Source organism: Thalassophryne amazonica, chromosome 13 (genome assembly GCF_902500255.1).
Source record: "Thalassophryne amazonica chromosome 13, fThaAma1.1, whole genome shotgun sequence".
NCBI lineage: Eukaryota > Metazoa > Chordata > Actinopteri > Batrachoidiformes > Batrachoididae > Thalassophryne > Thalassophryne amazonica.
This window is the reverse complement of record NC_047115.1, coordinates 39,915,991-39,976,938: the sequence shown is the minus strand read 5'-3', so window position 1 is coordinate 39,976,938 and position 60,948 is coordinate 39,915,991. Positions and strand designations below refer to the sequence as shown.

At 40.4% G+C, this 60,948-nt stretch overlaps 1 protein-coding gene across 1 annotated transcript; it reads right to left on the bottom strand.

The window, feature by feature from the left end:
• Positions 1–11,215: 11,215 nt before the first annotated feature.
• got1 (glutamic-oxaloacetic transaminase 1, soluble) lies at positions 11,216–31,552 on the bottom strand. The gene is made up of 9 exons (XM_034184791.1): positions 31,441–31,552; positions 25,787–25,968; positions 23,969–24,092; positions 23,705–23,817; positions 23,522–23,626; positions 23,256–23,406; positions 16,441–16,606; positions 16,201–16,343; positions 11,216–11,403 (listed from the first exon to the last, which is right to left on the bottom strand). The coding sequence occupies exons 1-9, from the start codon at positions 31,550–31,552 to the stop codon at positions 11,264–11,266; spliced, it is 1,236 nt and encodes a 411-aa protein (XP_034040682.1). The 3' UTR covers positions 11,216–11,263.
• Positions 31,553–60,948: the final 29,396 nt, after the last annotated feature.

The window sequence follows — 60,948 nt, the reverse complement described above, 5'->3', positions numbered from 1 at the left end:
CCACATCATCATCTGTGCCTGCTTACAACAGGTGATCAACTGGTGGATGTGTGCATGTTCAGAATAGGACCTGTGTGCAGTGTGCAGTGCAATGATCTGCGCCATAGCACCTGTGTGTGCTGGGCGCACGAGTGTGTGGTGAAACTCAGCCCGTAGCACCTGTGCGTGCTTAAAACAGCTGATCGAACTGGTTGAACGAGCCATTATATATGAATGAGCCGATCTACGGCAGGGATGCATTTATACACTTCAGTAATCTGACAATCAGAACACATGGTTACATTCATTCAATTCACAAACTGGATTTCTTTCGAAATCCAGAGAAAAGAAGCAGCAGGTCCTGAAAAAAAAGAAAAGAGAGCACTGTCTGTGTTAATTTTTTTCAGAACTGGAGACAGCGCCACTGTTTTTTTTTTTTGTTTTTTTTTTTAAATCAGGACCAGAGACAGCGCTCTGTCTGTCTGTCTCTCGCATACCTCAAACCAAGAAGCGTGATGTTTAAGTATACTCAACAAAATATAAACCAACACTTTTGGTTTTGCTCCCATTTTGTATGAGATGAACTCAAAGATCTAAAACTTTTTCCACATACACAATATCACCATTTCCCTCAAATATGTACCCAAACCAGTCTAAATCTGTGATAGTGAGCAATTCTCCTTTGCTGAGATAATCCATCCCACCTCACAGGTGTGCCATACCAAGATGCTGATTAGACACCATGATTCGTGCACAGGTGTGCCTTAGACTGTCCACAATAAAAGGCCACTCTGAAAGGTGCAGTTTTATCACACAGCACAATGCCACAGATGTCGCAAGATTTGAGGGAGCGTGCAATTGGCATGCTGACAGCAGGAATGTCAACCAGAGCTGTTGCTCGTGTATTGAATGTTCATTTCTCTACCATAAGCCCGCCTCCAAAGGTGTTTTCAGAGAATTTGGCAGTACATCCAACCAGCCTCACAACCACAGACCACGTGTAACCAAACCAGCCCAGGACCTCCACATCCGCATGTTCACCTCCAAAATCGTCTTAGACCAACCACTCGGACAGCTGCCTGAACAATCGGTTTGCATAACCAAAGAATTTCTACACAAAACTGTCAGAAACCGTCTCAGGGAAGCTCATCTGCATGCTCGTCGTCCTCATCGGGGTCTCGACCTGACTCCAGTTCGTCGTCGTAGCCGACTTGAGTGGGCAAATGCTCACATTCGCTGGCGTTGGCACGTTGGAGAGGTGTTCTCTTCACGGATGAATCCCGGTTCAACACTGTCCAGGGCAGATGCAGACAGCGTGTGTGGCGTCGTGTGGGTGAGCGGTTTTCTGATGTTAATGTTGTGGATCGAGTGGCCCATGGTGGCGGTGGGGTTGGTATGGGCAGGCGTCTGTTATGGATGAAGATCACAGGTGCATTTTATTGATGGCATTTTGAATGCACAGAGATACCGTGACGAGATCCTGAGGCCCATTGTTGTGCCATACATCCAAGAACATCACCTCATGTTGCAGCAGGATAATGCACCGGCCCCATGTTGCAAGGATCTGTACACAATTCTTGGAAGCTGAAAATGTCCCAGTTCTTGCATGGCGGCATACTCACTGGACATGTCACCCATTGAGCATGTTTGGGATGTTCTGGACCGGCGTATACGACAGCGTGTACCAGTTCCTGCCAATATCCAGCAACTTCGCACAGCCATTGAAGAGGAGTGGACCAACATTCCACAGGCCACAATTGACAACCTGATCAACTCTATGCGAAGGAGATGTGTTGCACTGCATGAGGCAAATGGTGGTCACACCAGATACTGACTGGTATCCCCCCCAATAAAACAAAACTGCACCCTTTCAGAGTGGCCTTTTATTGTGGACAGTCTAAGGCACACCTGTGCACTAATCATGGTGTCTAATCAGCATCTTGATATGGCACACCTGTGAGGTGGGATGGATTATCTCAGCAAAGGAGAGTGCTCACTATCACAGATTTAGACTGGTTTGTGAACATATTTGAGGGAAATGGTGATATTGTGTATGTGGAAAAAGTTTTAGATCTTTGAGTTCATCTCATACAAAATGGGAGCAAAACCAAAAGTGTTGCGTTTATATTTTTGTTGAGTATATGTGAGTTTAAATGGCAATATTTTTTTCCTTTATTTTTGGGACACACAGCGGTCTCTGAACTTTGTGATCTGATGTTACAAGCCCTGACGAGACAGTGGGTGTGTCCTGCTGTATGTCAGAAATGTGAGTGCCGTTTGCTTTTATGAACGGTTTTGAGAATGGAGCGCACTTCCCCAGAGGCAGAAAATAGCAGCGATGGATATATACGTGGCAGTAATGCAACTTTAAGCAAGACTAGGAATGCAAACACATGCAATCAACACACCAGCCTACACAGGGACTACACCAAATGTGCACACTTTTCCAGTGTACTCCACACTCATCACAATGCAACTGTATGCAGGTGTGAAAGGGGCTTAAGGATCCAAATGGACATTCTTAGCAACCAGTTGCTTGTTGCATTTTTATTTATGCTGTTTTTGTTTTATAATTACCTAATTAGTGATTCCTGTTTTGCTAAAGATCTGCATGCTTGGCCAAAGGGCTGCACTAATAATGATTAAGCCCCACACTACCACAGAGGTGCAATGTGACTTTCAAATTTAAATTTCATGCTTCCTCTGAACCTTACAAGAGAGAGAAGCAAATAGATTCAGCTTTAAGTTTGGAGAAAAGCCAAAATATGAGAAACAAGTGTCTCATGCAGTGTGATTTTTATAAATGTTTTCATATTGACAGAAAAGCACAAAGGTAGACGACTATTGAGCGGGATGTGACTCAGTGAAATAATATAAATAAGCCATTTAAAATATATATCTCATGCAATATGAATAATGATTTGTTCTGTCTTTTGAAATTGTGATTTGATGCTTGAAAATGTGAACACTACATCCACTATAAGCTCAGGAGAGTATCAGAGTGGGACTGAGGGTCTGTGGAGGTCTACAGTGACTGCAGGGAGAACGTTTGAGTGAATGACTGATGAGGAAATGCAAAGTTGAATACATAAGTTTAATATGAGAAGAAAACTCAAGTTCTGTAAGCCCACTGTGAATTACAGTATGCTATCAGAAAGACAACAAATTGTTATAGACATTTTTTTAGAGGGAGAGAGGAAAAAAAAAAAAAAACACCAAATCCTCTGTTTACATAGAAGGCTTCAAGTGAACATTAAAAAAATGTGCATTTGTCAATAAAACTGATTACAAATGGCTGTTTTCTACTTTATTTTCCAACACAATGTTAAAAAAATGGTTAAGAGCTTACATAGGGAGTCGTGAGGAATCACTACTTGGTTAAATGAAGCTGATCCACATTGTGAAACAGTGAAAGGTCACTTTGCTCCACAGAAGAGAGAAGCTGAAAAGAAGAAAGCGGTTTGACGCACGCTGACGTCAAGCCACCACCTCTGTCCAAACCTGCAAGCACAGCTAAAGGCCCGGTCACACAGCGATCGCTGAACAAAGGAAAAAAGTCCTAAAGTCATAAATTATCGAGAAAAATGGACGAATGAGCCTGCACTTCACTCTCATCACCGAAAAGCCTGGGTGTCCAGAGCACATAAAAGAATGAAACAAAACAAACTAACAAAGGAAAATGGAAGCAAACGGCGACCTTGATGCTTTAAACAAAATCAAAACAAAACATTCATGATGACTTAACTTGACAGCGGGTATCAGACCGAGTGCTAGCCTGTGATCATTTCTGCAGCCAATGTGGACTTTCCACAACACCTGCAGGTGCAAGAGCTGTCTTGACAACAGGTCTGTCTTCAAAAAAACATGTGCGCATAGCCGTCTGTGATGCAAAGCCGTTTGTGTGTCTGCACACAGCCTCTCCAGCCAGAGACGCCATGTGAACGTGCGTAAATAGTTAAAGTAGTTGGTAAAACGTTCTTGCTGCTATTCTGTATGACAACGTGCATTTCGTCCCACACATTAGTTATTGATCTATTCAGATATCGTCAATGTTCATGCAACACTTCGGACTTGGGAGGTTGGACGAAGATGTAAGACAGTCAAACGGAACGCTGATGGTATGGGAACTACACAAACGATGAGGAACAGTAAAAACAGTAAAAACAGAAAAAACGGAATATGGATGAACTGAAGTTGTCGTCGGGATTCATTGACATTTTTCAAGTTTGAGTATTCTGACGAAGCGCCAGCTACAGAAACGAAGCTGGACGACGGTTAAACAATGTCTCCAAAAGTCAACGTAAGTCCAGATTTCTTGTTTCGTTTTGGCTTTGGTGTCCTTCGTTCGTGCCGTGTGACCGGGGCTTAATGCTTAGAGCAGCTGTGATATAATTCATGCAGTCTGCTCACAGCACTGCTGAGCTGTTTCCTCTGACCCCCGCTGCGTACACAGAGCACGCAACAGGATGCATATATAAAGAAGACAGGGTGTCTTCTTTATATATGCAGCAGTGCTTGCAAGCTGATGTACCACATGCTCATTGTGTTAACGCCAGTTACAGGCCAACATTACATTTGTAGTTGCACAATTATTTCTATGTGCTGATAAAACTGTTGTTTATTTTTCCGTAAAGTTACTGGAAAATTATTTACACAATATTCATTTTTAAATGGTCACAAGAAAAACATCATTTCAATTGCCTGTCTTTCGGTTAAAGGTGGAGTCCCTTTCATTTTTTTGACCAGTTTATTCATAAAAAAGGATTTTCTTCTGCAATACTGAATTTTATTCCTTAGCATTCAAGCAAAAGATTCATAATATTGTATTGTGAATATTATCAAAATTCACCTTTTCTGGAAACACTTTAGCATTTTGATACACATGGGTGAAAATATGCCAACGAGACACCATAAGAGTTTAACGTCACGCAGATGCCAGTTGACAGTGTTAAGGTTAGTTGCAGTTACAATATTTATCTTTGTTGGCCAAAATAACTCATTTTATCATAGCTTTATTACACTCTGTATATGTGTTTTTCCAAAAGGTTGAAGGGGACTACACCTTTAATTAAGATGTTACAATAAGTATCCCAGCATGACTGACAACTGTATATTTTCATTAATTCATTTTCTGATACTATCTGGATCTGGGTCTGGGATGTGGCGGCAGTAAGCCAAGCACTTCATGCCACATTTCCCTATCCTCAGCCACGTCTCTAAATTTTCCTGGCAGACCCCAAGTCGTTCCCAAGCTTTCTGGGAAATATAATCTCTTCAGCATGTCCTGAGTCTTCCCCAGGGCCTCCTCCCAGTTAATACAGTATATTTATATAAATTTATTAATGCATTCATGTTGGACTATCTGTTGAGGATGTTTTGTGTCTGCTGCACAATATGGCATGCAGTGCTCCGGTGGATCATCTTGGTCATGGTTTTAAGGTGCACCGTGATTTTGAACTGGACAGCCATATTATGGCTGTGGTTAAGTCCAGTTTTTATAATTTAAAGCGATTGGCAAGAGTGAAATCTTTTCTTTCTAGGCAACACTTTGAAAGAGTGATCCATGCTTTAATGAATCTCATCTGGACTACCGCAACTCTATGTGGGAGTCAGTCAGTCGCTACTCTCGCATTTGCAGCTGGTTCAAAATGCCGGTGAGTGACGTCTGACAGGAACTCAAAAGAGAGAGCACATAACCTCTGTCTTGACCTCACTTCATTGGCTGCCTGTATATTTTAGGGTTCATTTTAAAATATCAATTTTTTTCAATTTCAATTTATTTTCATTTAGATAGCACCAAATCACAAGAAAGTTGCCTCAAGGTGCTTCACACAAGTAAGGTCTAACCTTACTAACCACCAGAGCAGCAGTGGCAAGGAAAAACTCCCACTAAGGAAGAAACCTCAAGCAGACCAGACTCAAAGGGGTGACCCTCTGCTTGGGCCATGTTACAGACATAAATTACATAACAATTCACAAAACGAATATACAGGAAATGCTGTTGTGCCCAGGAGGTCTCCAGCACAAACACCACACCCATCTCTGGCTGGAGCTGCACCTTAAACACAGAGAAAAAAACAGTCAGGCATCAGAAAGACAAGAAATACAGTATAATTTGTCGGCATTAAACAACAAGAAAAACAGGAAATAGTAAGCTGATCGCCAGCCACTAGCCCTAAGCTTCACTAAAAGACTCAGAATTTAGGCAAAGTTGAGGCCACGGCATGCTCAGTTTCCTAATAAAATGAATTAAAAGAGTAAAAAGCATAGAACTATATTATGCCAGCATGCTAGCCATACAAAAGGGAAAATAAGTGCGTCTTAAGTCTGGACTTGAAAATCTCCACATAATCTGAGTGTTTTATTGACGCAGGGAGATCATTCCACAGAACAGGGGCACGGTAAGAGAAAGCTCTGCGACCCGCAGACTTCTTATTCACCCGAGGGACACAAAGTAGTTCTGCACCCTGATAACACAAAGTCCAGGCCGGTACGTAAGGTTTAATTAGGTCAGCTAGGTAGGGAGGTGCCAGTTCATGAACAATTTTATAGACTAGCAGCAGAACCTTAAAATCTGATCTTACTGGGACAGGAAGCCAGTGAAGGCCAGTGAGTTAGTTTTTAAATCTTTTCTTAATCTTGCCCTGCCTTACCTCTCTGAGCTTCTTCATCCCTACATACCGTGTCGGTCTCTCAGGCCAGCAGACCAGCTGTTCCTGGAAGTACCAAGCTCTAGAAGGAAGCTTAGGCGGACAGAGCTTTCTCTATCCTTGCTCCTAAATTGTGGAATAGCTTGCCCATGTAAGTTAGAGAGGCCTCTTCACTGTCCACTTTCAACATTTGTCTTAAAACCTACACTCAACAAAAATATAAACGCAACACTTTTGGTTTTGCTCCCATTTTGTATGAGATGAACTCAAAGATCTAAAACTTTTTCCACATACACAATATCACCATTTCCCTCAAATATTGTTCACAAACCAGTCTAAATCTGTGATAGTGAGCACTTCTCCTTTGCTGAGATAATCCATCTCACCTCACAGGTGTGCCATATCAAGATGCTGATTAGACACCATGATTAGTGCACAGGTGTGCCTTAGACTGCCCACAATAAAAGGCCACTCTGAAAGGTGCAGTTTTATCACACAGCACAATGCCACAGATGTCACAAGATTTGAGGGAGCGTGCAATTGGCATGCTGACAGCAGGAATGTCAACCAGAACTGTTGCTCGTGTATTGAATGTTCATGTCTCTACCATAAGCCGTCTCCAAAGGCGTTTCAGAGAATTTGGCAGTACATCCAACCAGCCTCACAACCGCAGACCACGTGTAACCACACCAGCCCAGGACCTCCACATCCAGCATGTTCACCTCCAAGATCGTCTGAGACCAGCCACTCGGACAGCTGCTGGAACAATCGGTTTGCATAACCAAAGAATTTCTGCACAAACTGTCAGAAACTGTCTCAGGAAAGCTCATCTGCATGCTCGTCGTCCTCATCGGGTCTCGACCTGACTCCAGTTCGTCGTCGTAACCGATTTGAGTGGGCAAATGCTCACATTCACTGCTGTTTGGCACTTTGGAGAGGTGTTCTCTTCACGGATGATGCGAAGGAGATGTGTTGCACTGCATGAGGCAAATGGTGGTCACACCAGATACTGACTGGTATCCCCCCCCCAATAAAACAAAACTGCACCTTTCAGAGTGGCCTTTTATTGTGGGCAGTCTAAGGCACACCTGTGCACTAATCATGGTGTCTAATCAGCATCTTGATATGGCACACCTGTGAGGTGGGATGGATTATCTCAGCAAAGGAGAAGTGCTCACTATCACAGATTTAGACTGGTTTGTGCACAGTATTTGAGGGAAATGGTGATATTGTGTATGTGGAAAAAGTTTTAGATCGTTGAGTTAATCTCATACAAAATGGGAGCAAAACCAAAAGTGTTGCGTTTATATTTTTGTTGAGTGTATTTCTTTTCCTTGGCTTTCAGCCCCAGCGAGACTGAGTGTTTATTTGAATATACATTTTAGTGTATATTTTAATGTACAGTGTATGTGTTAATGTACAGTACTTTGTGTCAGCTGTGGTTGTTCTAAAGTGCTTTATAAATAAAGATGGTATGGTATACAAATAATGAATGTTTTTGAGTTTGTGTGTTCAATGGTTGGGTGAAAGCTTGAACAAACCATTCAACTCTGCTTCGCCTCGTTGAATGGTATGTTCCAGCCTTCACCGAATTAAATATTCCTACCATTGAAAGAATGTAAAAACATTTATTATTTGTTTTATATAACGGCTACAATAGATCCTTGTCATTTGATATTTTATTAATTTATGAACAATAGAAAAGTGACTTACATCTTGATGTTCCACTGCTGCTAAAGTCGAAATTGTGACATGTAGTCCGGTGATGCTGTGCACTGACTTCGGACTTCCATAAAAAAAAAAAAAAAAAAAAAAAAAAAGGAAGCAAAAAAAGAAAAAAAAACTGTGTAGTTCCTCAGTTCAGCCAAAAATCACATCAGGTTTTCATCTCAACAGTTCTTCATGCATCCAGACGGCTTACAGCAGAGTGGATTTTGTGCGTGTGTGTTACAAGAATTAGCAGCGTCAGTTAGCTCAATCAAATCATCGTCAGAGTCGTTGTCCCCCGTGTGTGCGCGCATACACACGCAACTGGGTCGGCGCTTGTACTACCAAAAAAGACTGTGTACATCCTCAGTGCAGCGAGAAAAAAACAAAAAAATCACATCAGAAATGAGTCCAGCTTTTCATTCTTTCTTCCTGCTAACAGCCTCCAGACAGTGCAGTGGATCTGTTGTGTGTACGCATGTGTGGGCACGCATGCATGTGTGTGTATGTGCACGTGTGGGCGCGCGTGCACGTGTACAAAGTGGAATGGTACCAAAGGTATGGAACCAAATTTGCACTCTAAATGGAACAAATTAATCCATGTCATGTGACATACAAAGCACCAATCAAATGACAAGGATCCACTCAACCGTTATATAATATGGCATCATTAGTATTTTTTTTGCATGCATCATTGTTACATAACTGTTGGATGTTCCACAACAGTGAGCTGGTACCATAAACACACAATCACTGTCAGCTCACCATTTACTTGGCAGGCCATGAATAGAACTGCGATCAATTAAAAAAAAATAAAAATGAAAAAAACCTCAGCAAGCAGCAGAAAACTGCTGTGACTCCACATGAACTCATGAAAAATTAAGTCATTGGTAAAACTCAATGCAAACAAAATGCACTCCAATTTAAAAGCTTTCAAAGAATGAAGGCTTGGTCTCTTAATGTAATACGGCTACTTACTGTGCATCCGGAAAGTATTCACAACACTTCACTTTTTCCACATTTTGTTATGTTACAGCCTTATTTCAAAATGGATGAAATTATTTTTCCCCTCAAAATTCAACATGGAATACCTGATAATGACAATGTGAAAAGTTTTTTATTTTTGGAAATTTATTAAAAATACAAAAAAACAAACAAACAAAAAAAAAAAAACAATCACCTGTACATAAGTATTCACAGCCTTTGCCATGGAGCTCAAAATTGAGCTCAGGTGCATCTGGGAGATCATCCTTGAGATGTTTCTACAGCTTAATTGGAAACCATGTGGGGTAAATTCAGTTGATTGGGCATGATTTGGAAAAATACACACCTGTCCACATACAAGCTCTCGCAGTTGACAGATCATCCTTGAGATGTTTCTACAGCTTAACTGGAGACCATGTGGGGTAAATTCAGTTGATTGGACATGATCTGGAAAAACACACACCTGTCCACATATAAGGTCACACAGTTGACAGTGCATGTCAGAGCACAAACCAAGCATGAAGTCAAAGGAATTGTCTGTAGACCTCCAAGACAGGATTGTCTCGAGGCACAACTATGGCGAAGGGTACAGAAACATTTCTGCTGCTTTGAAGGTCCCAATGAGCACAATGGCCTCTATCATCCATAAATGGAATAAATTTGGATTTACCAGGACTCCTCCTAGAGCTGGCTGCCCATCGAAACTGAGCGATCAGGGGAGAAGGGCCTTCATCAGGAAGATGACCAAGAACCCGATGATCACTCTGTCAGAGCTCCAGTATTCCTCTGTAGGGAGAGGAGGACCTTCCAGAAGGACAACCATCTCTGCAGCAATCCACCAATCAGGCCTGTATGGTTGAGTGGCCAGACAGAAGCCAGTCACTTAGTAAAGGGCACATGGCAGCCCACCTGAAGTTTGCCAAAAGGCACACGAAGGACTGTCAGACCATGAGAAACAAAATTCTCTGGTCTGAAGAGACAAAGATTGAACTCTTTGGTGTAAACACCATCCCTAAAGTGAAGCATGGTGGTGGCAGCATCATGTTGTGGGGATGTTTTTCAGTGGCAGGAACTGGGAGACTAGTCAGGATTGAGGGAAAGACAACTGCAGCAATGTACAGAGACATCCTGGATGAAAACCTGCTCTTGACCTCAGACTGGGGTGACGGTTCATCTTTCAGTAGGACAATGACCCAAGCTCACGACCAAGATATCAGAGGAGTGGCTTCAGGACAACTTTGTGAATGTCCTTGAGTGGCCCAGCCAGAGCCCAGACCTGAATCTGATTGAACATCTCTGTAGAGATCTGAAAATTGCTGTGCACCGATGCTCCCTATCCAACCTGATGGAGCTTGAGAGGTGCTATCTGCTGCCAAAGGTTCATCAACAAAGTATTGAGCAAAGGGTGTGAATACTTATGTACATGTGATTTCTTAAATATATTTGGGGGAAAAAAAAAACAAACTTTCATGCTGTCATTATGGGGTGAATGTATTTACTCCATTTTGGAATAAGGCTGTAATATAACAAAATGTGGAAAAAGTGAAGCGCGGTGAATACTCTGCGGATGCACTGTTCATGGTAAAGTCCCTGTTCATACGTTCTGTTCCGTACAGTCAGGCTGGGCCACGTTAAATGTCATTTCTCAGCTGAGTAACAGCTCTAAAATTGAAGACGTGGGCTGCCCAAACAATTCAAATTTGTGCTCACAAATTCAGCATTCATGAGGTTTTTATTCACAAACAAAGGTTTTTGTAATGATACAAAGGAGGGTTTAAGGTACACAAACAACCCTTGACCCAGATGATAATTAGGGTAAAACCAAAGCAAGAATTCTGACAATGTCCTGCCTGAAAACAAACAGAAATCTGACTCCTGGGTGTGTCTGTATGTATGTGTGAATATATGAACCAAGTAATGTGCTGGATCAGTTGGGCAGCCTGTTATTGAACCATTGTGACAGCTTCATGGATGGACTCAGCCACGTAGTCAATGTTCTTGGTGGTCAGACCATACATGCTGATGCGACCGTTGACCATTAGGTAGATGTGTTTCTGCTTCACCAAATATTCCACTTGATTAGCTGCATAAAACAAATAGACTGATTTACTCATTCTAGGTTCAGATATCATCAGGAAACAGAGGGTTCTGATCAATCCAGAAATTCTTTTTGGAGGAATTCTGCATCTTCCTCACAAACACTTAAGCACAGCAAGAAAGAAAGAAAGGCAGATATTTTTTATGGATGATCCCAAAATCTGTAAGAACCACATACTATAATACTGACAAGAACATTCTAAATAGCATTCAATGTCATGATCAGGTTTTGTACCTCCACAAAGGACAGTTTTCACTAATGTTTGTTTTGGTCATTTGTTTTTTCCCCAACAGTATTACCCTTCAGCAGCAATTGTGTTGCACCCACACTGATTGAAAACAAATGGCAGCTGGTCGCTTTGCCTCTGTCTCTTGTGTCTAGTATGACCAAGTGGTGATGATGATTCCATTTATTTTTGACAGCATTTTGAACAATGCCATCAGAGCGACCTCTGCTGGACAAACTGCATAACAGCACCAATCCCAACAGTCAAAGTGTTTTTCTGCATTATTTACTCCGTAAAATGAAAGCTTTCATACCAGTAAAAGTAACTGATACGATATGTTTGTGAAAGGCTTATATCTGCCAATATTATCACCCAACAGATGTATCGGGCAGGTTGTAATGATAAGGATCTAGAATGAATCACGGTCCAAGAAAGAAAAGTTTGACTGTGATAATCCAGATTCAGAGGGAAGAGGAACTATATTTTGGCCAAGGAAGAACTCAACTTTTTGGTGAATTTTAGTTTCCTGGAGCTAGAAAATTTGTTTCTTTTTTGTAAACCCTGTGAGAGAGGGTACTGTTCTGCATTTTCATTAAGAAACAAGATAAGTACATTCATTTAAACAAGATTACAGATATTGTTGAATGGTTGGCCAATTGATTGAAGTCACGAAAGCTGTTCTAGTTTCTTAAGCTCTTATTTGGGGTTGGGACCAGGAGGCAGAGTTGTAGTCTTACACACCTCTCTGCAGCTTCTCTCCCCCTGCCATCCCCCCAATACCCCATCCCCGTAGAGACGGTGCCTGCTCCCAGACCACCAATAACCAGCAAAAATCTATTTAAGCATAAAAATTCAAAAAGAAAAAATAATATAGCACCTTCAACTGCACCACAGACTAAAACAGTTAAATGTGGTTTATTAAATATTAGGTCTCTCTCTTCTAAGTCCGTTAGTAAATGATATAATAATTGCTCAACATATTGATTTATTCTGCCTTACAGAAACCAGGTTACAGCAGGATGAATATGTTAGCTTAAATGAGTCAACACCCCCGAGTCACACTAACTGCCAGAATGCTCGTAGCACGGGCCGAGGCGGAGGATTAGCAGCAATCTTCCACTCCAGCTTATTAATTAATCAAAAACCCAGACAGAGCTTTAATTCATTTGAAAGCTTGACTCTTAGTCTTGTCCATCCAAACTGGAAGTCTCAAAAAACAGTTTTATTTGTTATTATCTATCGTCCACCTGGTCGTTACTGTGAGTTTCTTTTTGATTTTTCAGACCTTTTGTCTGACTTAGTGCTTAGCTCAGATAAGATAATTATAGTGGGTGATTTTAACATCCACATAGATGCTGAGAATGACAGCCTCAACACGGCATTTAATCTATTATTAGACTATCTATCTATTCTATTATTAGACTTCGCGCAAAATGTAAATGAGCCCACCCACCACTTTAGTCACATTTTAGATCTTGTTTTGACATATGGCATAGAAATTGAAGACTTAACAGTATTCCCCGAAAACCCCTTTTTGTCTGATCATTTCTTAACATTTACTTTAATGGACTACCCAGCAGTGGGGAATACGTTTCATTTCAGTAGAAGTCTTTCTGAAAGCGCTGTAACTAGGTTTAAGGATATGATTCCTTCTTTATGTTCTTCAATGCCATATACCAACACAGTGCAGAGTAGCTACCTAAACTCTGTGAGTAAGATAGATTATCTCGTCAATAGCTTTACATCCTCATTGAGCACAACTTTGGATGCTGTAGCTCCTCTGAAAAAAAGAGCCTTAAATCAGAAGTGCCTGACTCCGTGGTATAACCCACAAACTCGCAGCTTAAAGCAGATAACCCGTAAGCTGGAGAGGAAATGGCGTCTCACTAATTTAGAAGATCTTCATTTAGCCTGGAAAAAGAATCTGTTGCTCTATAAAAAAAAGCCCTCCGTAAAGCTAGGACATCTTACTATTCATCACTAATTAAAGAAAATAAGAACAACCCCAGGTTTCTTTTCAGCACTGTAGCCAGGCTGACAAGAGTCAGCGCTCTATTGAGCCGAGTATTCCTTTAACTTTAACTAGTAATGACTTCATGACTTTCTTTGCAAATAAAATTTTAACTATTAGAGAAAAAATTCTTCATAACCATCCCAAAGACATATCTTTATGTTCGACTGCTTTTAGTAATGCTGATATTTGGTTAGACTCTCTCTCCGATTGTTCTGTCTGAGTTACTTTCATTAGTCACTTCCTCCATCCATCAACATGTCTATTAGATCCCATTCCTACAAGGCTGCTCAAGGAAGCCCTACCGTTAATTAATGCTTCGATCTTAAATATGATCAATCTATATTTATTAGTTGGCTATGTACCACAGGCTTTTAAGGTGGCAGTAATTAAACCATTACTTAAAAAGCCATCACTTGACCCAGCTATCTTAGCTAATTATAGGCCAATCTCCAACCTTCCTTTTCTCTCAAAAATTCTTGAAAGGGTAGTTGTAAAACAGCTAACTGATCATCTGCAAAGGAATGGTCTATTTGAAGAGTTTCAGTCAGGTTTCAGAATTCATCATAGTACAGAAACAGCATTAGTGAAGGTTACAAATGATCTTATGGCCTCAGACAGTGGATTCATCTCTGTGCTCACCCTGTTAGACCTCAGTGCAGCTTTTGATACTGTTGACCATAAAATTTTATTACAGAGATTAGAGCATGCCATAGGTATTAAAGGCACTGCGCTGCAGTGGTTTGAATCATATTTATCTAATAGATTACAATTTGTTCATGTAAATGGGGAGTCTTCTTCACGGACTAAGGTTAATTATGGAGTTCCACAAGTTTCTGTGCTAGGACCAATTTTATTCACTTTATACATGCTTCCCTTAGGCAGTATTATTAGAAAGCATTGCTTAAATTTTCATTGTTATGCAGATGATACCCAGCTTTATCTATCCATGAAGCCAGAGGACACACACCAATTAGTTAAAGTGCAGGAATGTCTTTCAGACATAAAGACATGGATGACCTCTAATTTCCTGCTTTTAAATTCAGATAAAACTGAAGTTATTGTACTTGGCCCCACAAATCTTAGAAACATGGTGTCTAACCAGATCCTTACTCTGGATGGCATTACCCTGACCTCCAGTAATACTGTGAGAAATCTTGGAGTCATTTTTGATCAGGATATGTCCTTCAATGTGCATATTAAGCAAATATGTAGGACTGCTTCTTTTGTATTTGCGGAATATTTCTAAAATTAGAAAGGTCTTGTCTCAGACTGATGCTGAAAAGCTAATTCATGCATTTATTTCTTCTAGGCTTGACTATTGTAATGATGTATATGTAAAAATGTATTATCAGGTTGTCCTAAAAGTTCCCTGAAAAGCCTTCAGTTAATTCAAAATGCTGCAGCTAGAGTACTGACAGGGAGTAGAAGGAAAGAGCATATTTTACCCATATTGGCTTCTCTTCATTGGCTCCCTGTTAATTCCAGAATAGAATTTAAAATTCTTCTTCTTACTTATAAGGTTTTGAATTATCAGGTCCCATCTTATCTTAGGGACCTCATAGTACCATATGACCCCAACAGAGCGCTTCGCTCTCAGACTGCAGGCTTACTTGTAGTTCCTAGGGTTTGTAAGAGTAGAATGGGAGGCAGAGCCTTCAGCTTTCAGGCTCCACTCCTGTGGAACCAGCTCCCAATTCGGATTAGGGAGACAGACACCCTCTCTACTTTTAAGCTTAAGCTTAAAACTTTCCTTGTTGAAAAAGCTTATAGTTAGGGCTGGATCAGGTGACCCTGAACCATCCCTTAGTTATGCTGCTATAGACTTAGACTGCTGGGGGGTTTCCCATGATGCACCCAGTGTTTCTTTTTATTCACCTGTTTTTGCTCTGTATGCACCACTCTGCTTTTAATCAATGGTGATTGATCTCTGCTCTCTTCCACAGCATGTCTTTTTCCTGATTCTGTCCCCTCAGCCCCAAACAGTCCCAGCATAAGACTGCCCCTCCCTGAGCCTGGTCCTGCTGGAGGTTTCTTCCTGTTAAAAGGGAGTTTTCCTTCCCACTGTGGCTAAGTGCTTGCTCATAGGGGGTCGTTTTGACCGTTGGGGTTTTTCTGTAATTATTGTATGGCTTTTGCCTTACAATATAAAGCACCTTGGGGTGACAGTTTGTTGTGATTTGGCGCTATATAAATAAAATTGATTTGATTTTGATTTATTTTAGCACTGAGCTTTGCCAAAACACATGCTGTAAATCACTGACGTGTTCAGTCGTACCATAAAAGTAAAAGGTGCCATTACATTTTGGGAACATCCAGGAACAAACAGAAAATTAATAAATGTTGCAAAATAAAAATAAAGCGCACACACACATTTCTAACATTTTTATCTTGATAAATTATTTAAGCTTAAAAATAATAATAATAAATTTTGCTCATAAGAAGATGTTTAAGAGTGACTGATCTTTTTGGTGGAACTGTCATCTCCAATATTTGCCAGGCAGATATTTGTGGTGTACAACAGAAAATTGTGTTGTGTACTCACGGGTGAGGCTTGTGAAGCTGAACATGCCGGTCTGCTCTGTGATGAAGTCCCAACACCCTGGTGTCCCCAGAGCCTGGAGCTTAGCCTTCAGCTGGGACCTCATCAACAAATTCCTGTCAGCCATTATTTTCATGTTCTCCTTCCTGGACACAAAAAACAAGGGAAAAAGTGGCCAAAAGATAAAATGTGTTGTTGTGCTTCACACATTACATGGTTTTATTATTATTATTTTGCTGAGACCATTCAGTAAAGAGCTCAGGTGTCTTCAGTGTCATGGCAACAATTCGAGCTCCATGTGACGGTGGGTTGGACCAGGTGGTTCTCACAATCTTCTCCATCTGGGACAGAACCCGCTTCAGATTGTCTGCATCCCGAGCAACAATAATCAGGTTCCCCACACGCTCATCTGAACAAACAGAGATAGAGCATTTAAAACTGTATTTGGATTAAGAATTAAAAGTGCAGCACTTGTTTTGTTCACATGGTAACACCAACATACTGTGTTTAGTTCTAAGAGATCACTACCAGTATCACTTGGTCCCATTCCACTTCAGAGTCAAATCCAAATCCATTTAAGAGTCCTTTAACACTGAGACGTGACTAACAGAAAGTCCATTACATCCCTTTAAAGTAAATTTCTACCTCCACCAACAAAGTTGGGCAGATGTTGTTTTCGCCCCCGTTTGTTTGTGAACAGCCTGGATCCCACAATTTTTCATATATCATTATGACATTTTTACTGCAGATTCACATCCTGATAGGCAGGAACTGATTCAATTTTCAAGGTCATAGTTCAAAGGTCAAAGTCAGGAAAAATCTCTATATTTGACATTGAAGGAATTCTCAAAAATTCATAACTGTCAAAAAAGATCAAATTTATTTCATTTTTTCCCCCTTTATTTCATTCATTTAAAAGAAAAAAAAAAAAACAGAAAAGCAGAAATGAAATTTACAAGACTGAATGAAAAGGAGCAGAGAGAAGAACAAGTTTTATATTTTCTGCCCCTTTTAAACAATACAATCTTTCAATTTTAAGTATCATTATTCAACATTATTAAACAGATTACATTTTTGACTTGTCACATACCACTGACTTATTTCATAATTTTAACCATTATTTAAAAGATTACATCCCTAACAGGTTACATTTTAACCTTAAAACATTCTAGACATCACTAACAGATCACACCCTAGGCTTTGTCATAACCCACTGACTTATTTCATAGTTTCATACATACTTAATACATCTAATTTAATATGTTTTTAAATAATTTGAGCGACCTTGCTTCTTTGATTTCTTTGTTGAGGTTGTTCCATAATTTTACACCATTCACTGCAATACTCCGTCCCTTTACTTTGGTTCTGAATCTTGGTTTTTTAAAAACTTCTATTCCTTTCAAATTATAACTACTTACTCTTTTTTCAAACATATTTTGAATGTTTATTGGTAAGGTATTTTTGTTAGCTTGATACATTGTAATATTTTCAAATCAACTAAATCATGAAATTTAAGTACCCTATACTTAATGAATAATGGATTAGATGGATCTCTAAAACGACTATTACTAATCATTTTTAAAGCTCTTTTCTGCAGAATAAATAATGGTTGTGTATAAGTTGTACATGTTGATCCCCAGATTTCTACACAATAAGTTAAATATGGGACAATCAATGAATTGTACAATGTTAATAAACCATAACTATTTAATGAAAATTTTACTTTATGCAAAACAGCAATGGCTTTCGCTATTTTTCCTTTTATGTAATTTATGTGCGACTTCCATGTAAGATCTTCATCAATCATGACTCCTACAAATTTCGTTTCTTTTACCCTTTGTATGTCCATTCCATCTATTTTTAATGACATCATTATTTCCCACTCTGTCATTAAATAATATGAAATTTGTCTTATTAAGATTTAGTGACAATCTGTTTATATCAAACCAATGTTTAACTTTTTCCAACTCTGTATTTATCACTTGTACTACTTCCTGTATATCTGATCCAGAGTAAAATAGTGTTGTATCATCAGCAAATAATATGCTGCCAAGTACTTTAGATACATTCACAAAATCATTGATATACAAAATAAACAGTTTGGGTCCAAGTACCAACCCTTGTGATACACCATAAATAATGTTACACAATTCTGATTTAGTATTATTTATCTGAACAAACTGTTTTCTATTTTCTAAGTAGCTTTTTACCCACTGATGTGCAATACCTCTAATTCCATATTGTTGTAACTTGTGAAGCAATCTTGAGTGGTCAATAACATCAAAAGCTTTTTTCAGGTCGATAAAGATACTTACAAAATCATCCTTATTATCTATTGTTGATACTTTCTCTGTTAATTCCATAATTGCCATAGCTGTCGAATGTTTTGTTCTGAATCCATACTGAGCATTATTTAAAATATGATGTTTCTCAATGAATTTGTCCAACCTTGTCACAAAAACGTTTTCCATAATTTTAGAAAACTGTGGAAGCAATGACACTGGCCTGTAATTCCTGAAAATTCCAGTTGACAGAGACAAATTACAAATGTAAGTGAATGGTTCAATAACAGTTTCTATTATACTTTTTACAGTCATCATATCTAAATCTTCATAGTCAGTTGATCTTTTGCTTACAGTTTTTTACAATATTTCTTATTTCATCTTTTTCCACATTGTCAAGGAAAATACTATTGACCGTATTTACAAGTGTATTTATCTTCTACTATTAGTTTATTTTCCATCAGACTTGATCCCACATTTGAAAAATAATCATTACACTCATTTACAACTTCCTTTGTGTTATATATCTCTTTATTTTCCTTGACAAAGTAATTTGGAAAATTTGATTTCGCTCCATCACTTTCAATCACACTATTTATAATTCCCCATGTTGCCCTCATATTATCTTTACTCTTATTCAATTGTTCACTATAATAATCTTTTTTTTGTTTCCTAATTATTGTCAATAGTTTATTTTTATATTGTTTGTATCTGTGTTCTGTTTCCTTTGTTTGCTTTTTAAAAAGCACCTATATAAATAGTTTTTCTTTACACAAGCATTTTTTATTCCCTTAGTCAACCATGGTTTTTTGCTCTTTTCTTACTAGTTTTTATTAATTTACAGTTTTTATTATATGATTTCATAAGTATTTTCATAAATGAATTATATGCTACATTAACATCACCGACATAAACGTCTTCCCAATTTTGATTTTTAAGGTCATAATTTAATGCCTCTAAGGCTTTTACTGACTTATCTCTTTTAAAGTTTATAACAGTTTTTTTCTTGTACCTATTTTTGTATTTAAATGTTGAAAAAACTGGTAAATGACTGCTAAGATCTGTCATCAAGATCCCATTCTTAATAATTTCATCTGTTCTATTTGTGAATATATTATCAATTACAGTTGCACTTTGCGATGTAATTCTGGTTGGTTTTGTTATCAAGGGGAGTAACCCCAAACTATACATTGAATTCACAAAATCACTTGTTCTTTGGCAACTGGAGCTTTCTACGTATATTAATGTTAAAATCTCCACACATAAAAAGCGTTTTGTTTTTGATTTGATGGAATAATTCTATTATTTTATCTGTAAATTTCACAACACAAGAGTCTGGTGCTCTGTATACACAACTGATTAGAATATTCTTAGATGTTTCATGTACAATTTCCACTGTTACAATTTCTATGACATCATCTATAATTGTCATTTCTTCTACAATTGTACATGTCAGATCAGTTTTTGTGTACAGAGCATTACAAATGTACACAGTATATTTGAGGGCGTTACGTAGGATGGTATCCTTTATTGAGGCCATTTGTGGCCATTTAAATTTAACATGGAAAACCCCATTTAATGTATATTTTACATTATATATTAATCAAACATGCCCCAATCACTTTAAAGTGAGGTGCAGACTGGCACTCACTATCGCCTGACAAAGTTTGATCTGGATTGTGGATTTTGTGGAGATTTGAATTTAATGTACATTATGCATTACATCTCAATCAAAAGTACGTCAATCACTCATTTTTCTGTTTACCTACCACCAAGTTCCAATTTTATGCCTGTTTGTCTATCTTCCAGTTAGCACCAAAAAGCAATGACAAATTGTGCATAGCAGAGATAACAAATGTTCGGTAAAAATGATCTGAAAAAGAATTCAGAAACCAAAGAAGTTGAAAAAAACCCCACAAAAACACTTTGATTCAAGTTCATGAATTAAATACATACTTCTGCCATTTGATCAAATCTAATTTAGCTTATGAAAAGTCACTTCTAACAGGATTTTGACCTTGAAACTTTTTTCCAAGATACAAATTTTGTGGAATTGGAAACTAGTGTTGAACATCGTGCTCTAGTTCAATTTTTTATTGTGTTTTTACTATTAAACAACTTTTTTTTTTAACCAAAAAATATATTTTTTTCCCCGTCTGTACAAGAATTCCAAATCTTTTACAATTACTGTTTACATATGTAACTTCCACACAACATTTTAATATCAGTAGCTAGCTTGTTGTTTGTTTATTCATTACTTTTGGGTTCCAGGTGATCAGACTCATCACAGTGGATCTGGTACAGAACCACATTGGGATTTAAACACATTTTATACCAGAAGCCCTTCCTGATGCAAGTCCAGTTTTACATGGAGAAACATGCCAACAGCTGCTGCTGTTCCCAAGTGGTCTCTCTGAGAAGTACTAGTCAGGACCTACAGGAAGATCTGCTGGTGTGCTCAGAGCAGTGTGGCAGCATTGTGTTCTTGAAATAACCATGTTGAAAATTTTACAACTGGAAATCATATACTCGGTCATCATTTTTTAACCTGAGAACATCAATGTCAAGAGTTGAAGTCAACTTATTTTCCACATATTTTAAATGGTTTTCTATCAGGAGCAAAGGTGACTCATTGCTCACATGTTCAAGAGTAAACTTCCTTTCAGTTTCTCCTTTTTCACTCAGGATATGTCACAGCGGATCTGATAAGATCAGATCAACTTAATTTATCCCAAAGGAAATTATTTCGCCAGAGTACAGAAACGGTAAACATTTTTTTTTTTTTGTTTTGTTTTTTACAATACGTACAACAAATTTAAGTAACTGAATACAGACAGCCAGCAGAAGGCAGAAAAGTGCTTCAAAAGAATGTTTTTTCTGCATTTTTTGTTACAAGCAGGCATCTATGCTAGATCAAGTCCTTATGTAGTAAGGTTTCACATCAGGGGCGATGCCAAAAATAAAAATCATTTTTTGGCCAAAAACCCCATTTTTTGGGTCAAAATTCAAAAATGGTCCAATCCTTTTGATATGCATATCAAATTACTCTTCTTGACGAGTAGAGTTCAAAAATATATAGTTTGACCTATTATTGACCTTGCGTGACCGAAAATGTGGAAAAGGTCAATGCACTTTTCGTGAAGGGTCAAATTCACAAAATCTGTTATGATGGTCCGATTATGACAATTTTGGTGTCTAATGATGTGTTTTCTTGCACAAGAAAACCAATAAGACAACTTACATAGACCATTATGCCAGTCTGAGCTATGAAAATACAATTATGTTAGATAAGATGGGTCTATTTATTAACTTTATCCAACTTCAAAATGGTTATGACATCAAAATTGATAATTGGCCTCTTTTACATCAAGCACATTAATTAAAAATAAAAACTGCATCGTAAGTATGTTTTTTGTGAATATAAAGAAAATCAGAATACAAAAGCAAAGAAGACAGACATTTTAGAGTACACTATGGCTAATTTATTAAAATCATTTTTTTATGATTCATTGTTTCCATTACACAACATACACTTGATACCTCAAGTATCAGAACCATTCAAAATAATATATATATAATATATATATTATATAATAATATATAATATATTCTGATTTTCTTTATATTCACAAAAAACATACTTATGCAATTCTTATATTTAATTAATGTGCTTGATGTAAAAGAGGCCAATTATGATCAATTTTGATGTCATAACCATTTTGAAGTTGGATAAAGTTAATCAATAGATCCATCTTATCTAACATAATTGTATTTTCATAGCTAAGACTGGCATAATGGTCTATGTAAGTTGTCTTATTGGTTTGCTTGTGCAAGAAAACATAATTAGACACCAAAACTGTCATAATCGGACCATCATAACAGATTTTATGAATTTGACCCTTCACGAAAAGTGCGTTGACCTTTCCACATTTTCGGTCATTGTGATGTAACGCAAGGTTAAAAATAGGTCAAACTATATATTTTTGAACTCTACTCGTCAAGACGAGTAATTCGATATGCATATTAAAAGGATTGGACCATTTTTTGAATTTTGACCCAAAAATGGGTTTTTTTGGCCCAAAAATGGCCAAAAAATGATTTTTATTTTTGGCATCACCCCGATGTGAAACCTTACTATATCAGGACTTGATCTAGCATAGATGCCTGCTTGTAACAAAAAATGCAGAAAAAAAAAAAAATTTTTGGAAGCATTTTTCTGCCTTCTGCTGGCTGTCTAATAACTGAATGGCTCTGATCATTATGCATTCATGCTGCAGAAGGAGGAGGATTTATACAGTCTGACTGCCACAGGTAGGAAAGACCTCCTGTGGCATTCTGTGGTGCACCTCGGTGGCCTCAGTCTATGACTGAAGGTGCTCTGACAGGACGTCAGTGTGGCATGCAGGGGGTGGAAGGTGTTGTCCAGGATGCTGAGCATGGATCTATAAGTTGTTTTGCCGAATTTTACACTGTGGACCTGCCTGATACAACTGCACATTACATGGACAATAGGCAGGGGTGGGCTTGAACTGAGGACCTTCTATTTTGGAAATAAGTGCACTGGCCACATGGTCTACATGCCGCCCTCCTCATACGTTCAAAATAAACCTTTACTAAGTTTTGGGTGCATCATTTACTTGTTCTCAGATTTCACAAAAGCAGCCTTAGGGCATATATATGTTAAAACATGATATAAAATAATGTGATTTTTGGGCTGCATAAACTCTGGCTCTGTTTGAAGTGAGTGATGTCATGGTCAGTGCAGGAGTCACTCACTGTAGAGGCCAAAGTTCTTGGAAAACGACTGTGCACAAAGTATCTCAAAGCCCAGAGAAACAAAGTAACGAACAGCCCAGGCGTCTTCCTCCAAAGTGTTTGAGACAAATCCCTGATATGTCAAGTCAAAGAACACAAACAGCTTCCTCCTCTGCAGAAGAACAAGACAAACGACTGAACAGTCATCACTGGGATCAGCAATAAATATGCTGAATTGATTTCTGGTGGCAAGAATGATGACAATACAGTATGCATGAAAACAATACCATCATAACTTCAGCTATCTGCTTCCACTGGTGCTGTGTCGGGTCCGTCCCAGTGGGGTTGTGACCACAGGCATGGAAGACAAAGATGGAGTGCTCAGCACAGTTCTGGGCAGAATGGGCAGAGAAAGAGAGAAAGCAAGTCCCAATAAAGAGTAATTACATTAAACCAACACCGAAGCTAACCTCCAGGTCACCAAGGAAACCAGTCAAATCCAGACCCTTCTTCTCTGCGCCCCAGTACTTGTATGGACGGACATCTTCAAACCCTGCACTGGTAAATACACCACTGTGATTTTCTGGGGGGAAATCAAAAAGACAAATGATTTTTTTCTTGCTGTAAATATTTCCAGTTTATGGTCTCTCTAAAGTGAGGTTCTGCAAAGGATAAAAAGATCAACATCCTGAATCAGGAGTGCACTGCTATTTCCACTGTTTGGGTTGTTTTACCCCAGGTGGGTGCAGACACATAGATGGGCGTCTTGGTGGTGTTGTTCCCGTTGTAGAAATGCCTGAGGAACTCTGCACCTATCCTCAAAGCACCTGTACCCCCCACACACTGGACAGCTCCCACCTGACAGCATGAAAAAGATAACTCAGTGTACAACCCCAATTCCAATGAAGTTGGGACGTTGTGTAAAATGTAAATAAAAACAGAATACAATGATTTGCAAATCCTCTTTGACCTATATTCAATTGAATGCACCACAAAGACAAGATATTTAATGTTCAAACTGATAAATTTTATTGTTTTTGTGCAAATATTTGCTCATTTTGAAATGGATGTCTGCAACGCATTTCAAAAAAGCTCGGACAGTGGTATGTTTACCACTGTGTTACATCACCTTTCCTTCTAACAACACTCAATAAGCGTTTGGGAACTGAGGACACTGATTGTTGAAGCTTTGTAGGTGGAATTCTTTCCCATTCTTGCTTGATGTACGACTTCAGTTGTTCAACAGTCCGGGGTCTCCATTGTCGTATTTTGCGCTTCATAATGCGCCACACATTTTCAATGGGTGACAGATCTGGACTGCAGGCAGGCCAGTCTAGTACCCGCACTCTTTTACTACGAAGCCACGCTGTTGTAACATGTGCAGAATGTGGCTTGGCATTGTCTTGCTGAAAAAAGCAGGGACGTCCCTGAAAAAGACATTGTTTGGATGGCAGCATGTGTTGCTCCAAAACCTGGATGTACCTTTCAGCATTGATGGTGCCATCACAGATGTGTAAGTTGCCCATGCCATGGGCACTAACACACCCCCAAACCATCACAGATGCTGGCTTTTAAACTTCACTCTGGTAACAATCTGGATGGTCTTTTTCATCTTTTGTCTGGAGGACACAAGGTCCATGATTTCCAAAACCAATTTGAAATGTGGACTCATCAGACCACAGCACACTTTTCCACTTTGCGTCTGTCCATTTCAAATGAGCTCGGGCCCAGAGAAGGCAGCGGTGTTTCTGGATGTTGTTGATGTATGGCTTTCGCTTTGCATGGCAATTTTAACTTGCACTTGTAGATGTAGCGACGAACTGTTTAACTGACAATGGTTTTCTGAAGTGTTCCTGAGCCCACGCGGTATGATCGTTTACACAATGATGTCGGTTTTTAATGCAGTGCCGCCTGAGGGATCGAAGGTCACGGGCATTCAGTGTTGTTTTCGGCCTTGCCGCATAAGTGTAGAAGGTTCTCCAGATTCTCTGAATCTTCTGATTGTATTATGGACTCTAGATGATGGAGTCCCCAAATTCCTTGCAATTGAATGTTGAGAAACATTGTTCTTAAACTGTTGGACTATTTTTTTCATGCAGTTGTTCACAAAGTGGTGATCCTCGCCCCATCTTTGCTTGTGAATGGCTGAGGCTTTTGGGGATGCTCCTTTTATACCCAATCATGACACTCACCTGTTTCCAATTAACCCGTTCACCTGTGGAATGTTCTAAGCAGGTCTACTTTGAGCATTAATCAACTTTCCCAGTATTCTGTTGCCCCTGTCCCAGCTTTTTTGAAATGTGTTACAGGCATTCATTTCAAAATAAGCTAATATTTGCACAAAAACAAAAAAGTCTATCAGTTTGAACATTAAATATCTTGTCTTTGTGGCGTATTCCATTGAATATAGGTTGAAGAGGATTTGCAAATCATTGTATTCTGTTTTTATTTACATTTCACACAACATCCCAACTTCATTGGAATTGGGGTTGTACATACACCAGCAGCAATAACAGTTCTACATTAGCCCGGCTCTCGTTCTGTGGACCTACCCTGCTCTCCTGGATGGCAGGGCTGTCATCCCCCAGAGCAAGCTTTGAGGCCAAGGCTCTGAATTCAGGCAGACCCAGGATGGGCAGGTAGTCATGATTCAGGCTGTCATCCCGTGCAATAATCTTTTCCGCCTTTTTCACCACCGGCAAAACCCATGGCTGACCTTCGTCGGTCCGATAAACTGCAAGGGACATTGGACAGAAATTGAAAATCATACAAAGAAGATTTACTCTAATTCATTGAATCTCATACCAAGTGTCATCTCCAATTAGCATTAGAGATGTACCTAAGCATTATTTTCATTATGGGTGGGACAATCGAGCCAAAGCTCAAGCAATTTTTCGATACTGGCCATGTATGAATAGACTCAAGTGCAGCAAAATATTATTTGAGTTTAGAAATTCCACTGCCACACCCACAGACCGCTCTACTGACTATCTGCATGGCCTCGGTATATTGTCAAAAAAGAAAACAAGTGTTAAACACTGTTTTAATTGTAGCTTATACTGTAGTCGCATCAAAATATCTGAGTAGCCAAATACAGTACGTGTGCAACCCAATTCATACATATTGCACACAACCCACAACTCAGTTTATTTTAGTCTTGTTTCAGTAGAGACATTTTAGTTTCCACGATAAAAAAACACATTAGATTATTTCTGATTACCATTTCAGTCAATATAATGTTTCACGCATCTCAAATAATGAATGTTATCATTACCGGACAATACACACTTGTTGAATGACACCAGTCTTATGAGTTTGCTCTGGTCAGTTTGTTTACCACAAGGATCAGCTGTTCCTTTTATTTCACATTCATCTCACTTTCTTTATGCTTTGAAGGTTGAAGTTGAATCTTCAGCACAAGTCTATAATACTTGTGCCACGAGTGGGTAAACTGACTATAGCAAAATAATATTATTACCAAAGTAATCATAAAATGTAAGAAAGCATTAATAATTAGACTATAACTAGATATATAGTCCTCCATCGTAGTTCCAGTCCCCAAGAAACCACGGTCACTGGACTTAATGACTACAGGCCTGTGGCTCTCACGTCTGTAGTCATGAAGACCTTCGAACGCCTGGTTTTATCCCACCTGAAGTCCATCACCGACCCCCTCCTGAACCCCCTGCAGTTTGCCTACAGAGCCAACAGGTCTGTAGATGACGCCATAAACCTGGCCCTGCACTCCATCCTGCAGCACCTGGACTCCCCAGGAAACTACGCTAGGATCCTGTTTGTGGACTTCAGCTCTGCATTCAACACCATCCTTCTGGCTTTGCTCCAGGACAAGCTTTCTCTGATCCACGTGCCCGACTCCACCTGCAGGTGGATCACAGACTTCCTGACGGACCGGAGTCAGCGTGGGAGGCTGGGAAAGAATGTCTCGACCACTCGGGCTCTCAGCACAGGATCTCCACAGGGCTGTGTCCTTTCCCCTCTGCTCTTCTCCCTGTACACTAACTGCTGCACCTCCAGCCACGACTCCGTAAAGCTCATCAAGTTTGCGGACGACACCACCCTAATCGGACTCATTTCGGATGGGGATGAGTCTGCCTACAGGACGGAGGTGGACCAGCTGGTGACCTGGTGCAGCAGCAACAACTTGGAGCTCAACGCCCAGAAAATAGTGGAGATGATTGTGGACTTCAGGAAAGCCACAGCCCCCCCGCCGTCCCTCGCCCTCACCAACAGCCCCATCACCACTGTGGTCTGTCACCGCTTCCTCGGCACCACCATCACCCAGGACCTCAAGTGGGAGTCAACTATCAGCTCCCTCATCAATAAGGCCCAGCAGAGGATGTACTTCCTGCGGCAGCTGAAGAAGGCCAAGCTGCCTGTCCAGCTGATGGTGCAGTTCTACACGGCCATCATCGAGTTCATCCTCTGCTCCATCACGGTGTGGTACGCCGGGGCCACAGCCAGGGACAGACACACTGCAGCGCATTGTGGCCTCTGCTGAGAAGGTGATCGGCTGTAGGCTTCCTTCTCTCCACGACCTGCACGTCTCGAGGACCCTGGGCCGAGCAGGTCGGATCACAGCTGACCCTTCTCACCCTGCACACGGTTTATTCGAACCACTCCCCTCGGGCAGGAGGCTACAGTTTCTTCCCCTGTGCCGTTAGACTCATGAACACTTCATAACTCAGTCACCTTAACCTTAACTCTGTCATTTTATCATTTTATTACGGGTCACTTTAGACAATGTACTCTGGTTTTTAATTGCACTCCTCCCACTGCACTGTGGTTCTGTTTGTGTTGTTGTACATAGCCTTTCATATTTCATATTTTATCTTATTTTAGCACATATTTTATCTTAGCATTTTATATTGCTCTCTGTTTAATGTTGCACCATTATACCAAAGCAAATTCCTAGTCTATGAATCCTGTTCATTGGCAATGGCAATAAACTTCTGAGTTCTATAAAACCGTAAGATTTGGAAAAACACTGAATTTGTCTAGAGCAAAATGACTACTGTACTTTTTCCCACAATCCCTTGCAGAAAGCAGCAAATCTCCTTGCATTTTCATCGTATTCAAGATTGTGAAGCGCACAGATGACACAGATTTGCCACATAAAAAAAATAAAATAAAAAAAATAAAAAAACATACAGGTAAATCATACATCAATATGTAAATAAACATGAGAGCAGACTCAACAACCGGGGCAGTGAGTGGGGCACATGTCTTTTTCCAGTGAGGCAAAGAGACCTTTATCAGTAATTCAAACAACAATTTCTGTAAAATATTAATTTACCAGACAAAATGATTCAGTCATCAGACCCTTGGAAGAAGCATGAGGGTTTTTCAGCAGCTGCATCTGTGACTGAGCAGCCCTATTTAGGATCCGCTCTGCTCACCCTGAACAGGGAGAGGACTAGAAACGTTGCGCTAAACATAGGCCTTGTACACAATAAAACAGAACTTTCCCTATACAATCTTGGTCTTTGTCATTTTCAAAAAGTGGCGCAGCTATGGTCACTGCCGTACACTGTGTGGATCACTGGTGACGGCACTTCAAGGCTGTCTGTTCATTTGAATGCTTTCCCTTCAGGGGAACAAATTATATACACATATATACACATACATATATATATATACATATATTGGCAATGTCATATTATGAATCCCCTATTTAAATGCTAATAAATACAATTATTGTGGTGCCAAAGAAAATTATTTTTAGGACTTAAATCTTAAAAAAAACAAAAGGTGTTTTCATTTTTATCTTTGTTAAAGACACCAAACCAGAACTGCTTTTCCTTCATGCAAATCTTTACATTTTGTGCTACCATTGTATGATATTTCATTGAAATCCATGAAGAAGCTTAGGAGGAGTTGAGCTTGCAAAGCCATTATCACACCATATGATGCAATAATTAAACACAAAAGTCAAATTATCTCTCCTTAATGACGGTGAACCAGAATTATCTTCCCTCATGCACTCCATCTTCACGCATGGTATAGGATTTTAACCCATGGAAAACATGAAAGAATCAAATTACGTGCTCAGGTCTCGACAGTCATTATGATCATTAACAATAAGTAGAACAAATACAAAATAAATAGAACACAAACATAAAGTAAACAGTGTCAGCATCACTACCATGTGTACTGCAGCAAATCCCAACCGGTTTAAATTGAATAAATATGACGGCAAAGTGTACTTTTGCAAACTTAAAATTAACTTTAAAATATACTTTAAATGTTCCAATTTAGTCCGAAAAAGTATTAAATTTGTGTACTTTCTAGTATACTAACAGTACACGGTCTGTAGTATACTTGCTATACTTATACTGAAGCATACTTAATAAAATGAACTTTAAGAATACTACTTTTTGCTAAGGGGACCCTACAAAATCTAAAAGCATCACAGTAAAAATGTCCAAAGTTGGCAACAAGAACAAGAACAAAATGCTTTCATCAAGTGAAACAAAAAATCCTGACATAAAATGCATGTTACTAGCACCCTTTGATGAATTTACAGTAAATCATCATTTTGTATTTATTCAAGTAAGACCCTTCGGCTGCTCCCTTGTTTGCTCTCGTGGTAAAACCATTTTATGCAAAAGTTGTGGTACAGACGGTTGCCCAGTTCCGGATCACCTTTTTTAAAGTCCCGCTATACGGAGCCATAATGCAACTGAATGTCCTTTATTGGGTATTTGGATGTTATTTAGCTGAAAAAGTCTGGGTGGAGTAGCGCGTCTACTTAAAGTGTGAAGCCACATTATGTGTGGCGCAAACATTTGCCAGAAACGGATCACTTTTGCCAGTTCCGGATCACGACACGCCATGTGGCACCGCCGCGACGTGCGGAATTCCTCCGCACATCTCTCTCAATGTGCCGAAAAAGTGCTGATGTCCTAAAGTGTGAAGCAGTGGTGTCAAAAGTACACACATTTGTTACTTAAGTATAGATACTGCAGTTTAAAAAAAAACACTGGTAAAAGTTGAAGTATCAACTTGACCTCTTTACTCAAGTAAAAGTGAAAAAGTATGTGCTCCAAAACCTACTTAAAGTATAAAAGTATCAAGTAACTAAAAAAAAAAAAAAGGTAGATGCCACTATATGAATTGAACGCTTAATTTAAAAACTGATTCGTTCTACATGTGGCCCAAGACCCAAAACCCAAAATTACCCCCAACACCACCAGCATGAAAATGTTTCAATTCTGGAAGCTCTGAAATGCAATCTGGGACTATTCCAGACAATAAACTGCAGTGAGTGCAGCATCCATTTAGTGAAGGAAAAAAAAAAACCCCACAACTTTCCTTATTCAAATTCATTCCAGTAGTATTCTGCTCTTACTAGGATGCAGCAGTTTTCTAGTTGGGCAGATAGTTCTAGAAGAAATCACTGAAGAAATTAACACATTGAAAATACGGTTTGACCAAAACAAACTGTCATTAAATAAGACAGGGATGAAGTGGAGGTGTAAGAGTCACTAGGTGTTCACAGGAAACACATTTTTTTCTGTATGTATGTATTTATTTATGTATGTTCATTGTTAGTTGCTTTTATATTTTCTGTTGTGTTTCTATTCAGGTTCTTTTTGCCTCTCTCTAAAATTGTATACAATAATCATTAGAGTATTAATATATAAACAAAAATAAATTTAAGAAATATTACAATTTGAAAACAAATGCACCCGAACGTGATGAGAGCTGAAATTGCTTAATGCTAAGTTTTAACATTGAAAATGCCATAGACATGCTAACGCGTTAGCGTCGCTTAAGTTATAAAATACATCAACTGTTTCAGAAGACCATAACAGGTCTGTTTAACATAGAAAAGGTAAATAATACTCACAGAAGTATGCTCTTTAGGGTTTTAGCGGGGGAAAATTAAGCGAAAGAAAGAAAGAATAAACGAAGCAATAGGTCGAAGCATTGCTTCAATCTGCGAACCACTGCTTCGATTGGTTCACGGTTCAAAGCAAAGCCGTGCTGCAGAAAAGTTGATTACACGCTGATTACGAGAAACGGCGGCACAAAAACTACAGCAGTGATCCGGAACTGGGCAAGTGACTATGTTTTGATACAAAGCAGCAACATTCTGCACCCGATGACACAGTGAGGTTTTTTTCAAATATACATTATTTTAAGCATTATTCCGCAGAGTTTTAGAACAAACCGGCATACTTACCACCGAGTCCCAGGTTGACTTTTTTGGGAAACTGGTCGTTATTGAAGTCTTGCGTGAGCTTGAAGCAAAGAGCAGCAGGTTTCGCCTGTGGGACGGCGCAGAACACCGACATGATGGAAGTTTCCAAGAGGACAGTAAAAACTGGAATAACAAACACGACTAACGACGTGTGGAATTTTTGTGGGCGATGTAAATGGATTAACAATGAAATTACATAAGTATGTGTTCTGGTTTTGAATCGCGAACATTTTGGCCAATAAGAATCTGGGTTGGATGATTGACAAGCGCTGCAACCAATAGGTACATTTGGAAAGCTGCCTCTGCACATCCGGGCACTTCCGTCTTTTTTTTTTTTTTAATATCGCTCCCGTGAGTTGAGTTGGGCGATACCGGGTAAAGTAAATACAGGCCCAGTATCGCCGATATCAATACCGATACCGATACTTTTTCATATTTAAGCTTCATAGATCCAAAGGATCCAAAAGACCTAGGATAGAATTTCGCCAAACATTGTAGGTGACAGCAAAATACTTTATTATCACAATCAACATTTTTGCTTAAAAAAAAAATATCACTCAACACAACTTAACAAAATCTCCTGAGGCTGACAAACCACAATACAACAAAATTAACACACCACAACAAATACTGTAAACATTTTCAAACTTATTCTGTTTTTCAAGTCCAACAATACAATAAAATAATACAAAAAATAAGGAATTTCTTCCCTTCAGTGCACTTCTCTATGTTGTTTCTTAAATAAAGAGTGTAAAAAAAAAAATAGAACTTAAAACAAATTAAATCAATCTTCTGAGGTTAGAGAGCTGACAAACCACAATAGAGAAAAACTAACACATCACAACAAATATTGTAAACAGTTTCATACTTGTTCTTTTTTTTTCCAAGTCAAACAATACAAGAAAATGATACAAAGAATAAGGAATTTCCTCCCTTCGGTGCACTTCTGGCTTTAAACAAAATAAAAACAAAGGTGAAAATTAAATAAAGAAAGTATAAATAAATAAAGAATACGTTAAGGGCCCACAGTCCCCCAATGAGAACAAAGGATTAGAGGTTTTTATTTAAGAACAGTATCATGTTCACAGTGTCACGTGTTGACTTGAGGAGAGCGCTGAGTGGGCGGGCCAGGCTGAGCCTACCTGCATGGCTGTTGCCTGGTGCCGCTGAGCCATGAGACGGCGCAACAACAAAAGACCAGAGGGGCAGGGTGTGCTGCTCCGTGTTTTGTGACACAGCGCAGCGCTGCTCTTACAGACAGAGAGTAGACTTTGATGAATCTGCGTGCGCAGCAGTCAGTGCATGCGAGAGAGAAAAAAAGCTTGAGTATCGATCTTTATACACGAGGATCGTTCAATACGAGGTCTGTCCGTAAAGTATAGGTCCTTTTTATTTTTTTTCAAAAACTATATGGATTTCATTCATATGTTTTTACGTCAGACATGCTTGAACCCTCGTGCGCATGCGTGAGTTTTTCCACGCCTGTCGGTGACGTCATTCGCCTGTGAGCACTCCTTGTGGGAGGAGTCGTCCAGCCCCTCGTCGGAATTCCTTTGTCTGAGAAGTTGCTGAGAGACTGGCGCTTTGTTTGATCAAAATTTTTTCTAAACCTGTGAGACACATCAAAGTGGACATGGTTTGAAAAATTAAGCTGGTTTTCAGTGAAAATTTTAACAGCTGATGAGAGATTTTGAGGTGATTCTGTCGCTTTAAGGACTTTTCACGGTGCGAGACGTCGCGCAGCGCTCTCAGGCGGCGTCATCAGCCTGTTTCAAGCTTAAAACCTCCACATTTCAGGCTCTATTGATCCAGGACATCGTGAGAGAACAGAGAAGTTTCAGAAGAAGTCGGTTTCAGCATTTTATCCGGATATTCCACTGTTAAAGGAGATTTTTTTAATGAAAGACGTGCGGACGGGTCAGACCCCGGCGGTGGACCAAAAAATCGATTGTACGTCCCACCAGACACAAGGACTGCAGTTTTGGACTTCTGTCACGATTCCAAGCTTTCCTGCCATCCAGGGGTGCGAAGAACCGTGGCAGTGGTCCGGCAACGGTTCTGGTGGGCGTCAATGGAAGCCGACGTCCGGGATTATGTCCGGGCCTGCACAACATGCGCCAGGGGCAAGGCCGTCCACCAAACTGAGAAAGGACTCCTCCAGCCGTTGCCCGTGCCTCGACGCCCCTGGTCTCACATCGGCCTGTCATGGGCCTCCCTGCGTCCCAGGGAATGACAACCATCCTGACGATAGTGGACCGGTTCTCCAAGGCGGCCCACTTCATGGCCCTCCCGAAGCTCCCAACGGCCCAGGAGACTGCAGACCTCCTGGTCCACCACATCATGCGTCTGCATGGTATCCCAACAGACATCATCTCGGATCATGGTCCCCAGTTCTCCTCACAAGTCTGGAGGAGTTTCTGTAGGGAACTGGGGGCCACTGCAAGCCTGTCGTCCGGGTACCACCCCCAGACCAACGGACAAGCAGAGCGGGCTAATCAAGATCTGGAGCATGCCCTGCGGTGTGTAACCTCCGCACACCCAACGGCCTGGAGTCAACACCTGGACTGGATCAAGTATGCCCACAACAGCCAGATCTCGTCTGCGACCGGCCTCTCCCCGTTTGAAGTGTGTTTGGGGTACCAGCCCCCATTGTTCCCAGCCATGGAGGGAGAGGTTGAGGTCCCCTCGGTCCAGGCCCACCTCAGAAGATGCCGTCGGGTGTGGCGGACAGCCCGCTCTGCTCTTCTGAGAGCCCGGCTGCGGGCGAAAACCCATGCAGACCACCGACGAGCCCTGGCCCCCGCTTACCAGCCCGGGCAGGAGGTCTGGCTTTCCACCAAAAACATCCCTCTGCACACAGACTCACCTAAGTTGACTGACCGTTACATTGGACCATTCCCCATCCTGAAGGTTATCAGTCCGGCCGCAGTGAAGTTCAAACTCCCCGCTTCACTGTGGATCCATCCAGTGTTTCACGTGTCAAAGATAAAACCATACCACACATCGGACCTCTGCACCCCCGGACCGGCGCCGCCTCCTGCCCGCATCATCGACGGCGAGCCAGCATGGACAGTGAGGAAGCTCCTTGATGTTCGCCGGAGGGGTTGGGGCTTTCAGTATCTGGTGGATTGGGAGGGGTACAGACCAGAGGAGTGCTCCTGGGTGAAGAGGAGCTTCATCCTGGATCCGGACCTCCTGGCCGACTTCTACCAGCGTCACCCTGACAAGCCAGGTCGGGCGCCAGGAGGCGCCCATTGAGGGGGGGAATCCTGTTGTGTGGGCCACCCGAAGAGGAGGTACTGCTGGCTCACCACCAGAGGGCGCCCTGCCTGTCGTCAGGTTTCAGGCACCAGAGGGCGCAGTCGCCTCACCAGGAGCACCTGTGACAGCTGTCATCCATCACCCATCATCATCATCATCTATAAAAGCCTGGGAGAGACACCATAACTCTGCCGAGTTATCTGCTTACCCTCAAGGTAAACTACTCAGCCGTTCTGTGCCATACACACACGTTTTTGCAGCAGAGCTTTTTGCAGTCGTTAACCTTTTTGTACACTTGCAGCTTGAGCCGAGTTTGTGGAAGTTGGAGGAGTTGGCGTCTCCACTCCTCACTTCCGACTTGATTAGGTGATACATAAGGCATTGCACATACTCTGTGTTCCTGTGTTTGGATGGGAGGTTTTTCCCTCAGGAAGGAACTGTATTTTTTCTGTTTGCTGGGTGTACACACACCCACCTTTAACCTGTCTCTTTTCCTGCCAGCAGTACTGGATCTGACAGCTGGAAGCAGTGGCCACCTGGGGACTCAGGACTTGGCGGCTCAGGTGTGTTGCAGGTCTCCGTTGGCGGTGGAACCTCTTGGGTCCTGGCTCTTCTCTGGTTAGGCGTCTCCTACCCTCGGGCCTGCCCACGCATCACCGAGTTTTGTGATTGACAGACTAAAAGCATATCTGGTTGTTTGTACACATTTGCAGAATAAATTATTTATTCGGACTTCCTATTGGCCGTTCATTTACGCCCCCTGGCGTGGGTCCGTGTACTTCACTTTCCCAACAGTTTTGACAAACTGTTAGATGTTCTTATTAGGCAATTAAAAAAAGAGGTTACCTGACAAAAATGTAATTTATTCAATCAAATTTTCCAAGACAATAGTGAACAAAATGTGAAACATTGCTCACTCATTACATTTGTGATCATTTTCAGTCACATCGACCCCAAAACGCATTTTGAGTTTAATATACTTTTGAAACTGAAACTTAATGTTGTAACAAGGAGGTTCTTGGCTTTCTAAAGACATCACATCAACTGTCATTGTAAACCAGATATTAAAGACAAGTCACAAATATCATTGTTACTGAAGTGTGCAGAAAAAAAGAGAAAAGTGTCCCAGTACACTAGTTCTTATAATGTCTTTGCATTACTACATTTGTATTTTCCACCACTTTCCACATTTTTGTGTTTTTCAATTCTTTTTTCTTGTTCAGTGAGAGAAATTCGAAAGTGAAGGTTCGGATTTACAGAGGCTGTACAGAGAAACGAGGCGGCACACTTCACCCAAAAACTCTTAATTTTTGCAGAATCTGTCAGATTTGAGATTTTAACGTGGTGACACTGCTGTTTGTGTTATTGGACACTATTTTAGGCCCGCCGTGAGCGCGCATGTGCAATGTCTCCACGACCCTGTTTTTTTTGGTGGAGTGCACTTTGGAAATCAAAAGTGGATGACTTTTCTTCTTCTTCTTCTCAGTGGAGCTGGTTGGGTTTATTTTTATTTTACTTTGAGAGTCTGTCTGGACATGAGACTGTTCTGTAACGGAGCAGCACGCACCACACTCGCGCAGTGTGCACAAGCACTAAGATTTTGCACAGTGGAAAGCAGCTGCTCTTTTTTTTTTTTTTGTGACTGCATCAAGATTAACAGTTATAACTTCAAAAAAACAAATCATCATAACACAGTATCACACTTATGTAAACTTTGTAATTAATCTGTGGTTCCGTTTTTAATGTTGGCAGCATTCAAGTGCACGCTGAGATATTTTCCTGTAAGAAATGCTGTCGGAAACACTCAGAAATGTTCTGATTTCAGTGCAACATGTCCTTTAAAACATAGAAGAATGCAAATAATGCACGCCGCTATCCAGCCCCAAAATCTCAAAGTGTGTCTCAGTACCTGAATAATTTCAAATTTTGTCCTGCCGTTTTCTTCATAAAAGCCTCCCTGTTCACTGTCACAGAGGCTGCAGCATCATTCTTAGCCTCTGATCTGATCGATCCCGCAGCAGAGTCGACTGTGCACCTGCCTCCATACGCTCGGAGCCAGCGTGCCTCCTCCCCAGATGGTGCGGCGATTGCTGCGCCCTGCATGGGCTGTCGTCCCCACCAAGATGAAACAAAAAATGCAGAGATCGTCCTCCGATCACCTGGCTTTGTGTAACACTTGCATTTTGTCACAGTTTGTGTCATCTGGATGTAAACAGGATAAAGAGCTGAAGTTGTTTATGTGAAATTTCCTGCAAAAGCGGGTTTGCGCGCTGTTAGATACCCACCAAGTCTCCTGCTCTCTGGGGCAACGAGAAACACTGAAGCAACCAAACAGTGGAAATTTCCTTGCCATTACTGATCTGCTGGCCAAATATGACCCTGTGCTGAAAGAGCTAATTGATCAGTTAAGTACTTAAGAATTCAGAACTAGCTAATACACATTTTGTCACAGCGAGTTAAACAGGACGTTATAGCTGAGCTAAATGAAGCGCCTTTTTTTCTCAGTAATTGTGGACATGACACAAGATCTGTCCAAGCGAGACCACCTTAGCCAAGTTTACAGATGCCACTTCCCTGTTCGATCACTCCTGTGCACCAGTTTAACGAGTGCTCTGTGTTTTTCATATGGACACTGTTGCTGTTTCGTTGGAAGATCTTTAAAATAAATTGTAAAAACAACAACAACAACAAAAAAAAAAACATATCTCTTCTGTCTTGTCATGCTATAGGTTTCATTTTATTATCATCTTTTCTTGCCTTAAGGGCCCCTTCACATATCGTGTGAAGTTTGGTCGAATACTGCAAATCAGCGCAAAACAGTTCGAATTATGCGCACCATGAAACATTGCGCTGACGGGCAGGCATGCACGATACTGGTGTGACAGTTCGTGCACACGGGAACACAGAAGCTTTTCCCAGCAGCTTGCCAACAGCTGAAAATTAAAAAAAAAAAAATACATGTCATCCATGGGATTCGAACCCACGCCTTCCAAAAGCTCTGATTGCCAGTTGGAAATTACACAGTGAGCAACCATCACTGTCCTGTGACAGGTGCTGGAAACTGCCTCATATCAGAAAGCACATGGACGTGTTTAAAAAACATAAAAATGACACACCATATAAAAACATTGCATTGTATTAAATCCCTCTCATCAAGCGGGCAATACAAATATGATCCTTCTGTTCCTCTGTAGATTCAAATTCAAATTTCACATTTATTAATTTATATAGCGCCAATTCATGATGAGATTGTCTCAAGGCGCTTTACACAACATAATTAAAACAGAAAAAAATGAATTCAAAATTTAAAAACAATAAAAAGACAAAACCATAAAAGAATACAAGAATAAAAAACCATCATAACACTAATGACAGAACAAGGAAAAGAAATGAGTCTTTAAACGTGATTTAAAAGTCTCCACAGTATCCGACTGCCGTATGTGTGCCGGGAGATCATTCCACAGGGCTAGGGCACGGTAGGACAAAGCTCTGTGACCGGCAGACTTTTTATTCACCCTGGGTACACATACTGGGTACACATAAACGTCCTGCACCCTAAGAGCACAGGGCCCGAGCTGGTACATAGGGCCTTACCAGGTCAGCCAGATAGGTAGGTGCAAGTCCATGAACAATCTTACGAACTAATAACAGTACCTTAAAATCAGATCTTGCAGCGACTGGAAGCCAGTGCAGGGACGCCAAAACGGGCGTAATGTGGTCAAATTTTCTGCTTTGTGTCAAAAGTCTGGCAGCAGCATTTTGAACCAGTTGAAGACTTCTAATCCTGCACTGCGGTAACCAGAAAATAGAGCATTACAATAGTCCAATCCAGAAGAGACAAATGCATGAATCAAAGTCTCAGCATCAGCCATAGACAGGATTGGACAAATCTTCACTATATTTCGCAAAGCAGTCCTCATAATGTCTCTAATGTGGAGGTCAAAAGACAACATAAGATCAAAAATTACCCCAAGATTCCTCACTTTAGCCATATGATGTATAACACACAAACCTAAACTAAGCACTAGCTGGTCAAATTGATGCCGATACCTCACTGGACCAAGAACCATCACTTGAGCCTTATCAGAATTTAAAAGTAGGAAGTTACTAGACATCCAACCTCTCACTGATGCAAGGCAATCTTCCAAAGATTTTATGTGAATGAGATTACCAGCAGTTATCGGCATGTACAATTGGGTGTCATCAGCATAGCAACGAAAGGCAATCCCAAAATGCCACAGTATATTCCCAAGGGGTGCTACATAAAGGGAAAAAAGCAGGGGCCTAAAACAGATCCCTGCGGAACTCCAAACTTCATATTCCTAAGATCAGAAGAAGTGCCATTGCACAACACACAGTAAGAATGACTGGACAGGTATGACGTCAACCATGCAAAGGCAGTTCCCGTCATCCCAAAATGATTCTCCAGCCTATCGAGTAAAATATGATGATCCACAGTATCAAATGCAGCACTAAGATCCAACAGCACCCAGACTGTCTTGGTATCCGAGTCCATTGCTCGCAAAAGGTCATTCACAACTTTAGTAGTGCTGTCTCTGTGGAGTGAGTTTGCACTGTGCATAATTTCTCCAATCACAGCCACATAAGCCTATAAGTTCTTCTGGGTTGTCTGGGTGGCTTTCCTCACTCTTCTCCTTCTTGCACAGTCACTCAGTTTTTCAGAACTGTCTACTCCATGCAGATTTACCATAGAGTGCCATATTGTTTGTATTTCTTTGTAATTGATGTAAATAAAGTCCGAAACATATTCAGTGGCAGCTTTACCATTGGAGAGCCTCGTCCACAACCACCACAAAAGACTCCAAGCTGTCACTGATGTTAAAGGGGGCAATAAACAGTATTAAGAACAGGGGTATGTAAACTTTTGATCAGATTCATTTGGGTAGTTCTCTTGTCATTTTGATTTAAAAAGAGGAAACAGTTGTTTGACAACTGTGGGCTTCGTTGCTGTTGTGGACTTTTTATTTGGAAATCTTTACAACTGGGTGAGTGGCATGTACAGTTTTTTTTTGTTTGCTTTGTGTTTGTTTCAATGGAGCTTTCAATGAAGTAAAATTTTTATTTTACTTTGAGATAGTCTGCAGAATGGATCTGGATGCGTGTGTGTTCACAGCACGCTGTTTTAACACACAGCTCAGCTGTTTTATTGCCACTGTCCTTGTTTTTTGGCCCTTCAAAATCCAAAAATTTCATCCCTGTGTGGTGAAAACTTAGGACAAAGTCCCTGATCACCAGAAGTGTTTTAGCTGTTCTCAGTTATTAAAAATATCTTCTTAAAGGTGTCCAGAAAAGTCAGAGAGAATCAAGTCTCAAAGCAACAGTGTTTATTTTGCCGGCAAAAGGCATGCATTGCCGACATTCCTTTAATTTGACTCCATCTCACTTTCTTTATGCTTTGAAGGTAGAAGTTGAATCTTCAGCACAAGTCTACTCGTGCCACCAGTGGGCAAATAGATGAAAGAAAAATGTTATTACCAGCAATATAAGTGTAGCGGGATGAAAGTCCCGGGTCCAAATTGAAAAGATGTTCCCGCTAGCTTGGCTAACGGGGAGTTCCCCTTTGGCTGACCTGGTAGAGGAACGTTCTTTTGGTGCGAGCCGCGTGGGTTCGATCCCCCACCGTCGTCCCGGCCACGAAGGTCCTGCTGCTTCAATCTGGTGTCACGAACAGGATGTGGGTCACAGAGTATGCTAACATGCACCTGTGACTTTGGGACGAAGTCAAAAATGGTGGGGAGATGTGCAGCGGGATGAAAGTCCTGAGTCCCAATTGAAAAGACGTTCCCGCTAGCTTGGCTAACGGGGAGTTCCCCTTTGGCTGACCTGGTAGAGGAACAGTCTTTTGGTGCGAGCCGCGTGGGTTCGATCCCCCACCGTCGTCCCGGCCACGAAGGTCCTGCTGCTTCATAAGTAATCATAAAATGCAATAAAGCAGTGATAACTACACTATAAAACTAAGATTTGGAAAAACACTTTGAGTTTGTCTAAAGCATTAAGACTACTGTACTTTTTCCCACAATCCTCTGCAGAAAGCAACAAATCTCCGTGCATTTTCATGGAATTCCAGATTGTGAAGAGCACAGATGACCCAGATTTACCAAACCAAAAAAACCTATACGGGTAAATCATACATCAATGTGTAAATAAACACAAGAGCAGATTCAACAACCGGGGACAGCGAGTGGGGCTCATGTGTTTTTCCAGTGAGGCAAAGAGACCTTTATCAGTAATTCAAACAACAATTTCTGTGTAAAATCAATTTACAAGACAAAACAATGATTCTGTTATCAGACCCTTGGAAGAAGCAGGAGGGTTTTTCAGCAGCTGCATCTGTGACTGAGCAGCCCTATTTAGGATCCAGTCTGCTCACCCTGAACAGGGAGGGGACTAAAAAAGGTGCACTAAACATTAGAGGTGGGCGGATCGATCCTAATATTGATAATATTGATACCAACGCTGGTATTGATATTGAACGATCCTCGTGTAAAAAGATTGATACTCAAGCTTTTTTTCTCTCCCACACGCACAGACTGCTGCGCACGCAGATTCATCAAAGTCTGCTCTCTGTCTGTAACAGCAGCGCTGCGCTGTGTCACACAACACGGAGCAGCGCACCCTTGTATTGTGGTTTGTCAGCCCTCGACCTCAGGAGATTTTATTTTAAGTTGTATTGAGTGATTTTTTTTTTTTTTAACAAAAATGTTGATTGTGATAATAAAGTATTTTGTTGTCACGTACAATGTTTGGCAAAATTCTATCCTAGGTCTTTTGGATCCTTTGGATCTATGAAGCTTACATATGAAAAAGTATCGGTATCGGCGATACTGGGCCTGTATTTACTTGGTATCGGATCAATACCAAAATTCCCGGTATCGCCCACCTCTACTAAACATAGGTCTTGTACACAACAAAACAGAACTTTCCCTATACAATCCTTTTCTTTGTCATTTTCAAAAAGTGGCGCAGGTACAGCTGCTGTCGTAAACTGTATGGATCGCTGCCGACGGTACTTCAAGGCTGTCCATTCGTTTGAATTTTTTCTCTTCAGGGGAACTTTTTTTCCGCCAGACATTGGCAATGTCATATTATGAATCCACTATTGGGCTAATAAATAAAATTATAGTGGTGCCAAAGAAAATAATTTTTATGACTTAAATCTTTACAAGGATGTACATTTCTAAAGACAGCAAACCAGAATTATTTTTTCCAACATGCATATCTTTGCATTTTGTGCAATGGACGTGGCTAACTACGCTCTAGACTCATGCACCATTTTAGCAGGGGGTGGTAAATCATCTTCATATATTTAAAGCATGAGTGCGTGCATGCAGGATTATATTTAGTAAGTTCAATGGAAGTAAATAATTGTAAATATGTTAAAAATACATGGATGATACCATTGTGGTCCATTTAAAAATTAAATGACAAAATAGAACTAATAATAAAATAAAATAATAATCATAATAATACTGATAATAATAATGATGATAATAATAGTGTGTATATGATAACAAGAACCTAAACAATTTAAAAATACATTACAACAGTAAATTAACAAATTAAAAAATTACATAATTAACAGGAAATCAAAAGGTTGAGTTCCTCTGCTAAAATTTGTTGAGGTCGCAGGTTCTAAAACATTCTGAACTCACACACCATTCCAACTAATTATACAAGCTTTGATTTATTTATTACCACCACTGAAAAATGTCAGCCGCCTATTTTATGAACACTACCCAATCTAGAACCTGTGGGCAACAATAATAATAAATAAATTAATAATAAATAGAATTTAATCTTTATTTTATTTAACCAGGTTAGTTCCATTGAGATCGGGATCTCTTTTGCAAGGGAGACCTGGACAATAGCTAAGTTTCCAATTCACCTAAACTGCATGTCTTTAAATGTGGAAAGAAACCAGAGCACCTGGAGGGAGCCCACGCAAACACAGGGAGAACATGCAAACTCCACACAGAAAGGCCACAAGTGGGAATTGGTCCCATGATCTTCTTGCTGTTAGGCAACAGTGCTAACCACTAAACCACCGTTCTGCTTAAATGCCAAATAGATAGAACACAAACATAAAGTAAAGAGTGTCAGCATCACGACCATGAGTATTGCAGCAAACCCCAACCGGTTTAAATGTAATAAATATGATAACATAAGGTATGATCACATTACCAACAAAGCCATATAATAGCACATAAAATCTAAAGGTGCATTTACACATAGGCAAGACGCGTTACGAATGTCATATATTTGCATCATTCTTGGCACATTCCTGACATTCTTAATGTGACTTAACGCATCTGAATAGGTTTCTTAATAGTGCATGTTGGTGCGTGATATTCGTGATTTTCATGGAGCATATTTTTGGCTGTCAAAAAATCTTCCATGAATGTCACGCACCACCGTCATTTTGCCTCATGTCGTGGAGGTCTCAAGTGAGCGTGTTGATCCGTCTTGATTAGTGATGATCCTTAATAGAGCATGACAGTGTTCTTCTCTGACGTGCACACAATTAAACCCTACTGCATCGCATTCAGTTTCATTGCTGCAGTATGCTGAAGAAGGACAGTGATGCCAAGTTGGCTAAAAGTCTCATTCCAGTGCTCCTCAGCGCGCTCCTGCAGGTGTTCCACCTGCTGCATGTGCCTGATGTTTGTGAAAATGAGCGAGACGAGAGCTGCGTGGAGCCACACATCTGGCTCTCTCAGTCTCCTCCTCCTCTCTGCGCCACTCTGTGGCACAGAGCCCAAGGAAGCATGCAGTCACAAAGTTCTTCTGCTGTGGTTGTTGAGGAAAAACTAGAGCGATCTGAATTGTTCAGCAGCTGACGGTTGAATGAATATGGGGGTGTGTGTGGAGACAATTCGCCTCATTCACAACGTGACAGCATGCAACGGCGCGCAACATTATTCTTGACCGTGCGTAATGGTTCCTGATAATTTTCCAGCAACACGTGCCTTTAATTGTAATGCGTGGTAACAGGTTGCAGCAGTTCCTGAGGAGACCTGACGCCTCTGCCCCGAATCATCACATTTGTGAACAGCCGCCAAGAATGTATACTTCATGGCATTCGTAACTTGTTGTCGTTATGTGTAAACGCAGCATTACATAACATCCTATAAAAAGTAAAAATATCACAGTAAAAATGTCCAAAGTGATTTGGCAACAAGAACAAAATGCTTTCATGAAGTGAAACAAAAAATCCTGGTTGCAACAGTAAAACCATTTTATGCCAAAGTTGTGGTATGTTTTGTAAAAAGCAGCAAGATTCTGCACCCAATGACATGGTGAGTTCTTTCAAATGTACACAATTTTAAGAATTGTTTTACAGTTTTAGAATAAACCGGAGTACATACCATCGAGTCCCAGGTTGACTTTTTTGGGAAACTGGTCCTTATTGAAGTCTTGCATTAGCTTGAAGTGAACATCTGCAGGAGCTGCCTGTGGGATGCTGCAGAACACTGACATGATGACAAGATGACAGTAAAAACTGGTATAAAGCGACTGTCGACTTGTTGAATATCTATGATGACAGTCACTTTAAGATGTGCCTGGACATGAAGTGGATGTAAGCAGATTAACCAATGAAATTACACAAGTATTTGTTCTAGCTTTGAATCGCGAATGTTTTGGCCAATTAGAATCTGTGTCAGATGATTGACAAGCACTGCAACCAGTAGCTGGGTAGCTTTGGAAACCACACTCAAGAGCTTCCTAGATTTTTTTAAAAAGTGATTTCAACTGTTATTTCAACTTTCAACTGAGTTAATGCCACAAGAAGTTATGTTCAAATAACTTTAGTTAAGTTGAAATAACCTTTAAAAAAAAATCTATGTAAATTGTTACATAATTTTTTTTCATTGAGACAGTCATTCCTTTTTTAGAGTGAAGAAGCGTAAAGTGCAATTAATATTTTGGCCTTTATGTGGCTTTTGTATGCTTTATATGGCTGTTGAACACCATTAATGCTGGGACGCCCCCTCAGTAGCTGTTAAATGAAAAACAGATCTCTGAAATATTATTATTAAAATAATATATACAGTGGGGGAAATAAGTATTTTATCCACTGTCAATTTTACAAGTTTTTCCACCTACAAAGAATGGAGAGGTCTGTATTTTTATTGTAGGTACACTTCAACTGTGAGAGACAGAATCTAAAAAAATATCCAGAAAATCACATTGTATGATTTTAAATAATTCATTTGCATTTTATTGCATGTATTTGATCCCCTAGAAAACCAGACCTTAACAATTGGTAGAATTTGTCTGCCATTACAGAGGTCAGCCGTTTCCTGTAGTTCTTGACCAAGTTTTCACACACTGCAACAGGGATTTTGGTCCACTCCTCCATACAGATCTTCTCCAGATCTTTCAGGTTTGGAGTTTCAGCTCCCGGCAAAGATTTTCTATTGAGTTCAGGTCTGGAGACTGGCCAGGCCACTCCAGGACCTTGAAATGCTTCTTACGGAGCCCCTCCTTAGTTGCCCTGGCTGTGTGTTTGGGGTCATTGTCATGCTGGAACACCCAGCCATGACCCATCTTCAATGCTCTTACTGAGGGAAGGAGGTTGCTTGCCAAAATCTCGCAATACATGACCCCATCCATCCTCCCTTCAATATGGTGCAGTCATCCTGTACCCTTTGCAGAAGAGCACTCCCAGAGTATGATGTTTTCACCCCCATGCTTCACGGTTGGGATGGTTTTCTTCGGGTTGTTCTCATCTTCTAAACATGGTAAGTGGAGTTGATTCCAAAAAGCTCTATTTTGGTCTCATCTGGCCACATGACCTTCTCCCATGCCTCCTCTGGATCATCCAGATGGTCACTGGTGAACTTCAAACGGGCCTGGACATGTGCTGGCTTGAGCAGGGGGACCTTGCTGCCCTGCAGGATTTTAAACCATGGCAGCATCATGTGTTACTAATGTAATCTTTGTGACTGTGGCCCCAGCTCTCTTCAGGTCATTGACCTGAAGAGAGCTGGGGTCAATGACCTCAGGTCATTGACCTCCTGTGTAGTTCTGAGCTTTCTCAGAATCCATCCTTACCCCACAAAGTGAGATCTTGCATGGAATCCCAGACTGATGGAGATTGACAGTCATCTTGTGTTTTTTCCACTTTCTAATAAATAATCATAACAGTTGTTGTCTTCTACCAAGCCGCTTGCCTGTTGCCCTGTAGTCCATCCCAGCCTTGTGCAGGTCTACAGTTTTGTCCCTGGTATCCTTAGACAGCTCTTTGGTCTTGGCTATGGTGGATCGGTTGGAGTGTGATTGATTGAGTGTGTGAACAGGTGTCAGGCAACAAGTTCAAACAGGTGCAGTTAATACAGGTAAAGAGTACAGAATAAGAGGGCTTCTTAAAGAAAAATTAACAGGTCTGTGTAAGCCAGAATTCTTGCTGGTTGATCAAATACTTATTTCATGCAATAAAATGCAAATTAATTATTTAAAAATCACACAATGTAATTTTCTGGATTATTTTTTTTAGATTCTGACTCTCACAGTTGAAGTGTACTGATGATAAAAATGATAGACCTCTACATTCTTTGTAGGTGGGAAAACCTGCAAAATTGACAGTGGATCAAATACTTACGTATTTCCCCCACTGTATAAATAATATATTATTTAATACCCAAAATGTGCTTTAAATGTTAAATCTTGCCAAATTAGTTGAGAGGATTGAGAGGATCCTCCTGAAGTACATAAAGGATGCAGTCCCTGCTGGCCTGCACTGTCATCAGTATGCTTATAAGGGGAATCGCTCAACGGAGGATGCAGTCTCATTAGCACTTCACACAGCCCTGACTGACCTGGAGCATCCTAAACGTATGTTAGGATGCTATTTGTGAATTTCACCTCAGCATTGAATACAGTTAGTCCAGACAAGCTGGTGCTGAAGCTTCACAGCCTGGGTCTGTCTGAGTCTCTGTGCTACTGGATCAGGGACTTTCTCGCCAACAGGCCTCTGGTGGTGAGAATAGGGGACTGTACATCATCCACACTGGTTCTGAACACTGGTACACCGCAGGGCTGTGTGCTCAGCCCAGCTCTTTTCACCCTCTTTACTCATGACTGCTCAGCCATTCATTCCTCTCATTTGGTCCTCAAGTTTGTGGATGATACCACAGTGGTGGGCCTCATATCGGACAATGATGAGGCTCACTATGGAGAAGAGATCCAGCACCTGACAGGATGGTGTGCAGCCAATAACTTTTTTTCTGAACATCTGTAAGACAAAGGAGGTCATTGTGGACTACAGAAGGTCCACAGAGACAGACCATGCTCCTCTCTTTATCCATGGGGAGACAGTAGAACAGGTGGACAGCATTAGATTCCTGGGCATCCACATCACATCTGACCTGACCTGGTCTCTGCATACATCCTGCCGAGTGAAGAAAGCCCAGCAAAGACTTTATTCCTCAGGAAACTAAAACAGGCTGGACTTTCCTCTCGGCTGCTCGCAAAGTTTTATAGAGCTATAATAGAGAGCATCCTTTCCCAGAGTGCCACAGTGTGGTATGGCTGCTGTCGGCACAGGACAGGAAGAACTTGGTGGTGACAAAGCTCAGGGGATTGTGGGAGGTCCTCTCCCAGATGTGGATTCAGTATACGCTATCCGCGCGTTCGGTAACAGATCCCACCCATCCAGGTAACAGACTGTTTGTACTGCTTCCATCGAGGTACAGGAACATAAGAACACAGACCACAAGACTGAGAGATAGATTTTTTTTCCCCAGAGCTGTGAAATCCATTTCCCCCCTGTGCACAGTCACACACATCTCCACACATCATTCTCCTACAGTCAATTAAGCACCTTACTCCCTGCACACATCATTTTCCTGTAATCACCAAGCACCCCATACCCCTGCATACACCCACACGTCATTTTCTGTAGTCAGTTAAGCTCCTTGCCCCTCCACACACACACACACACACATCATTTTCCTACATTTTCCTATTTTCCTTTGTGTATTGCATTATGTTTACAATTTATATATACATCCACAGTACGTATTTGCTTTTTTTTTTTTTTTTTTTTTTTTGCATTCATTGCAGAGAGCTTCCGAAAGGAATTTTGTTATGTGTCGGCATAATGACAATAAAGAGATCTACTGTATCTATCTAATAAACATTAGAATATCCATAATATATAAATGTTAAAAATTTATATAAAAAAATAATAATAATGATAATAAAAAATTACATTTCTTGTAAATATTTGTTATCGTTCTGAATACCTCAGCAACATGGGTTGTGCAGCCAGTACATTCTGAGTGCTGGTCCCAAGCCCGGATAAATGAGTAGAGTTGCATCAGGAAGGGCATCCAACGTCAAACAAGCCAACCCAAACGTGCAGAGTACAAAGTGAATTTCAATACCGGATCGATTATAGTGAGACGGTTTAGAGTAAAGTCAGAGAGGTGAGGTTGAGATGTTTTGTTTCTAATTATCAGACCTCCAAAATGTTCTTGATAGTCTTCACAAAAGGTTAGAAACTTTAGTGTGTGAAGAGGCCCACAATAAGATCACAAAGTTCATAGTTAAAATTCAAATGTCTGAGCATTTAAATAGTAAGGAGCGGCAAATCAAGAAGTTTCGCAACCTTTTAGTGCAGAAAAGGCATAATTTTAGTGGGGGTAGTTATAAAGATACACCCAGACAAATTAGTGACAACAGAGATTGAGATGGTTTGGATATGTGCACAGGATGGACCAAGGGTACATAGGGAGAAGGATACTGAGGATGGAGCCACCAGGCAGGAAGAGAAAATGGAGGCCAAAGAGGAGGTTTATAGTTTATGTGCTGAAGGAGGACATGCAAGTGGTTGGTGTGACAGAGGAAGTTACGGAGGACAGGGTGAGATGGAAACGATTGATCTGCTGTGGGAGCAGCCAAGAGACGAAGAAGAAGAAGATTTGAATAGCAAGCTGAGGCCTTGTTTGTGAGGGAAGCACTGAAATAGACTACACGATGCTGCCCTCTGGTGCTAAACTGTTGTCATTACCTTTGTCAATTTGTTATCCATGTTCCATAGTTGTAATACCGATTTATTCCGCAAGGGGTCGTAGAGTTAAATCATTCATTTGCCATTTGTCATTTGGCCACCAGATGGTGCCACAACCATGATAAAGATGACATGACACGCATACACACACACACACACACACACACACACACACACACAGCCGTTTCCTCTGTTTTCCCTTATTTTTTAAAAAAATACTCTCCCTTTTCTACTCAGTGAGATGTGTTCAGGTGAAAGTTGGTGTACGGAAAAATGTAAATGTGATGTTCCAGAGGCTGATCATCTCTTCATAAATGACAAAAACAGAAGTGTGTTATGCTGAAAGCCATTTCAGTGAGCATGCATGAGGCTGTGTAAATGACTATGTCCATGGATTTTCATCTGTTTTGTCCTGAGGGCCTGGGCTGAGCTCTCGTGTAAACATGCAGGCTCGCCTGTGCTTTCCCCACAGCTGTCTGCACGAGCTGAAGAGCTTGATAAATGAACTCCACTCCAGCCACAGTCTTTTCTGCAAAGTTTTTATCCACACTGGAAGAGGACTGAAAGCATCTGAGGCCTCAGTAACTGCTTCTGACTTTTGTCTTTAAAGAAGAGCCCCAATACACCGGACAGATCTTGCATAAAGTTTGTGTCATTGTGGTGAAATTCATGGAAATCATTTCTAGTAAATAGTTAAGAGAAAACAATGGCTTTATTGATCAATAACAAAATGGTTGATCAGATGTACTGTTTGACAAATTAATATTCTTAAAAAGATATTATTAATTTAGACTAAAATAAAGTTTTGATGACAGAAAAGTGTATGAATGTAAGAAGGGAATAATCCTTGATTTTTTTTTTTTTTACGTTAAAGCAAGCAATCAGTATAAAGTGTGGCCCTGAAGAAAGGAAAGCCAAATAAAAATGACAAATACAAAAATAAAGACTTTATTTTCTTTAAAAAAAAATGATTACACACATTGGCGACATTATAAATATATGTAATACACATAATACTGATATATTTGAACAGCTCAGATGCAAAACCCTGTAAGTTCAAATCCATACATTTTAGTGTGCAAAAATATTAAAGATTTTGAACATGACTTTTTCATTTTAATTCTGAAAATCCATTTTCTAATGTGTTTTCCCTCTTAAATCACATTTTAACTATTTTATATATATATATATATATATATATATATATATATATATATATATATATATATATATATATATATATATATATACATATATATATATATATATACTCTAAAAACTCTTACTGTATTCTACTCAATTTTTTGCATGAAACATTTTTCACTTAAAATCATTTAAAATTTAAATATAATTTATGATCTTGGTAAATCAAAGTAAAAATATTAAGTATATTCATCCTTTCCAAATATTGTGAATGAAATTTACCAAACAAATTAAGTATATTTAAAAAATATATAATTTGTTAAACAAATGCTAATTTATTTCAATGAAATAAACTCAAATAATAAATGTAAAGTTAATAGTAAGTCCCTTCGGCTGCTCCCTTGTTTTGCACTCGGTGTCGCCACAGCAAATCCAAGGTGGATCTGCATGTTGAATTGGCACAGGTTTTACGCCGGATGCCCTTCCTGACGCAACTCCACATTACATGGAGAAATGTGGCGGGGTGGGATTTGAACCCGGAGCCTTCTGAACTGAAACCAAGCGCATTAACCACTTATTTCATTTGGTATATCCAACTCAAACAATCAACTGAAAGTGTTTCAGAGATTTTATTAAGTCAGTATAGCTGTTTCTTACAGTGATATATACAAAGCCACTGAATTACTTTTTAGAGTATATATATATATATATATATATATATTCAAAATAAAATAATGTTCCCACCCTGCTCCACTAAGGAGGAACAAAAAGTTGGTTCCGCCACTGCAAACGTCCTAACTGTTGCTCTTTATAGCGTGAATCGTTAACAAATTGGCCTTACTTTGTGCAACTCATATTAATATTGGTCATAATACACAAGAACAATGAGTTACTTTTTTTTCTAGATGTTGCTCACACTTGGTTGCACCCCTCCCCACTCCTCTCTTGGCCTCACTTTGACAGTTGATGTTTTCATTCTTTCCGACCAGGTGAGGGTGTCCTCTTGCTGTCAGCTCTGCAATTATGGGATTTGAGCTCCCAGAATAAGACTCGGGGGCCCACGTCAGGGTTTGGCGTGTGTGCAGTGGGGAAGCCTTGAGGCCGCGGTCTGCACTGTGATGTGATGTGTGAGTCAGAGCAGAGACTGGCAGGAGTCACCTCTGACAAGACAGCACCCAGAGGGAGAAGGACATCACGTCCACATCAGTGTGTTAGTCCACCAAACACACGGGCACTGTTTCAGAATTTTGCCTGATGTCATTCATTATGTGGGACATTTATTTTGGCATCGGCCAGTAAATATGACAACAGAGAAGAAGAAGAAGAAAAAGTAACTGTGCCAAGAATGTCAGTGTTTTCACATGGCATGCTCATTACTGTTTCTGCATGATGGGGGTGGCACTAAAAACACACCAGGGCAGCACATTCAGGCACAAGACAGCCACATTCCAGCGGCGGTATCACTGAAACACAAACAGGAGCGCGTGCACAGACACTGCAGCAAATTCCAAAGGGGATGGGTGGGAGGTGTGGGGGACCAGTGAGCATGGTTACTGACATGTTGTGAGGGCCTGTGTGTCTCTGGGTCAGCGAGCTGTGGTGAGTGACCACCTTTTTAGCTTCCCGCCATGTTTGTTTTCCAAAGACAGTGTCATCAATTCTCTAACAAGAGACTAGACACAGCAAAAACAAAGGCAGCAACAGGACCCCCCCCACCGCAATGCTCCTCTTGCACACGCAGTGACTGATGGAGCATGCACGCAACAAGAGGCATCAGTGCCCAGCATCTGACTGCATTCTCAGGAGTTTATTTATATGTGCCTGTATGCAACATACGGCATTTTTGTTGTGTTTCTTGGTCATATTACTTTTGCTGCTGTGCACAGACCTTTGCATCCTGGGTCATGTTCCAATATCAAATATTATCAGGTTCAATGAGTACAGACACATAGAATGTGCTTGGATTAAACTGCTTTATTTGTAGTGGATTTTTCATATTAAATGCATTTTATTTCCCAGACAGCACAATAATTATCTTTGGAAAGGAAAAGTGTGACACATTTTAATTCAGCATAGCATACGACGAAGTTTAGCACGTGCAAATATAAAGGGCGGTCTCCCACTGCCAGTTTTTGGGCTCAATTTTTGTGCAGATTTTAAAATTGAGGGTTTTTTTTTAAATAGAAAGCAAAAATCAAACTATTTTAGATCAGTTTTAATACAAGTGTAACCAATATTACAGAATTCACCAAGTATGTACAATTTCCTCTACTCTGGAGTATTTTCAAAAAGAAAACAGTCTGCATTAAAACAAAGAACTTCAGGACTTAATGACTACAGACCCGTCGCCCTGACCTCTGTGGTGATGAAGACACACCTCAAGGCCATCTCTGACTCTCACGTGGATCCCCTGCACTTTGCCTACAGAGCCAACAGGTCGGTAGACGACACAGTCAGCACGGCCCTCCACCTCATCCTCCAGCATCTGGAGTCCCCACGAACCTATGCCAGGATTCTGTTTGTGGACTTCAGCTCTGCTTTCAATACGATCATCCCGGTGTCACCAACCGAACGGTCCCCCCTAAAAATCGGTCTGCCCTGCCTTCACTAAGCATGCGTCATTAGCCGCGGTTCACGGATTATCACCTCGTTTCTGCTACAAACTGCACTCCAGTCATCCTCTATCTCAATAACAAATATCTGAAGCTTTTGTGCAACAATTATTTCCACATAAATTCAGCATTATTTCATCATAAAGGAGGGAGGAAGTGATCAGAGTGCGCAGCTACACAAGCTGCTAGCTGATACATTCACTGCGCATCGGTCATTTCAAAACATTACAGAGTACTGCCTCGTTTCTGCTTAAAACTGACTTTAGAATGATTTAAGAGGTTTTACCTTATCATTTGATGGTTAATAATCCCATTAATCCATTTGAACGCTTTGGGTGAAGAGACTCTGTCTCAGACGTGCTGCTGAGGTCGAAATGACGCATGCGCAATGAAGGCAGGGTGGACCAATTTTTAGGGGCGGACCGTTCTCTCAGCTTCACGTGCCGACTCCACCTGCAGGTGGATCACGGACTTTCTGTCCAACAGGAAGCAGCACGTGAAGCTGGGAGAGCACATCTCCAACACACGGTCCATCAGTACCAGATCCCCCCAAAGCTGCGTTCTTCCCCTCTACTCTTCTTCCTGTACGCCAACAGCTGTACCTCCAGTCTGTAAAGCTCCTGAAGTTTGCGGATGATACAACTCTCATCAGACTCAACTCTGATGGGGACAAGTCTGCCTATAGATGAGAGATCGACCACCTGGTGTCCTGGTGGAAAACAACCTGGAGTTCAACGCACTCAAGACAGTGGAGATGGTTGTTGACTTCAGAAATAACCCAGTCCTGGGTGCTCCCATCACCCTGTGTGACTCCCCAGTTGCCATTGTGGAGTCCTTCCACTACCTGGAGATCACCATCACCCAGGACCTCAAGTGGGAGCTGAACATCAGCTCTCTCATCAAGAGAAAACAACAGAGGATGTACTTTCTGAGGTAGCTGAGGAAGTTCAACCTGCCAAAAACAATGATGTGAACTTCTACACTGCCATCATTGAGCCATCATCTCCTCCTCCATCACTGCCTGATATGCTGCTGCCACTGCTAAGGACAGGAGCAGAGCAACAGAGAAGGTGATGGACTACAATCTGTCAGGACCTGTACTGTAAACCTCCAGGGCCCTGAGGTGAGGAAGGAAGATAGCGGTCGATCCCTCTCACCCAGGACACAAACTTTTTGTCACCCTCCCCTCTGGCTGAGGTCCATCAGGACTAAAACCTCAAGACACAAAAACAGCTTCTTTCTGTCTGCAGCTAGACTTATAACTAAAGACAGACACCCCCCATTTACCCTGCCCCCCCCCCCCCCCCCCCCCCCACACACACACACTCCCTCAAAGTACAGATTGGTCATCCCTGCACTGAAAGGTACTGTCCATCTGCATGCCTGCACAGCCCCATTCCACTATGGTGTATTTATTTGACAGTGAACTTAGTTTTGCCTATTTGTCTATTTGACTCCTTTACTAGAAGTATTTTTCCTTTTCTTTTTATTGTTGTTGATGCACCAATGACACCAGATCAAATTCCTTGTATGTGAGAACTTACTTGGCAATAAATTTGATTCTAATTATATTGTATTTTAGCTTAAACTGTTGCCACCGCACCAAAATATCTGAGCAGCCAAATATGTGTGCAGCTGTGGGCTCATTCACATGCTGCATGAAGAACGCAGCCACACAGAAATTATCTGAAGACATTTGATATCGTACCGTAATGTTAAATAAATAATGAACAGCAACAGCTTGTACTGGACTTTCTATGACTAGGAAACACACACACGAAAAATATAAAAATAATTTTTGAAAAAACATTTTAACAATTGAAACAAGTCACGACTGCTGCTGGGTTCCATGAAGCTACTTTGTGCTTGACACCTTTACTAAACTCTCACCCACTCTGCATTATTCATTCATTCATTTTCAATACCCGCTTACTGCAATCAAGGGTTGGGGGGAGCTGGAGCCTATCCCAGCACTCATACGAGGTTTGGTACAAGTCCCACACATGACTGCTGACTTGAAACTCAACATCTCTATTCTCACCTACAAAAAGAAAAAAGAAAAACTTGTCTCCTGCTTGAGTCTTAGTCTGCAACCACATATAGGATTATATGTGTTATTGTCTACCACGACATGACACAGCACCTGACAATTCATGTTTTCTCCAGACTGCCCAGATGCATTAATTGCTTAAGCCAGCTCGATAATTCGCTTGAATAAACTGGCGAGTGCTCAAGCAAGAAAGAGACAGTTGCGATTCCCAACACAAACTCATACGCAAGACAATGCAGCGTTTTAGAATCTAGAGTCAATAAGCAGGTTTTCATCCTTTGTTACATGAACAACTAGAGCACCGCATTCATAGAGCACAAACCTCTGCCAACACTAGTTTCCAATTCGACAAAAATTTTACCTTGGAAAAAATGTTCAAGGTCAAAGTCCTGTTAGAAGTGGCTTTTCATAAGTTTAATTAGATGTGATCAAATGTCAGGAGTATGTATGTATTTTGTTCATGAACTTGAATCAGTGTTTTTTTGTTTTGTTTTGTTTTGGGGTTTTTTTGTGGTGTTGTCAGTTTTGTTTTATTAACTTTTTCAGTTTCTGAATTCTTTTTCAGATAATTTTGACTGAACATTGGTTATCTCTGCTATGCCCAATTTGTCATTGTTTTTTGGCACTTGGTTTCCGACTGATAACTGGAAGACAAACAGGCATAAAATTGGAACCTCCATCCAATTTTAGTGGTGTAGGTAAATCCATAACAAAAATATGTGAGCAATTGAGGTACTTTTGATTGAGATATAACACAAAATGTACACAAAATGGGCTTTTCAATATTTCATTCAAATGTCCACAAAATCCATAATGTGGATCAGATCTGGATCAAACTTTGTAAAGCTGAACCTCACTTTTAAATATGAGAGTGATTGGGGCATGTTTGATTAAGATATAATGTAAAATGTACATTAAATTGGGTTCTCAATGTTAAATTTAAATGGCTACAAAATTTGTAATCTGGATCAGATCCAGATCAAACTTTATACGTCAATAAAGGATACCATCCTACATAATGCTCTCAAATATGAAATAAATTAGAATTTTTAATTTGTTCAGTGTTAAAGAATGGGGATTTTTCAAATTTTCCAAGATATTTCCTGAGGAGCGAAAACACAACCTGCTCGAGGAATAATGGTGGCCTCCAGAAGGGCTTATCGATTGAGAGCACAAAACGTTTTTAAAAATAGAATCAGGTTTTCTATTGGTTAGTAATATGAAATAATAATATACTAATATGAAATGCTGGATTGCAATGTTAAGGTCTCTTTGAGAAAAAAAAAAGAGAAGATAGATTTAACTTGGTTATTCTTAACTTTGTCAGATTTTTAGTAGGTCAAAGGTTTTTAGATACACCAATATAAATGCCTCTTTAAACAGCATTGAGGCTACCAGGAATTGATTTAATGTATTTAAAACACTTTTCAATAACTAAGTGACATAACTGAGCATCAATTTGAGCACCTTTGGCTGTTTTTAAAGCCCTAACTAAACACTAGATTATTGCTAATCAGTGTGATTAAATAATCAAAGATATGTTTAAAAAATTGGACAGCACAGTGGCTTAGTGGTTATCACTGTTGCCTGTTAGCCAGAAGGTCATGGGATTGATTGCCACCTATGGTCTTTCTGTGTGGAGTTTGCGTGTTCTCCCCGTGTTTGCATGGGTTCTCTCTGGGTGCTTCGGCTTCCTCCCACATCCAAAGACATGCAGGTTAGGTGGATTGGAAACTTTAAATTGACTGTTGGTGCGGGTGCTGGTGTGGATGTGTTTGTCTATAGGCCCTGCGACAGACTGGCGTCTTGTCCAGGGTGTACCCTGCCTCACGCCCTGTGACTGCTAGGATAGGCTCCAGCCCCCTGTGACCCTTAATTGGAGGAAGCAGTTGAAGATGAGTGAGTGATGTTTAAAAAATTAATAAGTACGTAAAAAATATCAATCACTGACTATTATTTGAATTAATTATTTTATTTTTGTTGCAATTTTTTTCACAATTCAAGAAAATACTGCAGCCAGCCAATACATGATTCCACAGAGACGCCTTAGTACTTCTATGAGCTTTCTGGAGTAAAAGGTTCATTCATCAAGGTATTACCTCATGAAAATCCCATGATTCTTAAAAATACCCTTTTTGGAGTTGGATTGTTCTAGTAACCCTTCAAACTGTTTGAGGATTCATGCAAACTCACTAAAAACAGCCCCTCCCGAGGGAGTTTAAGAAAAGTGCTTGCTGGAACCCACTGTGGTTGTCAGAGGTTCCTGTAGGAGCCTGTAGGGTATTGAGGGTTCTGTCAGGAACCTCATCCTAGGGAATGTTTCAGTGTATTTTACAGTTCTTTGAGTACCCAGCTGGGTATTTGCATGAAGAGATTGTTGAGTGGATATTTGCCACTTTAGTTTTTACTTTGTCTACTCAGTATAAGGCTCAGTGGTTTTCACTGGTATGACCTGAAATGGGTGGAACCACAAACACAAGGTCCACAGCACTGTTCCAATTGATTGATGTTGTCTTTTGGCCAGCTCTGGAGATTTGGACCACAGCTTCATACAAATATCCACGCTAAGAAACAAAGACGGGAAGCGGACGAGTCCAGTTTGAATCTTTACCCTCGCTGTTCATTTTAGCCTGTGCGATTAAACTCTCAACTGCAAATGTGATTGGTAAAAACAGAATATGAAGCAGTAAAGCTGCTGTATATTATTAATATATAATGACGCAATATGATTGTAAACTTACAGCCACAGAGAGGTCAGAGAATCCAGATTCAGTACCACCAATATTTAAGATGGAACCAGAAAATAACCTACTCTGGAAGGGCATTAATCCCAACCTCTGCTGTTGACAGCAAAGCAGGTTGCTGGCCTATTACTGCATTCACAACCATCAATGGACGGCATTTACTGTATGTCATGCTTTTTCAATGATGCCTCACTGATGTCGGCATGCATGGTGCTCACCTGCACACGAGGTGTAATTTGGGGATTAAGGACCTTGCCAAATGGACATGAGCGACTTTCCTGTCAAATGCAAATTAACCTCCAGACCAGCCATTCCAAAATATAAGAGCACTGCGGTTGACTTTGAAATCTGAAAATTGTCTGGGGACAACTAAAACCCTTCATTTTAATCCAATACATAAGAGTAAGATGAGGTATTTACATGTATGCATTATGTTAAACTAGACTTTTTTGAGATTTATTTTGAATAAGCACTCATTGGGAACCACTGCTGTAGCTCATCACCTCCCTTCCAGAAACCCAATTTAGATTGCTGCAGTTGGTCACACTCAAATAATTAATGGTTTGTCCAAATTAATTTGGCATAACTCGGTGTAACTTGTAATTAAGGTTACTTAATGAACAGAATTAATTTGAATGTTACCAATTAAAGCACTTCTTTAAGTTGGTCTAACACAACTGAAACAAGGGGTCACTGGTTTAACACTGTCATTTTTGGGGGAAAACATATTCCTTATATCAAAGAGCAAATTCATCAGGCTCTGTAACCTTATTGATGACTAAAACACAGCTTTGGCTGGGCAGTGGGGATTCTTGAGGCCAAAGGTGAAAACTTGTGTTCCCATTTATTTTTAGGAAGAAGAAAAAAAAAAAAAAACTTCAGTTGCCACCAATATATACTTGGGGTCACTGAGTAAATTTAAGATGATCTTCTCTTCATCCTCGGGGGTTGCTGATATCTGAGTTGGGAGAACTGTTGTTGTTTTTAGCTAAAACCATAAAAACGGCAAAATTATTTTCCTTGATGGGCCATAAATTCATCTACTGTAGATAGACAATCACGGAGCAAACATAAATGTTGATGGTGTGTGACTTACAAATGTACAATTACATTACAATTAAATGCACTATATTTTATAGAAGATTAACATCCTGAAGAGTAGAGTGAAAACACTGTTCTATAGTCTGTTGAACACTAAGTTTGCCATTTGCCACACTAAAACAAACAAACAAAAAAACCCTTGTTGGATTAACTCAGTTCATTTTTGTCTGTTATTTCCATCCAATGAAAACATGCAACTCCAGCTCACACAAAATGCATCCATACAATATAATGTAATTTAACTGAGTCAAGGCTACATATATTCATTGTGAGGAAACCCCCCCTCCATTTTTTTTTTTTTTGTGTCCAGTAGGACAAAACAACAGGAGCATGGGACAACAAGAACAATCCGGGATTTCTGACATCTGCCAATCTGGATCCGGATCACCTCCAAAATTCAGTGGAGTCTTCCATGAGCTAATATCTGTCTGTGGTGCAAATATGGTGAAAATCCGTGAAGTAGTTTTGACATAATCTTTCAAAGCCTATATAAAATTAAATCTTGATCCAGACTCCAGATCTTGATTTGGATCGCCTCCAAAATTCAGTGGAGTCTTCCATGCCCTAATTGATATTAGATATCTGTGGTGCAAATTTGGTGAGAATCTGCGAAGTACTTTTGACGTAATCCCTTAAAGCCTATATTAAGAGAAATCTTGACGCAGAATGTGGATCCAGATCACCTCCAAAATTTAATGGAGTCTTCCATGACGTAATAGTTATCTGTGGTGAAAATTTTGTCAAAATCTGTGCCGTAGTTTTGACGTAATCCTGCTAACAGGCAGACAGACAAATAAACGATGATGATTTTATGATGTTCTTGGTGAATGTAAAAATGTGCCCACAGGCCCCAAATTTGGCAGCCCAACATGAAACCCTATTGACGCCTTTAAAAATGTGTCAAATCTGTGTCAAATCTCACGCGTAATCACGTTGTCGCTGGAGAGGCTGAGATTTCGTTGTCAGTGTAAACAAGCGTTTGTGGCAACGTGTTTGCAACATTGCATCGTTATGGTGGTGAGTTCAACCAAAATATGTATTTAGGTGTTTAACTAAGATAACTGTGAGTCTTTAATGTGTTTTATATATATATATATATATATATATATATATATATATATATATATATATATATACACACAGCGTGTTGCTGTTAGTGTAGCATTAGGGTTGTGTGTCGTAACCGGTTCTTTTCGGGAATCCTTAAGAAATTATTCAGTCCATCGACATCAATAGCCTTTTATCTTAACGATTCCCTTATCGGTCCTTCAGAGTGGCCATTGTTTTTGGGGTGTTTGTCAGGAAAATGATCATTTCTCTACATTGATTACAGACCCTGCAGCAGGTCTGTATAATCAACTGTTTCTGCACCTCGGCTTTGCTTTGAACCTTGAACCAATGAAGCAGTGCTTCGATCTTCGATCTGCTGCATCGTTGGTTCTTTGTTTTATTTCACTTTATCTTAATTTTTCCTCACTAAAACCCTAAAGCACATATGTCTGTGAGTAATATTTACCTTTTTTTTTTATGTTAAACCGACCTGTTATGGTCTTCTGAAACAGTTGATAGATGTATTTTATAACTGTAAAACGGGACAGAAGCTAACATGTTAGCATGTCTATGGCATTTTCAATGTTCAAGTTAGCATTAAGCTGAGCCACTATCAAGCCTCCCTCCCCACCATGCAAAGTATTCTGGGATAATCTAAAACTGTCAGTAGAACTGTATATTTTGTAAGTAATTTGATACTAAAATTAAGACCACATGACCAGCGGTGGCTAAAATGTGTCATAACATCCATGGACGGACACAGGCCCTTTTTTGTTGTCAGATTGGTGATTTAATTCGGTATGTTGGTGATGCTGTGGGCTTTACGGTGTTAGATCGTTCTAAAACAACCTGTCATTTTGATAAAACGTCGTGCTGGTTGCTGGAGAAACAGCAGCAGTTTCTCACGAGGATGTTTACCTCTTAAATCAGGATGCATGTGTGCTTTTACTTTACACTGACATCGTGCTTCCCAAGAGAGACATAACAACCATGGGCACGAGAAAATCCCTCGCTGAACTCGATTCAACCTTTAAGAATTATTTTTATCGGCTGTGATCAAGTATAAGGGAGCGTAGCAGTGGGAACGCTGAGGCCACGCCTCCCTGTAGTATCTGTATCTGCAGCAGGGAGGATAAGAATATTTAGGTTGCGTGTTTCCGCCAAACGACATTCCCAAAGCTGTAGATCACAGGCATCGCACCCCTTCCATTCCGCTGTTAGCGCTCATGTATACAAACACACACCTGCTGGGGCAAGGCCGTCTGCGAGAGAATTACAACAAGCTAATTTATGAGACCCCAGGGAGGCCAAAGGGCAGGGGACCCAGACTGGCCTGACCTCACTTCCTCCTCTCATGGTCTCCGAGTTGGACTTGACACGCAGAAGGGTTCAGTTCTCAAACACACCACCCACTTGCTGTCTTTCAAACCCGCTAATGTGGTTAGAACACAACGAGCCTCGAGGGACTGTTGCAACACGCCGTCGTCACCTTAG

What these genes read in the sequence shown, in the direction of transcription:
- got1 (XM_034184791.1), bottom strand. Translation starts at nt 31,552, where the DNA reads ATGTCGGTGTTCTGCGCCGTCCCACAGGCGAAACCTGCTGCTCTTTGC. An exon ending in AGATAGCTGAAGTTATGATG is followed by an intron (nt 23,407 to 23,521) that starts GTATTGTTTTCA and finishes GTTCTTCTGCAG; the next exon opens with AGGAGGAAGCTGTTTGTGTT. An exon ending in CAGCTTCACAAGCCTCACCC is followed by an intron (nt 11,404 to 16,200) that starts GTGAGTACACAA and finishes TGTTTTATGCAG; the next exon opens with CTAATCAAGTGGAATATTTG.